Source organism: Rhopalosiphum padi, chromosome 2 (assembly GCF_020882245.1).
Source record: "Rhopalosiphum padi isolate XX-2018 chromosome 2, ASM2088224v1, whole genome shotgun sequence".
Taxonomy (NCBI): Eukaryota; Metazoa; Arthropoda; class Insecta; order Hemiptera; family Aphididae; genus Rhopalosiphum; species Rhopalosiphum padi.
The window spans coordinates 83,406,803-83,478,891 of record NC_083598.1 but is presented as its reverse complement, the minus strand read 5'-3'; the positions used below and the strand labels follow the sequence as shown (position 1 = coordinate 83,478,891).

Here is a 72,089-nt window from a genome sequence, read left to right as displayed (position 1 = left end):
TATATTATTAATTATTATGTTAGATACCAAAATATCTGAATACAATTTACATGTACGCTTTTTACCACCATGAACCGTATACGTATTAATTATAGAATACTGTAGTTTTATTGATTTTACAAAACCCTGGGCGTCTTTAAAATTTATTTTGAATACTGCGCATGTGGTAAGTAAGTATTCTAAAAAAAAAACAAGTTCGGTATCCATCTTAAATGCTTAGAAATTACTATATTATTATAAATAACAGATTTAAATTCTTATATACATTTTATATAGTATTCATATTTAAAATTTGTCGAAAAATAACTTTTGTTTTACATAGGATATTATATAGTTAGGATGGTTAATTTTTTGTTTCTACAAAACACTCATTTTGAATTCATTACAATCCATTGCGAATAGATTGTAATAGATTTTTTAATTTAAGAGCAAATTATGCCCATATGTCTCGGTCTTACAAGTCACATCATATTAAATATTTAACGTTGAAAATAATCTGTTTTGCTCCGTTATTTTTAATTTTATCATAGTAAATTGGTCTGTTATAAAATTTAAAGGTAGGAATATTATCTAAGTCACCAGAAAAGGTTTTTTCTTGATATTTTAATTTCGAATTAAGTTATGAGCATTTTAAAATTTATAAAAAAGATACGATTTTAAAATGCTCACAACTTCCTTCAAAATTAAAATATCTTGACGAAAAATTCTCTGTGGTTCCCTAAATAATAGTATTGCATTTAAATTGTATAATAAGTCAATTCACTCTAATATTTTAGAAAACGGTTTCTTCTGAACGTTAAATTGTACATGTTATGTGTTAATAAAACGGAGACAACAAACGTGGGTACAACGTCGTCTTAATGAATAAATGTAGATATATGTATAATTTATATGCATAAAGCATACATGTTGTAATGTTATAAACAGATATTATTAAATCGATAATATATCGTTTGAGAGAGTAATTAATTTTATTATTTCGACAATTTATGTTTGTTCATCGTTATCAAGACTTAATTAATATTAAAACCACAAAGTAAAACATAAAATTATGTGTAGGTACTAACTGCTATTATGTGTATTCAATCGGCAACTATATCGTGTTCTTAGAACATCTCGCGGTGTTTTAAATTTTAACATAAACGCTAAATTATAATATCTCAGTGATTATTTGATTAAAATTTAATATATGTGTAAAACTAATTAAAATATTGCAATAATACTGTTCATGCAGAAGTTAATAACTAGAAATCAATGCATTAATAAATTAATTAGGTTCTAGCTGTCTCGTTAGGCTTGGAAAATTGAACAATAGCACAGAGGGAGCATGATAATACCTTCACAAAATTGTATTTTCCTATAATAATTTTAATTTAATAATTTAAATAATTCGATGTTTCCAGTACGATTAATAATAAACGATACTAATAAGTAATAATTTACAGCACTATATAATACATAATACGGGTGTCATTATTTTTTTGAAAAGATTCAATTAGATCTATATATAGGATATATTCTATATACAAACAGTATTATACAATATATGTACTACAAGTGTATTATTCATACATCAAACATATTTATACAATAATTGTATCCATTGAAAAAAAAATATTGATCAGGTTCAAATAACTTACTAATGACGTATTATATGGGTCTACTCTACTTAGGTGAATTAATCTTTAGTTGAAATTCGTTTATTATACAATTTACAACACTCGTATGATATATATTATACTAGCTGAAAACTCTAATTTTGCCCAGGAAAAAATGAACAAACATAAAATATGAAACGATGTATCTCGGTATTAGTTCACGGGTAAAACGACATCAGTGTACCTCGTTTTGTAAACTAATTCGACCGATATGGGCAATCACTTTGTGGCGGATTATGAATAGCACTTGCAATATTCTCAAACATGGTTCATACTACTCACTAAACTTTTTTGATATCTCTAAGTACAATCTTTGTAATTTTCGTCCAAATCGGTCGAGTATTTTTTGATTTTATAAGTTGTAAGCGTAAAAACATTGCCTTTTTTGTACGTTCGAATAACAAACAATAAGTTAAATACAATTTACTCTTACTTAAAAAAAAAAATCCCATAGCAACGCATGACGGGCCGGCTAGTCGACACAAATTTATTTTTAAATTCTATTTCTGTAACCAATGGTAACCTTATGTATAAAGAAAAATAAATTCAATTTTCGTAAGCCAAAATGAAATCCATGTGTAAGCCACCATTATACCAATCTATAGTGGTGAAAAAGAGAAGCTTAAAACACCCTCAGAGTCTCCATAAAACTATAGATATGACTTCTATTGAAATCGATTGAGTAGTTTCTGAGATTATGCTATTATTAAAAATTAATTTCACATTAAATTCAATATGTATAAACTAGTTGCACATTATAGTTGTTAATAGTTATATATTTAAACGTATGTATCAAAAAATGTTTAATTGTTATGTTTTAACGTAAAAAATTACTTATCGCTGAAAATATACAAACGTGATTAACCTAATATTCTCCAGCATTTTCTTCATCTAATTGTATTAGACACAAATAAAGAAATAGCAAAAAAATAAAAATAAATTTCAAAATAAACCTTAATAATAACGCATGGGATGTATATTATAGAACTTAAACAATTCGACTAGTCGTTTGGTCTTATTATTGTTATTTTAAAGTGACCTATTATGATCCACATTATTATAGGTTTATATGGAGAAGAAATCAAGGAATTGAAAACAATTTTTGATAATAAATCCTATAGCCGTATGGAAATAATATAAAAGTAACTCATATTTAGCATAATGTTGCTAAAACATATTAAATACATAATATTAAGTTCAATCAAAATTAATTAATTAGTCTAAAATAATAACAACTTGTTGAAAAGCAAATTAAGTGAAAACTTGTTTACAATTCAGATAGACCATAGTATGTACTACATAACTATTTACTCATATACTGAAAGTCTCATTCAAATTAATAATATTCTGTTTATTTATTTCCATCGGATTTTCGTAGCGTTTATAAAAAAAATGTGGTTAATATACTATAAGTCCATAAACTACGTTTAAACTATGTATTAACTATATTGCTGTTTCTATTTGATTCATGTCTAGTTAATAAATTGAATGCATGTTTTACTTAACCGTCTATTAAAAAAGATTAATATTAACAGTAGGTATTTATATTATAATATTTCGACTTCTATTTTCTGTGCATAATATCGAGTCACGGTCTACGCCCCACGGAGTACTATACGTAAATACATAATATACATTCAAACAATGTCATAATTATTTCAATAACTTGATAAATATAATAAAATAATTACCTACTTATTATTAAACAAATATTATTTGCATATTATGTTAAATTGTGCAATAATATAATAAGATTAAAAATGTTTAACAATATATTTTTTTCATTATTTGTAAATTGCTGTTAACAAACACTATTTGATAAACAAAGAACAAATAATTATAAATTTAGTCGTACGTTCTAATCTCAATAAATGAAATACCAGTTGATGTGTTTAGGTGTTTAATCGGAAAAACATTGTTATCAAGTTTTATTTTTATGTAGAAATCAGTACTCACATAATAAATTCAATAGGCTCTCTTATATAAGTATTATTATACTTGTTAATTTGTAAATTATAGATATTATTACTTATCATAATTTGTATACAGCGTTTTGACATCATAACCGTTATTAGTAAGTATTATTATAATAATTTGTGGGTATTATGACAAGCCAGATTATTAATACGATAGGGTTAATTGCTTACATATGATTTCGTTGATCAAATTACAAAGTAGTGTTCTCTAATTTATAGTTTCGCACTTGGCTGGTTTCGATCATTGGGGCCTAAATATATATCATAATATCATATTATACGAGTGTTTTTCGAAATTTCTTATAATATTTTGCTTTGTTGCTTCGTGTACATTATATTGTATGTATGCGATATATATTATATACATAATACATATTGTACTAAAAGGGTCCATAGAAGGTTGTTAATTGAAAAGAAAAAACGTTTATACTTGTAGTCAGGAAAATAAACACTTTTTATTCACTCTTTGAGGTGTGTCCTTGACCCGGATCGTACAAGATGATGGAATAAAAAAAAAACTTTTAATTTAACATTTCCCCCTCCCCCCAAGGTCGAGGCTTTCATTTCCTGCTATAATTTCGGGGATCGATGACGCAAATGTCCAAATGCAAATTACTTGTTTTCACATTTAAAAATACAGTTTTTTTTGTTAGTCTTTTTTCTCTTTTATTTATTATACCATAGTACGTAGGGTACGGATGTCTGTAACATGCAACAGTGATATCAGAATTATTATGCGATGTGTTCTTTTCTTTTTGTTGATGATAATCATTTACTGCAGTTCCTTCTTTGATACGGTACGGTTCACTCGGTATACAGGTTAAATACATTGTATTGCTCTAAATGAAATGTCATTAATCATTTCAGATTATCAATCTGGATATTTAATTTTTTTTCCGCTTATTGTCATATAAACCTTCCTACGACGTGTCTCTGCAGTTCTGACGAAGCTAATAGACCGGTTTAATTAGGTTTCGACTTTTTGACTGACTTCATTTTTTCCTCTCCCTCTTCTTCAACGCCGATTTTTTATTTACCTATTTTGTAAATAAAAAAATACTCTGTGTACTCATATATTTTTTTCAAACACACATGAAATTGTTTTTCTATTTAAAACCTTGAAAACGATATTAAACTACTAATCTATCGAGTCATATCGCGGTGTTTGATCAGATAATATTTAAAATCTAATATTATACTTTAGTATATTATCCAATATTGTGTATACTTTAATACTACGCGTTCAACATTTTATTTTATTTTATCTATAATATGCGTATATTGTACATTATATTTTGTGTACATTAGAGATACCGATTTATCTGTGATAATATAATTAATAGTCTTTAATATTTATATTAATCATAATCGTTGGAATCCATGTTTAAGGTATGTTTGTGTTTTTCTGCGGACTTGCGGTAATATTTTAAATTAAGACGCATTTTAAACATAAACTATATAATATAGGATTGCACAAACATTAATTTCATATGGCGTGTATTGTGTTTCTAGAACCACCTTTTTTTAACCCCCCTAATACACTAAGTAACATTAATAAATTGTTGTGTATGAATGTATAAGTATTAGTTTAATTTCTTTATATGTAAATTTATATAATTTATATTATTAATAAATTGATATAATAATAATAATCATAATATAAAATAAATGTAAACCTAATATTAAACGCCTAATAACCAATAGGTATGCACTTAAATGATTGAATTCGTTTTTACCAAATTTAAATCATAATTTGAAGCAATTTTTTGATTTTGAAATATTAAAATTAATTATTTTAAATATATATAAATTTTAGATCCTAATCACAAAATATATTAAGAGATGCTTTAAATTGTAAGTAATAGGTAATTTAAGGCATAGTTACAAGATATAATATCATATTTTACTTGTAACAATCTAAATTAATGTATTATTTATTAAATATTATGTTAATGTGGACATATAATATTATTAACTGTACTATAAAATCCTAATAATATAACAAAATATAAAAACAATGTAGCTTTTGTTACTTTAGATACATACAAAGCGTGTTCCTAATAGCTTCAAATAAATAATATACGGTGAAACCATTAAATAACTAATATTCTCGCTCGTTAAGATTTTATTTGCTATTCAGGGGTTCAGTTTTTAAAAAGTCCTTAGTTTATTCTCAAAGTCTGTTTTTTCGAGGTTTCCACTGTATTTAAGTGTCCGTTAGTTGTGGTTTCACTATACTAGTAATTTAACTGAATACGCATACTTTGTTGGGGTTTGGTAATGTAAGTATTATTACTTTATTAGGTTCAAGACAATTTATTCAGGTAAACGCGTTACGATATTTTATAAAGGGATTAAAATATGCGATATTAGCTATATGCAATATTATCTATATCTTATTAATTTATGAATCTATACTCTATATATTTTGGTCTGAACCTATGATATATAATATTATAATTAAATAGTAAATAGGTCGAAGTTTATTAAAAAATATAAACTATACGGTATATATATATATATATGTAAGTATAGGTAATGCACACAATTTAAATTAGGGTTTTTAAATTATATATTAAGTACCAAATAGTCACACATATCACATAGTTTCTAAATTCCTCTATCTTTACTCAACAGTTTGGTATTTGCTTTACTAAACAAACATAGTTGCTTAGACATGTAGACATATATATAAATTATAATCTAACTTTTAGTTCTATTTTACATTCTATATAAAGGTTAAAAAGTAAATTAGTTTATTTCAAGAAATCAATTAACGCAACGTCCATCCTACGAGTAATTTATAATGATATAACGTATATAAATCTCATTTAAGTTTTTAGATAAATCATTTTATTTTTAGATGTATTATAAATAATAAACCATTGCTTAATTGTAAAAACAAGAATAACTTAAACATACATTTAAGATTTTTAATGGTACACATATGGTACTCCTTTATTGTATAGTTGTATTATTTAATGTATATCATATTATTATAATATTATATATAAACCAATTAATACATATAATATAAGATTTAAACACAATACTGGTAACATAATAAGAAAAAGTTATTTTAATAAATTTTAATATGGGAAATTGTCTTAAAGACAATAAATCTAAAAAAGCCATAATTTCATCCAAAGAAATAACTTATTTACTTAATAGATCCTTACAATAACAGTGATTTTCAATTAAAATATTAATAACAATATTTAAATTGTATGATAAATAAATATTATTTATACTACTTATACAATTTATTACAAATAATATTCAAAATTTAAATATGAAAGTTAAAGTTGTAAACAAAATTTTGGTAATAAAATAATCAAACAAAACTGTATAGAAAGAAAATGCATATTAGATTTCCCGATGGGCTTGTTCGTCCGTGAAATAGTTATTTCACGTGTACTGTATTTCATATACTCGTGTACTGTTTTTTTTTTTATTGATTATACTTAATCTAAATTTGTACAGTATAGGTATTAAAATCTATTTCACTAAATAATATATTCTCAATAAATTTAAGTAATAACAGAATTTTTAGTATATAAAATATTATATTATGTGTTTTTTTAATGCTGCATATTTGTAATTACACAAATTACATATTTTTGGCAGTTTTTTAAGACCTATATATGTTTTTTTTTTATGTATCTGTATGTACCTTGGTATTGGTATCAATGTATTATTATTAAAGGTATTCATAGACTAGAAAATAATAGCCGCAAGAAAAAACTCGTAGTTTTAGTACCTGTAAGGCTGTAAGAAAAAATACACATTAGAAAAAATAATTATTATTATATACATATATATTTATAGGTACATAAAAAAAAATAATACATTCATATTTGATAGATTTTATAATGAGTCCGTGTAAAAAAATTAAATACAGTGTTATATTAAAAGATAATATTTGTCATAATAATACGATATTATATAGTATTTAATATTAAATTTAATTACCTTTCTAATACTCAACAATTCAAAATTATAGTATATCCCGTACGTATATGAATCACAGATAGTTGCTCGCAGATACGAAAACGGTAAAAGTTGAGAATCAACTGACAGACGATAAATATAACTGATACATGATACACTTAGGCGGAGATTGGGGAGTGCTTATGGAGCTTATCCTCCCTCAAAATTATTAAACATATTTTTTTTAAGTATTAAACAGGTACCTATTTTGCAACAATATTGCCAAATATAGGTAATATAGCCACCCTAAAATGCAATCAAATCTCCGCCTATGATGATGCGTTAGGCAATTAAGATATACCAAGTTTATAAGAGATGACGGAGGTGCAATATATAATATAAAACGGAAAAAACTGTAATTTCAAAGTAGGAAATCTTTTGTGCATTGATACGATTATAATGATTATATGAGTATACAATTAAACATACCTAATAGAAAAAGATAGTAAAAACGCCGATATCATGTAAATCGTCGTATGTGCTATCGTAAGTGATTTCCATTTCCGATATTATTATTTTTAATGGTTTTATATTAATTGTGTAATACTAAACAATAATATTTGTATAATTATAAATTAAAATTAATATAATGTATTTTATGGTTGATTTTTTTAATCATTATTTTGTAATTATGTAATTTTACATAAATAATAATAATTTATTCCTGAGAGACAATTCGTATATAATTATTAACTACCCGATAATAAGAGACAACAATAATGTAGTATAAATTAACTAACCAATTCCTTGGGGTATTTTTTCCATCGGGTATTTTTTCTATGGGGTGTTTTTTTCACGGGTATTTTTATCAGCGGATATTTTTCCGTGGATATTTCTTCCTTGGGTTTTTTTTTACCGACAACCAGGTCGTAGGGACCTACCAAAATATTTATGTGCACCTATATCCTAGGTAACATTTTAAGGGGCGAAGAAGGTAAAATAAAAAATCTGAAATTTAAACTTAATAAAGGTGTAATGTTATTTCAACATATAAATATAAAATATATGCTATAATACTATAATCAGAAAACAGTCTATGTATATTTTATAAATACAGAAGTGCGTCGCGTAAACCCCCTGTAATTAGTAATATCTAACTCACTTGACATTTATGCGCTGCGATCAAAAACTTGTCTGTTCATGTCATGATTTTATTAATAACATTCACCTGCAGCATACTCATCATCATACAACACAATATCCTCATAGTTTGCCAACACCATTTTCCAATTATTGTTTGACCTATTATTCACCACTTAACGTGCCTTTTATTGCTAATATTTGTATACCTAATAGTTTTTTTTTATATATTTGTATACATATATAGTTTTAAATACCCATAAAAAATTTACTAAAAGTGCAATTAAAATATTATTTTATTTTAAAGGCTCTGCAATTTTTCATATTTAAAAAAATGAAAACCTTTAATTTTGCTCGTTTGGTAAACTTTATAATAGACAAACAATATTTATATGTATACTGTATATTGTATATACTAGTGTTATAGAATATAGATAAACTTAAAAGTCACGATAAATTAAATATTTGAACTACTGCTGTTGGAATATGATAATTATCATGTCTGCACTTATTTTCACTACCTATATAAATATAGTTTGGTCCTATAGTCTTTGAATAACTCATCTGTGTATTACTATACCTAATATACCTAGTTGTTAGTCGAAACTCGTATTGACCAACATTGTATGTCTGAGTTTGGCTGAATTTTCATCTACATAAAAGTTTTATACGAAAATTGTGTATATATATGTGTATAGTGTACCTACCTATAATACTACCTAATACATTATTCTGAGCAGTTATCTAGTATAATATTAGAGTTCTTTTATTTCATTTAACATTCAATTGATTAAATAAAAAATGTAGAAATTAAGTTAATTGTAGATATGTAATGAGACACTAAGGAATAATAAAAAAAATATTTTTTCGAAATTTAAAAATTTCTATATAAACACGGTGAAATTGGTGAATGAAAACATAAATCTGTTTTTAAATCCACACGGAATAATAAATCTTAGAAAACATTTTCAAAACAAATTGGTACACAATTTAAGATGAATGTTGCATCTCGCATATATCAACATAATTATAACTATCCAAAAACAGAGAAAGTGTACTTTTGAAGTATCGTTTTTGGTTTTTCGCAGTAATAATAAAGTTTTATCAAGTTATCAAACTTAATTTATTTATAAATAAGTTTAGTATTTACTATTCAAATAATGATAATATTATTTTGTTGACGGTATTTTCTTATATTTTTTTACGTTAATTATAATTTATAGGTACTATATTTAAATAATTATACATTTTCAGTGTAAATTATTTTCAAGTAAAATGTAGAATATATAGGTTATAGATATACTCGTACAACGATTGTCGAGCCATTCCTTCAATAATTTCAATTCAAAAATCCAATTTGATAAATAGTATAATAGTGGTAAAGTTTATGCGACTTTGTGACAATAATCGCGTTGGGCATATTAAAAAATAGTATAATATCATTTTCATAAAAAGAGAATATTTAAATATTATTCGTGATGTAAGTTTCCGTTAAAGACGAGGAATAGTCATCCCCGGGGTAATTCTAAATTCAATTTCTATTTTCTACAGTGGAATACGAGTTGTTGTTGACATATTTAAATTTTATAATATGCATATATAAAAATTGCATAAACATATCATAACCATGCCACCTAAATTCAAAAAAAATAATATATGGTATAAATATGTTGACGTTAATATTTCTACAATCCGATGAGAATTTAATTGCATGAAATAATAATATATATACAACCGCTATGTGGTATAATAAATGACATTGTGAAAACCTTATATATATATATATATATAAACCATACGCAAAACACACCTAATCTAAATTTTAAAACTATTACAATCCCCATATGAATCCATTTACGTATTTCTAAATAACATTCGAACAGGGACCAAATATCTATTTATCATAGTCGTAGGTATAATAAAATATAGTCATGTAGCATGTAAAGGTAAAGTAATATGGGTATGCTTGAAATAACTACTACAATTTATTGTGTGTACCTATACAATTTCAATTTTTGTGTGAATGTGTATATTATATATTATTATCATGTATACTACGTAGCCGTCGTAGTCTATAATGACTATTATTGTTGATTGTTTAAAGTTTAAAGACATAATATGTATGTAAGTATATAAATGTAATATCCGTAGGGTGAATTAACCTAATCTATTACTATATTTAATTATGATGTATGACATAAAATATTTGTACTATATATTTTTTATAATATTATATATATAATACATTATTATATTGTGCAACGAATTTGTTTTAATATATAAAGTATTTAAATGTATGCGCGTGCATATACAATATTAATGTATATACCTACATATTATATCGTTTTTATTTTAAAATATTTCGTTGATGATGATTATACCCTTAAGTATCCATCTTATTAGATTAATAAAAATAAATATTTAAACGATTGAAAAATCTAGGCGATTGTTATAGGTACGCATACTAAGTATGTACTAATAACACAAATAGCATTGTAGAATTTTTATAACATAAATAAGCATGCATTTAATTATTTTTTAATTACTTTAAGTACTCATTAATTACTTAAATTACTTTTTCTAACTAATTGTATACGAGATTAATAAATGATGATAGGTAACGCATTTTATTACCACAAACGTTTATAATTTATTTGTAAAAATTGTCCAAGTTTAATAAATACTAGATTCAAATAAAATTATGTTCTTTGTGTAAATACTAATAGGTAACTTAATACATATTTGTTAAAAACTAGGTATATAGTTAAAGTTTAATATTAGAGTATTATATTTTATAATCTATTTCTCGATTTAAACTTATTTTCATTATTTTGTCATTATATACACAGTACAAGTGATATCAGGAAGTTATCAATTTTTATGCAACAAAATACACATAATTGTGAATAATTATTGTTTTTTAATATTGTTTGGCTGTTTCCCACAGTGTTGTATCGTTTTTATTTATGTATATAGTAAATTATGTTATTACGATTTTTAGAGACAATGTAAATTTATTATTATCTTAATTATAATTATAATTTAGTTTTATCCTCGTTTTTAGGAGACCTTGGCTAGAAATACTTTGGTTTTGGGAGGAGGGGGTCCCAGGTAGTAAGAGTTGCAAGACTGTTACTAGATTGATATTAAAATATAGCAATTTACCTGTTGATCCAAAGATAACAGGCGGTTGTCAGTTAAACGAGATGACTCGGCAGCGCGCTCGTGTAATGAACAACCGAAACATGTTGGACGACCGCTCACTGAATTTGCACGTGAACAAAGGGACAAGCACAAGCCATATACGCATTTTGACGATAAAACGTTTTTGTTATTGTCATAGACTCATAACTAACCTACTTTTATTTATTTATTTAATGATAGATAATGCTCGAGAGGGCAAATAGTACAGTAGATACATATTATAATATATAACAATATTAACAAAGATTAGGATAATATAACGAATTTAACTTTTAGACATAAAATGATTTTTTTAACTTACAACTATTATCATAAAATAAATCAGTTAGATTGGTGTTTATTACTGTAGTGTAAAATCCTATGAAAAACAAAATTCTATGTTTTACTGTTTTAATGTTTACTTGGTGCAATATTAATTAGGGCTTTACTTATAGTATTTACTGGAGGGGGTAAAGGTAATATTTTATACTGCTTTTCAACAATTTTTTGGAACTAGGTAGACGGTAGACCATGTAAATGTAATTTAAAGGCGATCATTCTAATACTTTTTCTTTGGATTTTTAATATATTTATCTATTCTATACCGATTAAACCAGTTTGTCAAAAGTTCCAATCAGTGAACCAAACTCGTTAAACAATATAAAAGCCAAGACTTATAGACGTAAAACGCATATCAGTATACAATTACGTTCAGATGCGTAAAATAGGTAGTTAGAATGAACCTAAATGAAGGAAGTGGGGTAAAACAAAAGTATGTATTCAATACCCACGACCCATCTATGAAAAAAAAATACATTTTAATTATATCGTACCTACTTAATAATACCATAAATTACATAATATAAGAGTATTGATGTATACTTATTGTTTTGTCTGAAAATATTATCCATCGAATATCGATCAATAGCCCACCTACCTATCGAATTAAGGGGGCCGATCTCACCCTGCATCCCTAGATTTGTGCCACTGGTTACACTTGATAAATCCTAAATTTCTAATAACTCTAATAGTTTACTTACCAGTTTATACCACCATTGTTCATAATGGCACCGTTATCTATATAATTATTGTTGGTTGCTGTTGCCATATTTTTATTATTTTATCATTATTAATAATATTATTCATCATAATATGACTAAAAGACTGTACAATTTTACACTGTATATAGATCATCGCGATACGGCCGATACGAACATTATACTTAAAGATACCTAATGGGTACGAATGGTACAATCAATAATCTTACTAAAATAAATTGTGTAGTATTGTCAAATACAGTAGAATTTCGGTAATCCGGCTGTTCGATAATCCGATACGTCCATTTATCCGGCTATATTAAAATTAACCTATACGTAGTACCAATGGGCGTCGTTCATAACCGTACACTTTCAAAAAAAAGGTCGTCGTTCAATACCGCACACATTGAAATATATTAATAACGTATAAAATAACATTAGGTATATCGTTTAGTATCGCACACCAGTTAATCATAATTAAGCAAGATCACAAAATCATAAAAATTAAACTTTCTAGGTATTATATAGAAAAATCAGATCTATTTCAATAAATATAAAAAAAAAAAAAAAATACAATAATAAAAATTTTAATTTAGTTTTTAATCACATTTAATTCCCGTGGCGTTTGTTGAGATTGTGGGCTGTGGCTACTAGTACAGATGAAAAACAATTTTATGATTTTGCTGTTTAATTTTTAACTGTGAATCAAATGTGTGTGGTTTTGAACTATCGACCTTTCAATTTTCCATTTTTAACAATAGAATAAATGTGTACGGTTATGACGACCGCCGGTACCAATATGTATTTGTATATAAAGTAACTATCGTAAACGATAAAACTAAGTAATAACAGATTTAATCCGAATAAACCTATTAGATATTTTATTTCTATTCAATTAACGTTGAAGTACAATAAGGTTATTAATTTTTTAATAATTAATAAATTATTTTTTAATTTTTCAACAAGTAAAAATGCATTTTTATGCGAACCCTCATTAATCCGGTAGTAGCGTACTAGCGTGGTCTGATATCTGTCGGATTACCAAGATTCTAACTTCTAACTGTACTAATATTTTTCTTCGCATTGTGCTACACACTGTGCTTATCGACTAATAAAATAAATGACGGTACGCTCGAGCGAAATATGTCGTAAAGACGGTTCCCGTGGGTTTTTGTCGTTTTAAGAACTTCTTCGGGCCACTCTCGAAGTCACGACGGTGAAGCATCGATTTTCGGGGCCGGCAATTCGTACATTGCCCATTCTACTGTGCTCTCGACGCTCTTGGTATCTACTGAATTTCGTATTTTTTTTACCGTCTAGAATGTGCGATAGCGATTGCCTATCTACGACGCCGTGAGATCGTGATTGGATGTTTATCCTTTATTTAATTGATTTCGCGACTACCGTTTAAAAAAAAAAAATATTGAAAAAATTCTTTGAAATCGTAAAGGAAAACTATACACTTGAAAGCGTTAATTTTTTTTCTGTATTTCTATGATATTTATTAACTGTACGCTTGTATAAATGTAATCATTATAATCTGCGGTGCTTTGCAGGTTAATTGGTTGTTTTTATTTCATGCGCTCAGTCCCGCCTGAGCAAACGGTAGAAAATAAGACGACTAGACACGTAGGCATTCTATCTATGACTGAAAATTGGAGAATCACTATTATACTGGTCAAGTCGGATGAAGGGGGGGGGGGATCCAGAGCGATGATCTGCATGGCATCAGTGGAGGGCAATTTATTCTGACGCACAACACACGATTAATATTGATCTTGAACGTTTTGCGCTTATTGTTAAACATTGACATTTAGATATCGTGCAATACTGCAATATAATATTATATTATGTATGTTTAATTTACGCCGGACAGATGGTGCCACCGGTGTGTTGCTATTTTCGTATTTTACCTGCATCAACATTATTATAGGTATTATATTGTGTAAAATAAATCTTTTTGCACACCGTCAGGTATTCTCCACATACATTTTAAATATACCAAATCTCACATTCCTCCGTGTGTGCAATATGCTTAAACAGGGGTGCAACATTTTCTCTTCACATAATTTTAATGAACAGATAATAAAGATCTTTTTTTTTTAATAACGATGAAGTTAGGATATAGGTGTATATAATGGCATAGTTCATATTTAATGAATTAGTGTGATTGCCTGAAGAGTAAAGGCATAATGTTTATCTTACAATTTTGCTTTAAATCCATTGTGGCCAGTGGCCAAGCCACTAATTTTGAAGAAGCAATTGTCCCAAAATATTTCTTCATCGTACTGTGTCTGCTAATTATTGCGATAAATAAAGTGCTATACTGCTATAAGCAATCCTTAAAAAGTTATAAACTCACTTAATCATTAGTAAACCATAGTTTTATTACCTGCCACTTTATATGAAATCTAGACTCTAAATGACTCCATAAATTAAAATGAATAAACTTGGAGTATTAATTATCATTGTCTATAACAATATTTTGGAAAAATCTTCAATTATACCACCTCAGTGGTAAATAAATGTACAGTTTATAGGTCTGTTTCAAATTAAAATATTTATTATGACCGTAGTAAATATACATTTTCTTAAAAGAAATAAAAAATTATAAATGTAATCACTACATTTTGGTATTTTAATATTTACAGCATAGGTAGAGAACACGCAAATCTTTGTACATACACATTTAATACCAATAATTAAAAGAAATAATATAGGTATAAAAAAATCGGTGAATGCAACAGATTTTTTTTTTAAATGAAAATTAAATTAAAAATAAAACATAATTTTCTATAATACAAAATATTTATATTTTTCATAAATAGTACATTTTCATATTTAGGTAATAATAATAATCTAAATAGACTAGTAAAGTAGACATTGATCTTAGGTATAGTTTAAATAAATTGGTTGGAAGTCAATAATGCTTTAATATAAAATATGTAACAGATAAATAATATCAAAATAAAAACAATAAATAAATATTATGCATGCTATTATCAATAAAAATAAGCAAAAGAAAATAACCACATGGCAATGAAACGCACAAGAAAACTTAAATATGTAATTATATAACAGATTTGTTAACATTTTATCACAATAACTGAGTAACTTTTGTGAGATTCATAAAAATATACTAATAGCTAGTAAATACTAAATAATATTGGATACAGGTAGTAGTTATTTCTTGGTAAGTTGTAGTATTGTGGGGACTCAATAATCATAAGAGTAAAATATTTGATCGATAGTTACTTATTCTTATGTCATATTTGTATATAACATCTAATATATTATGGTTAACTTATATCTAAAAATCAAGTTTGATGGGTTAACATATTGTGGTAAAATTTGTATACAAAAATAACATAAATAAATTAAATGAGGAAATAGTCATATAATTGTAATTATTACAACTGTAATAACACTAATTATTATATTATAACTCATTTAAATATCACGGTGAGCTATATTCAGGAAGTAAAAATATAATATTTAAACCTAAAAATGTCAGTTAAAGATTAGTAGGTCAGGAAAACTAAATTCATTATTAAAGTCTTATTCATCTTGTATCTGAGGTATCCCCAGTGCAAGAAACTGTCATTTCAGTAACATTCGACGCTGATGTTTACAGTCTTCAATGGCAAATCTGAAAATTATGTTCAGATATTGAGAATTCAAAAAAAAATATATTCTCTTTTAAAGAAATTAATTACACAAATGTATTAAGTCTAGATTATAAAAAAATACTATCTAAATAATTGATACTTAAACTTAATAATTTAAAAATCAATAAATTATATCAATATCAGAATTAAAAATAAATCAACTAATTAGTTATGTTATATTTAATGATTATAACATTCTGTATGGTTTGATTTGTCTAATTTTTTCAGATTTATTTACTTGTAATTAAAATCAAAATAATTAATTTTATAATTTTTAATTAATTATTCCATAGCTATAATAATCAACTACTAAAAAAAGGATTTAAAAAAAGTGTAATACATAAAGTTTTGGCGGACGAGTTACTTATATATTAACTTAAAGCTTATAGTTTTGGTGATGAGTAAATTTTGTTTTAGTAAAAGTATATAAAAATATTTTGACGAGACAGTACTATTAATAAATATTATTAAGAAACAAAGCTCATATTTGTAGGTATTGCCTTACTTGTACATGAAATACGCGTTCGGGGCTGTTGCTAAATGCCAGAGTGAATGTGCATCAAATGTCCACAGAAGTGGTGGAAAATCTGCTAGCTCTAGTAGTGAAGCCAAAGTCATGCCAAGTACATAAAATATCAAATATTTACCATGGCCCATTCTACGACGATTCAACACTGCCCAGATTAGCATGGCTGTGCCTGTTACAGCTCCTACATTTTTTTATGTTAATAAATGTTTAATAAATGTGTACACAATATTGCAAATTATTTTTATTTCTTACCAACTAGAAGATTTGTTGTCATATTGTACTTGTAATCATATTCTGTAGTAAGTAGATATAACGAATGATAGATAAATGCAAGAGAACAAATGACCATAAATGTATTCTTCACAATTTGATTACTGTACAATAGAATTCGATGACCAATAGTATAAAATGCAAATAAAACCATAGCATAAGCACTAATGTAGTCCATTAGTTCAGTAAACATAGTGTCTCGACCATGGAACACAGCTGACCAAAACCAACAATTGGCTGATACCTAAAAAAATATACATAAATTTAATAAAAAACATAGCAAGACTTCAACTTATATTTAGAATTTGTGAATTGTAATATTTAATACGTAATTAAAATAGAAATTATAAATATAGGCCAATAAAAGAATCGATAGTTTTAAGGAGTATAATATATATTTATTAGTCCAATACTCTAATCTTTAATTTTAACTTTTAATTTTTAAATAAAATTTGAGGAAGTTAAATCATTACAATTATAGACAGTGAATTTCATTTTTTTAAAACATCATAATTTATAATTAGGTACTTACATGATCTAGATATTTTTAATATTATTATAAATAGGGTGCAGCTAAAATATAAATGTATAAACTAAAATTAAAATCAATAGATATAGATATAAATATAAGATATTGAACAAAAATATTTGAATTGGCCTTAACATTTTGACGGAACTAGCCGTTTACCACTCATTTTAAACTTTTGTCTAGTTGTTATGTATTTATTAAATTAAATAATATTGTAAACATATTCTAGAATATGTTAATATATTAGAATTTGAATTAATGCTTATTTCAATATAATATATTATTATACATCAATAACTGTAATTTATTACTCACTTAAAAAGTATTAATATATTTTTATAATGGTCATAAAATTTTAATTTTAAATTTATTTAATATATCTACTTACATATAGGTTTAAATAGAATGACATTTTTCATATTTTTATAGCCATATAGATGTTATTAATATTTCGTAAATAAAATTTGATTTACCAATGTGTACAGAGACCATATATTACATGATGGTAAAGTGAAGCGAATTTGCTCTTTGAAACGGTTGAACATTATCAAATTTGTAAATAAATTTAATAATGAAAATGCTACAGATGCAGGTTCTTGTAAACCAAGCAATCTTTTAAATGGCCACTAAAAAAAAAAGTTAATATTTCAAATAAATATTGTAAATTTTAATAAATTCTATGTATAACCTTTCCATGAAACTGTGGAACTGGCCAATCACGTTCCACCAAACCTTCAACCATCGGCCACATGCAGTCATATTTGCAGTTTTCAGAACATTTCCACTTAAAAACTTCTAAAACCACAAGACAACAGCTTCTCTTGTATCTTACTCCATCTAAATATCCAGAATCAGATCAGTTATGATATCAATCAGTTCTAATGTTTAATTGAAATTAAATGCTTTACCCTTGTCGCATCGTTTCTGTGAACATTCTACAACACAATTTCTGTAAGACGGGAAGCTATCTCCCAGAGAGCAATGTCCAAACACATAGGTCAACGCCAAAATGGTAAACACAAATAAATATTGTGTCATTTTTAAATGTTATAACGCTGTTGGTTGACGAGCATTACTGGTTATGTTTCATGACTAGAGAATGTTTGATAAAACAAATCATTAATTAAATATAAATACAAAAGCGTATACTTAGTTCTAGTAGGTCTGGTAGAATTAGTAAGACTAAATATTGACTAAATTTAATTTGTTTGTGTTCGATGGCTAAAAATCTAAAATAGTAAAATAAAATAAGTTATAGTAATTAATAATATTATTATTTTATGTTTACTATCACAATAGTTTACATCTGTTATCAACAACCATATTTACAAAATAAATGATAAGTGATAACAATGTCGATATTTAGTATTTACTCCGGTCCAGAAGATGGTCGAAACACAGAATTTATTCTGTGGTTGAAATACTATGGAATGTGGAATGTGGAAATATGGAATATAGACAATATAGTGATTCTTATTTCATGTTTTCATATGTGATATGCTTTTTGAGCCATAACACCAATTCACGTAGTATTATTATACTTTGGAAATTTTTTGGGAGGATAATAATTATTAAAAACTAGATAGTATGTATCTGAGAAAATAATGATCACTTTGGACTTTAATGTATCACAGCTCATATGATTATCACAAGTGTCATTTTATTGCATCTATATAATAAATTATATAAATTTATATTAAAATATCTTTAATGACTACAATATGCCGTTTTAGGTAACTGTGAATGTAAAAATTAGTTTACATTGTTTACAATGATATAAGAATATGAGTATGAACTTACTCAAAAATAAAGATTACATTTTATAAATTAAACTCAATTATTTCATGATAAATTATAGTTGTTTGTTATTTATTTACATTACATCTAAGAGTAATCATAGGTACAAAAAAAAATGTTGTAACAAATAATAAGTCTAGTCAAAATTAACCGATTTGTAACATAATCAATATAATACATATGTTTGTGTAATAGTAAAATTAATAATCTGCTGCACTAGTTGCTAAATAATCTCTGCGTCCGATATTAGATGCTTGTTTAGTTTGTATTGCTTCTAGTTTAGGACAATCTGTAATTCTGTGGCCCAAACCACCACAATAACTGCAACCTCTTTCATCTAAAATAAAAAAAATAACTTTTAATCATTCTGAAAAGAAACAAATAAAATAGTAAATTTGAACCTCCAAGTTGCAAGTATTTCTCATTTTCTGATTCCAATTCAGACAAAAATAATGGAACCTTTTGACGAGCTTCTATTAACAAATGCTTTAAATCCAACAGTACAGATTCATCATTTGCTTTATTGATAAATGTTGTAGCTATACCAGTTTTACCCGAACGACCAGTTCTACCAATTCTATGTACTAAATTCAAAAGTAAAAACATTGTCATTGAACATAAAAATAAAAATAAACATATTACTCTGTTTCTAATTACAAACCATAATTTTCAACATCATCAGGCATATCATAGTTGATTACATGCTGTATTTCTTCAAAATCTAAACCCTTGGAAGCTACATCAGTAGCAACAAGTACATCTTTTTGGCCTTTTCTAAACGCATCGACAGACTTTGAACGTTCCTCTTGATCTAAACACATAGGTGTCCAGTAATATAACATTATATTATAGCGGAAATATAAAAACTAATTATACCTTTTCCTCCGTGTATAGCTACAGCTTCAACTCCTTTAAGCAATAAATATTCATGTATTGCATCAACATCTTGTTTCTTTTCAGCAAAAATTAAAACTGGTGGGGTTGTTTTTTTCAAACATTCTAGCAAATAAACCACTTTTGCTTCTTGTTTAACATACTCTACTTCCTAATAAATATGTATATTTACTAGATAAAATATAATAAATTATAAATAAAAATAAAAATTTACTTGAATGACATTCATAGATGCGGCACCAGCTCTACCGACATTGATGGTAATTGGTTTAACTAGGGCTGATCGGGCAAAATTTTGAATTTTTTTTGGCATAGTAGCTGAAAATAACAATGTTTGTCTCTGACCCTAAAATATAAATGAATAATGAAGAATTATTAGTTATTATAATTAAAGTGTTTGAGATGATGTTTATAAATAATTGAAGATATACTTGAAAAAATGAAAATATTGTTCTCACATCTTCTTCAAAACCCATATCAATCATTCTATCAGCTTCATCCATACAAAGATAGCTAGTAAATAAAATTAATGTTTATTACATTTTAATACTTTAAAAATGTAAAATTTAAATGTATTAACGTACCGACAGACTTCCAAATTTATCATTTTCTTATCTAACATATCCATTAGTCGACCAGGAGTTGCTACCATTATGTGTACACCTCTAAGTAATATAAATAAAGAAAAAATATATTACATAAATATATAATCAATTTATTTAGAAATAAAAATGATAATAAATTAAAAACTACCTTTTAATAACATCAAGTGATTCAAAAACGGGTATGCCTCCTATAGCTAAACATGATCTAAGTCTCGGGTAATTGGCTCGCTCCAGATATGTCATATAGTGATTAATAATATCAAATGTTTGTTTTGCCAATTCTCTAGATGGACAAATGATTAAACCTATAAAATACAAAATAGATTAAATATTGTTTATTAATATATTTAAAAAATATTAAATTTTAATACCATATGGTCCTTCATTAGGCTTGAATGGTAATTTTATTTCTTGTTCTAGACAAAACATTAAAAGTGGTAGTACAAAAACCAATGTTTTACCACTACCTGTAAATGCTATACCAATCATATCTCTTCCAGATAATCTAAAATAACACATAAATATTAATTTAAATTAATAATAACCTTATTAGATCAATTTGTTTTATAAAATACATACACAGTGGGAATTCCTTGGACTTGAATTGGTGTTGGTTTTTTTATACCTTTTTGAGAAAGTCCAGCCATAATACCTTTGTTTAATTTCATTTCTCTAAATGATTTGAGCGGAGGAGGAATTTCATCACCTTCAACTAGTATGCGTAACTTAAGACGTATATTTTCATGACGTTCTTCTGACATGGCTAAAATATATCGAGGAGCTGTCCAACTGAAATGAACAAATAACATTTAAGCAAACTTTTGAAATAAATTTAATTTTAATGTTGTTTTAACTAATGTTTATTGTAACCTTGTTTTAATTGGATCATCATATTGGATACCTTTAGCCAACTCTGCCACACCCATTAAGGCTTTTTTCTCCGCAACACTTTCCAAAATTTTTTCTTCTTCTTTTAACTGTTTTTCCATTTCACTTTCTTTTTTTGCTATATTTTATGTAACATAATATTTGAATGTTTTATATTTATCTAAAATTTAATAAAAATAAAATAATCTTACCTTCAGCAAGTTTCTTAAGTTCTGTGTGTTGATCTAAAAGACTAATGTTTGATTTTCTACCCCATACTTGTCCTTCAGTTTCATCATCATCAAATTCATCACTAGATGATTTAACTTTTCCAGACTCTTCTTTAAGCTAAAAAAATGTTTAAATACTATTTATTTTATTTATTGATTAAACTATTTAAAAAAATACAATATAAAATTAATATTACCTTTGAAAGTCTACCCAATCTGAGTAGCTCTTGTTTTTTTCGTTCTCTGACGGGCACATATGGTACATATTCATCATCAGAATTGGAGTCTACATCGTCTCGTCGATACCGCTGAAGCAAATAATACAAAGTAAATATTGGAAACTTGAAAAACAATCGAAATAATATTTCAAAAACCTTGATGTTGTTAGTCAATATTACCTTATGTGGCACTTTGAATTCAGACATATTAGTTAAAATGTTTAATTATTAAATGTGCTGACAAAAAAAAAAAAGCCAAACAATAACTTTGTTTTATTTTTATGTTTGCATTTTAAAAATTCAAAATTGAACATGTAAACGACTTGAATCGTATAAACAACATTCTATATTACTGTCCTCTTATATCTTATCATGCGCAAGAAGATAATAGTGATTGATAACTTCTGATAAGCGCTATCGTTACAGAAAATCCACATTATGTGATACCACCGAAAAACGGAATGAACAACTTACGGTGTACATATAGTGGCCTATATACAACGCCATTGATAATTGTATTATCGAAATTCATTAAAAAAAAATAATTTAATAATAGAACAGTACCTACTGGAAATATGGATAGGATATAATACGGGAACCTACTACGCTAGTACAGTAGTACATAAAAAAGGAAAAGTCCCACTGACAGTCTGTAATGAGTAAACCAATAGGGTTATGTCGTTTTCAGGCACGTACCACGTTGGCACGGCGGGGGGGGGGGGGTGTTCAAACACCCCCCAAAATATTTGGGTTTTTGTATGGTTATTTACTTATTCAATTTTAATGTTAATTTTATTATATCAGTGTTTGTATTAAAAAAGAGTATTGTAAGTATACCTATAATTTTTCATAAAAATGTACAAAAAAGTACATTCATTAAAAAAAGTTCTACCTACTTTTCATTAACTGATTTTCAAAAACACCACCAAAACTTTTTTCTGCGTACGTCCCTGATTTTATACAGCTATATGGTAGTTTAATATAGGTGGTAGTAATAGGCACTAAATAATTACATATTATATTCATCAGACCGGTAATAACAATTCATCATAATTTTTTTTTTGTCTTGTTGTATGAATCTTGTTGTATTAGTAGGACCTCCAACTTTTAACATTGTTTGAGGGATAACCTGACATGCTTGATTGGTGAAGCGTCAGGTATTGTACACTCACAGTCCATCGTTTCAGGTACGCAGCTAGAATATTTCTATTAGGGGGGGGGCAATCATGTTTGGCTCTTTTATAATTTTCCATAATTTTTCCCAATGAAATACTTGTAGGTGACTTTCCCTCATAATCATCATTAGCTAACCTACCGCCCAGGTGGTATACCTTTAAAGAATCTTATTAATTTATAATATTTACTTTTGGTTGGTAGTTGATTAAAAAAAAAAAAATGTTTTCTTATGTGACAGAAAATGCCGTCAAGCTATACGTAGTTGTGAAGAAAGTGGAGTATCCCACTCTAACTTAACCTAGGTAAGGCCGCGCGGGACCGGGATAGTCGTGGATCAGGACTTTGATTGCAGGTGTCTGGACGATAATAGTCCATCGGCTTATTGGTTACCAACAAACACGCTGTACGTATTATATAATAATTAATTTACAATTAATTATTCTAAATTATTGTTTTGGTATGAGCGTATGACTACCTAGTTATACATTACACAATTTTATACTTTTTGGCATATGTGTTGTTGGTTGAGAACAATAATATCATCATAAATTGTATAAAATAATAATATCTTATTTACATTAACGTTTAATTGAATCAAAAAATCAGATAAAGGTACCAGTGTATACATTAAAACCTATAGTCTACCAGAACTGCATTCAACATTTTCGGGCAGCATCAAAAACATCCGTGAAACAAATTATTTACTATAATAATAATTAATTTAATTATATATCACGAGCCAACTCGTAGAGTGTGTAGGTACTCCGAGAATTTGTTTGCATAAATACAACTGACGTCATCGTGATCATTTGGTGATTACACGTGTATGGTATATGTATATGAATACTATATAAATTAAAGGCCTATATGATTATAATTTATATGTTTATATACGAAAATATTGATTTAATATATTTGTATGCGCTGTGCAGTAACAAAGTATTATATGGAATATGCGATATGATGCGACTACAGCGTGTCCCGAAAGTATCGTACCATCTTTAGAACGATTCGCGTGCGATATATCTGTCTTAAAAACCTATAACATCAAATTTTATGTTAACAACAATCCATCGGTTTATTACGCAATCCTTAACTTAAGAGTGAATTGGCCTTGTATAAAATATAAAGGTAAGATAATTAACCTAACCTAACCTTATTTTAATTGCAAAGCATGTTATGATGGTATTGTTATTATATCAATAAAAACAACCGAGACGCCTCAGATAACAATTTTAACTTTGAGACTTGAGTTTTATGACTGGTCGATTCACTCTACCTAGTTTTAAAAATAACAGAGTAAAATGGATCGGCCTGAACGTAAAATTTGCTATATTGTACGTTTGTAAGACGGAGACGCTACATAAAAAACGAACGTGGTGTCTCCTTTAAACGTCTCCGAGAAATCACCGCACGTCAATCTGTATAGAATGTATAGATCCGGTCTTATCAACAGTAGATTACTATTCATGAGAAAATATTCTATTTATACATTTCTGTAGTAGATCGCCGTCGAAAAAAATCACATTCAGTTATCAATGTAATCAGAGCGATACAGACTTTTGGGACGTGCCGTATGACGGGTGTTAAAATATATGATGGGTTTAATGCGCGATCATTCGACCACCCATACAACCCTACCGCACTTACATCCGACCAATTAAATGGCGCTACGATCGCACACGTCGCAGGAATTTGTATATAAATACGAACGGTTAATGGATTTGAGTTGTAATGTCAGTCCATCAGCCATAAACGCACATACAAATTTAAATTACAACAATATCGTTGGTTTTATATACTATGCGCTAAATATCCATGTGTCGCGTTAATAAAATATATTACCAGGAAATAAACTCCGAGTGACTTATTGCCGCACAGCGCCGATCTACCGCGGAACACGCAGCACATATCGAAATAATTTTATAAATACCGTAGTTTAATATACACAACCGAAAAACAATATGTTTTTCCTGTCGCACGCCGTCGTCTCTGTGTTCGTTCTTACGGTACTGTTGAATGTCTTCTACTTTGATCCCACCCAATCGCGGGAAACTCATTCAATTCGATAAATGTTATGATTATTGATTGTATAGCATCGGATTGCCACCAAACAGGTAAACATAGGTGCTTTCTCGGTTTAAACAATTACACGTAGTATAGATATAACTAAGCTGACGGATTGGCTCATCATATCCTAGACCAGTGTTGAGCTCAAGACTTATTTATAATATTATTGTAATAATTATATCTTCGGGAGCCCGAATAAAAAGGTTAGTATCTACTATTACAATAAAATAATATTTCATCATTTTTAATTTTATTGTGAAAACTCATGGACATGGACACATGGTTTGCTTTATTCTACTTTTAAAATAACTTATAGATTAATTAATGTAGGAAGGGCACCCATGTACATAGCGTCTATGTATTATAAATTTCCTATCATTTGTAACGGCGCAAGATCATAATAAAATGGCTTTTATTAAAGCCAACAATATTATTGAATAAAACCGGACGTGATGGCGAATGAAAACAACATCGTTTAATCTACACGTTCTACAGAAACGTGCGCAGATAACGCGTCTATACGATGCATAGGATATTGTATAGACCGTGAAGTAGCAACGGACATCGGCAGCAATCGCTGAACACTTGAGTGGACATTCTCCTACTGTACGGCTAAAACCCGTAAAGTGACCAGGGGAGACCATAAAAGTATAAAACAGCCCTTTTCAGGGCCTCCAAATCTTAGTCCCCCCCCCGAGCGCACCTGTCTATGTCACGCAACCCGGTCGGCCCTGTATTCAAACTTATTTGAGCGGGCTTGATACAGCGGGACGTGCCCCACCCCTGATTGCACGAAACAAAAACATTCGCTAATTGTCAGCGAAGATCTCGCCCGCCGGATCGAAGACATCGAATCGCCGGGCGTACGATACTAAGCTCTCCACTACGTAATTGTATATAATTCGTATTTTAGATAAAAATAAAGAACTAATTTATTACTGATAAGTCTGAGGATTAAGTTATTACGAGGCAGCGACTCGCCGTTCGTGAGTACTGTAGTCTCACATTTGATACTTGAATGTTAAATAAAATATTGCATCTCCGTGGTATAATATGAGGTTGATGCATTCTACTGATAATTATAAATTAAATATTAATTATTTGTAATACATGTTTATTTAGGTTTTTTATTTGAAAATCTATCAAATGCAATATGACATTATTATTCATGTATATTATATAACAGTTTTGTCTCAAACAATATTTACAATTTTGTTTCTTTATTGTACAGCTAAGTACACGATAGCAGGTATTTAATATTTTAATATTGATTTATGACATAATTTATGATTTTTTAACCCATTATAAATTATTTTTTTATTCATATTAGTATATATTACCTACATTAAATAAAAACAAAACTATTTATTAAGAATAAAATATTATTTTAATTTATTAGATTATTTTATATATTATAATTTATTATTATTAAATTTATTTTACGCTTTGTTTATGTGTAAAGATTACTTACGTGTTTAAGTTTAAATAAATACAGATAATAATAAACATATACGATGTGTGTACTTATGTAATGAATTATTACACATTTTAATTAATATAATTCACAATAAAATTATAAATATATTGTCGATTTTGTTCTGTTTCAGAAAACGAATAAAACAAAATAAATACATTTCCGCATATAGCCAGGAAAAAAAACTATATATATATATAAATATAAGTACATATTTTAACTTTAAATTAATTTTTTTTTTTTACTTTCTAACTTAACTTATTAAATAAATAATAATAAATATAAATATATACATTTTTAAGCATATTTGTGTTATAAATGCATATTTATGATTTTTTTGAAAATATCAATTTTATTTCTCATTTAACAATATTATCTTATAATTAAATACAACTACTTTTAAAAATGTATCTACTGATGTGAAACTCATGGATGAATAATAATTTGTTTCAGTAAGTAAGAATAAAAACGTCTTAATTCATTCAAAGTAAATATTATAGTATAAAAAGTAATGAAATATTTTAATACAAAATATACTTACAATTTAATACACTTAACAAGTACTATTAAATTTAAAAAAAATTGTGGCAGCTTTCTCGAAATAAATCATAGTTGTTTCTGGATTTAGTTCAGGTTTTATTGATTTCAATGCTTCGAATAGATGACAATAAGTAGATTCCATTATATTAGGTAATAATGCAAACACTAATGGGAAAACATTACTGTACTGTAAACCGTGTATCTGTAAAATAATATAGTATATTAAACATTTATTTTATAATATATAATACATAATATATATTATAGTTTTATTACGTTATTTTTAGTTACCTTTTTTTTTACTTAGTGGAGTGGAATCGATCATGTTTTAAGGAAAGTAACATAGACAAATTAACATGACTGTAATAAGATATTAAAGTGAGTTTGTCGAATTATACTGTACAAAGATCGTAGTCGTAAATATTACCAAAACCGTTAAAACCTAAAACGATGACATAAATCGGCATTCAAATTAGTTATTATTTAATTAAATATATGATTGTATTTAATATTTCTAAGTTTATATTCAAGGATAATACAAATAGTATACATAACCAAATGTTTAACTTGAGCGGTTCTATAATTATCTCCAAATCTCCAATAAGAATAATTAATAATACTATTTGAAATTAAATTAAATACCATAGATATATTTAAAAGTATATAACTCATAGTTCATAGTGTTCATACCACCATATCATCTAGACCCCTATTTTCGCGGGTTAATTTAAATTAAACAATTATATTTGAATTATCCTTGAAAATAGACTTAAAATTTACTAAATTAATAAATAATCAATATTCATAAATCACTGAAAACAAATATGGTTCTTATTTAGACGGTATTTGTTTATAGAAATACTTGTAGAATATATTTGACTTTTACTTTAATACATATTGAACCATTTTCAAAATTGTAAATATGTACAAAATGCTTTATAATCATAGCCTGCAGTGGACGGCGGAAACAGTGAAAATGATTTATTTTATGTGTAGTTTAATTAATATGACATTACATATTAGAAGCTTTTTTGCCTTTCCAGTAAGAAGTTTGACCTCGGATTACCTAATACAAATTAATTTATAAAATTTAACTATTATAATAATTTATATTATAATATGTCAGGGCCACTTTTGTTGAGGGAGCTACATTATAAAAAATATGTTGGAGTGATTTTCGACCCAAAGCTAAAGAAAACTGTATACCTAATTCTCCCTTTCACACACTTCACTGTCCTAAAAAATCCAATAAGAAAATCTATTCAAAATTAATATTAATTTTATAATTTTTTATAACTCGATTATCAAAATGCATTTTCGATGTATAATAGTAAATAATTTTACTAAATTAAAATATTATGTAAATATATGTAAGTATAATATAATTCTCTTTTTTAGCTTTTAATTATATTTAGTTAACACTAATTATTTTAGTTAGTAATGTACTATTTTAATATTTTTGAAAATATTATACAATATACATGATGATTAACTTACTAAGCATCATTACCCTATTTTTTCCGATTTTTAGATTTTTTAAATATACTTAATACCTATTATTTTAAAATTATTAAGATATTTTGCACTACATAAAGAGATTACCCTGTGGCGATACAAAATTATTGTTTTTCAAACGAAAACCCCCTTTTTACTGTAAATTATTTAATGAATAGTATTATTGAAAGCTTTGATGTACTAAATTTAAAATCCTAACGAATATATAGTTTATCAGTTTATAATAGGAATAATAGCCATTAAAATGTTAGACAAGAACATAATTTGTGTGTTATAATGAATCTAGTATTTATTAGACGATTTTTATTGTTTACAAATTATAAATGATGATTGGTTCATATTATTAATTTTTAAAAACATCATATATTTTAAATTTATTGTCATAGACCAATATTATCCTTAGTACACAAAGTTCAGTAACTCAAACTTAATTGTTTAAATTTTAATTTTGATACACCGATATTTTTATAAAAATTATTCATTAAAAAATATTAGTCAAATAATTTTAGGTTTCTCATCATTTAAAAAACAGAAGTTTTTTACTTCTCAGGACAGTCATTAGGTACTAGGTAGTTCACAAAATTTCAAGATATTGAAAATATAGTTTTAAAGTATACTTAAAATATCCAAAACTCTGGTTATAAAAAGTGGTTGTCTAAAGTATTATAAAAATAATTCAATAGGTACATCATAATTTATAAGTTCAGGGATCTTAAACTTTAAATTTATATGCTTATTGAATGCCGCTAAATTAATGACTTACTTTACATAATTTATCTACTTTTATTTATTTTTTTTAAATATAGTATGGACTGTACCTAGCCAGAATACGAATTTTGAAAATTATTGGGTTAAAATGTATTTTACGCGTTGATTAGAGTTTGTAAATACAATATCGATATGACAATTTTACATTATTTGAATGTAGTTAGTGATTTATATGTATACCTATAACTATAGTATAATTTTCGTTTTCTTTTAAGAATCATTTAGGCTTCATAAAAAGGAATTATTAAAAATTCTCTATTGGACTAAACATACTTGCGAATTAATTGTTGAATAGGTATATTTTTTTTCGTGTATTGATTTTTATTTGAAGATCTAAAAAATAATACTTATTTGATCCTATGAAAATATGAAATTTATTAAATCGAAAAAAAAATGTATTGCCTTTATAGATAGTCCTCGCGAAAAAAAGATTTGATGAAAACTCAAAAAATACCTGAAGGATATTTATATGAGGATATATAACAAAACGGGATAATCCTTTTCAATTCAATCACAATATTTGTGCATCAACCAAGGAATTACAGAGGCGTTGTAAAGTTAAAGTTTTCAGAAGGGTGTCAGGTTTATAAAATTATGTAAAAACAAGAAAATATTGCAGGCTTGGTGCCCACTAGTTAAACTGTCATGCTGTAACTTTGTCCCTGAAGTTAATATATTTAAGTACAATTTATGACAGTTTTGTCGGTTACGGACAATTTAATTATTATTTTGCAATATTTTAAGTGATTTCCAATATTGCCAATAGTTCGAACTGTCCAAAGTGTTGGCGGTAGCAGAAATATTATGCGTAATTTTATAATAATAATAAGTAATATTATTTTTAAGATTACGCACTAGCTTCCCTTGAAAATATGTTATCGATTACATTATCAAATCAATTTTCAAGGTTAGACAAAATAAGTTAATCGCAATTGATTCAAGCATAACAAACTCATATTATTAAAGTATTCACTAATAGTGAGGTTGTGAATTGAAATTTATATAGTAGGTACATATTTCATACATATTTTTTAAAATATTAGTTGGATATTTCGTATGTTATCAGTTATCAATTTTGTTACCTATCAGAATTGGTATAAAATATCATTACAAGTTATAACCATTGGCGTCCCCAATTTTAAATTTTGCTCCTCCCACCATTAGAAAAATGTTTGGGGACGCCCATGATTACAACCAGTTTTAACATCTAAGATTTAAGAAAATTAATATGCTGTAGTATTGTGCTCTTCCGTAATATATTATTGCAATAGTACAACTACTACTTCATTAAAGTGTCAAAAAATGTAGAATAACCAATTTGAATTCGAATAATATATATATAAGTTATATAATCATACTAAATTAATATAATTGCAGCGAGTTGTATGTTGTCATGTTGTGATATATTATGTTATTTCTTATTTTTCTCATTGTTTTGAAATTCTCAATTCCATTTATAACAACATAATCATTTATAATTCGTAATAAATTATTAAAATTAATATTATGAATGATATTATACAATACATGCAATAAATATATTATAGAGGTTATTGATGTTTTAATTCATTTCTATTATGCACATATCTCTGCTGAAACTACTGAAAAAGCGCATGCGATTCAGAAAACTTCCAGAGCGGTTTCCTGTGGCATTTGACCCGTATAAAAAGACGACGAGTTTGTAGGTACACAATTGAGAGACGGTTTTTTAAATAAATAAATTTTTTTTCTATTCCACATCACTGCCGTAACCCTTCTCGTTCTACTATTCTATTTACATATTACACCTATGTCAAGTCTACAAAGATTTATTCCATACATATGTATTATTATTGCATATATACATATTATTGTATGTTTTCATAAATTTCCGGTATACCTATACTTGTTATACCGCACATAAAAAAATATTTGATAAGATATTTTATAAGCTGTATCTTGAATAGTATGTACTACTATGATTTATTTGACGCCAATTTTTAGACTGATCGAGCAAAATTCAATGTGCCGATTTTAGCATTAGTTTAGGTCGGGTTTTTTTTTCATTTTTCGGATCAGTATGATTACATATTTTTTAAACCAATAATACGCGTAAACACGAAAAAACAAAAATGAATATAAAAAAAAACCAGCATCGATCGATAAAGGGTAGTGAATAAATTTGAAAAAAAAAAATTACACAGACATTGCGTTTTTACACTCCAAACACGATTATTTTTTCGCGAAAACCCGCCAACGTGGCATAGGGTTACAGGACACAATAAAAAAAAAAAAAAAATCGCGTGGTCGGGAGTGCGCGATAAGTACATTTTAACTAATTCAGTACCAGTATGGCGAGACTACGAAAGTTTATATATATATATATATATACTCATACAAAAAAAACCTCAGAGTGGATTCGCGTACAAAGTAACGAATTTGGGGGTTAGCAGTCTATATTTATTATAAATATATACGTTTAATGTGGGTACACACACACACACACACATTCATATACTACATGTAGGTAATATGTATATATGTATCTGTAGAACTATACAGAGTTCCGATCGAAAAATTCGTCATAAAACATGGTCTAAATAGTGCCATAATAATAAATAACAATGTACTGTAATAAAATAAAGATAATATGATGTACGGCGATAATAAACGATTTACCATAAGCCCTTTACACGTGCGTGTGTATACTGATTTATATTATTATTATTATTGTACTGTAATGGTGTTATTACATATATGTACATATTTATACTGCAGACGATAAAATATATTTTACGTATATAAAATAATATACACATATATACGTATATATGTATAATATGACGTTTGTGTGTGTGTGTGTGTGTGTGTGCGTGAAACAGCTATTGAATTCGAATGGATGGCATTTACTTTTTAGTTCGTTCGCGCCAACGTAATAATATTATTGCCACCATACAGCTTCCCCGTATTTATTAAAACGACCGCGACACACGCATAATGTGCACAGGCTACAATATTCACCAAGCATGTTCACTACACTTTTATCCTTTAAATTTATTATTCATATAATGGTTTTTGGTAATTTTTCAGTTGTATACTTAAAAAAAAAAAGATAGTTTAAGAAAACTAATATATTTTATACTATTTAAAGAGTGTCATTTTTTGATGTCATACAATTAGTTACTATCAAATGAAAACCAAATTTAAAAGCAGATAAATTAGAATAAATTGTTAAGCAGATGGTTTTTTTTTTTTTTTTGGAAATGCTGATACTTTAAATCGAAATTCAAACGAGTATTATACTATTCGAATTTATAGACTCAATGTATTGAATATAAATATTTTCATTAATGGTTTAATATGAAATATAAAATTGATGTTATAATAATTAGTTAATAGTTATTGCTATTAGTTATGATACTCAGTCATTTCTAACAAATTATTAAACGTTATAGATTATATTGATACACAAATATATTATTTTGTAAATATAATTTTAAACCCATTATAGCTCTCAATATTTTTAAATCTAGTATCAAAGACTATTGATCTTACCATTCTTACCACATAAAGATCAATAATTCAGAAACTAGAGAACTTCTTGTTCAAATTTCGATTTATATAGATAGGTTTATTTAAACATTTGTAAAAAAAAGTCAAGTTAGATTTTTACAAAAAAATAAAAATAAAAATGAAGTTGTATCGAACATTATTTATTTCCTTAAATGGTATAAAGTATGCAAGTATTTTAAAATATGTTCTTTGTATACTTAAAAATTAGAAAAATCAAAGTTTGAATAGTTATTATTATTTAAAAAATTCGAGCCAGTATCATTCTATTATATAATATTATGCTTTGATTGGAAATATTATTTAGTGTATAGTGTTTTAGTACGTTTTTTGTTAGAATATTTTTTTAAACATATATATTTAATTCATCTAATTATAATAATACAATAATCGAATTCAGAATTTGTAAAATATTATAGTTGCATTTAAATCTTCGTCATATTATATTTTATGTACGATAATACAAATGTACAAAAGTAGCTTTTAAAATTTGTTTTTCATAAACAAATCCACGATATTAAATAAGGACATTTTGAGATTTTCTTACTTATCTTCGCCGATATTAATTATGATAATACAGTGAGTTTTTGGTTGATTTTCTTACAATACATAATAATAATGATAATAATAAAAAGGAATAAATCTACGTATATGATGGAATATGACTAATGATGAAATAATTGGAAATAATTTCCCATTAGAGTAGTTGTTGTTGTTTGATGATAATATGATAATTTAAATGGTAGCTGAGTATTCATAAATTCAAATAAATTCGATAAATGTGAAAGAAAATCATAATTAATATAAATAATGTATTTCTCACTCTTCGAAGAAACAGATATTTAGTGCATTAAAATATTAAATTTAACCATAATTTATTCAATATATGTATATATATAGTTGTATAGTTATATAGTAGGCAGGTATATACTTTATTAGAATAATTATTCAAAGCAAATTTAATGGCTTCGGGCAATCATAAATAATACGTTTTATCCATAGGAACATTTTAATCTTGAACCAATTATTATATCATACAACTTGATATCCTCTGTATTAATAAATTATTTTTTTATAGGTATCTTTTATATGTATAGTTAATTTACTCGACTACAATAATATTTCTTTGTTAATAATCTGTTAGATGTTACGTTTATTCTGGCAAAAAATTTGCTAACATCAAAAAACATTAACCACAAATAGGTGTAGGTGAATATTATGTAGTTATTATAAAATCAAATGCAGATCATATTTTAATTAAACATCATTGAAACAACAAGATCAGTTTATATACCTAGCGGAACAGGTTTTTTTTGCTCGTCGGTTTTTGTTGTTTAAAATTACACATAACAAAGTACATAATATTATTATATATTATTATATTTTCTAAACAAAGAATATTAATATTTTAGATACAAGTAAAAAATTGGTTAAATTACGCAGGAAAAAAATCGAGTACACAAAGAAGATCTAATAAACTTTTTTATGACATGTAATATGCTAATTGAATTATACACAACTATTATATTATACCTGTATACATTATTTTTACATGTGTTACAAGCAATGATGAATTAAATTTGGTAATACGATGACGTAAGGTTATTTTTTAAGGAAATGAAAATTGTTAAGTCAGGTGCAGAGAACCAAAACTATCGCATATTTTGCGATATTTAAGCTTGAGTCATAATAGTACATCAGAAATTAAAATCTGTTTTGATTATGTATGATTCAATGTGATTAATTCACTGATGATACAGTAGAACTATAATGTAAAGTAAAATAGATGTAACTTTTTGAAAACACAAGTTTTTGGTTTTTGCTAACGTACGACAATTATATTCCATAAAAATCTAAAAATGGAATAAACTTTGTTCCTGACACTTCCCAATCACATTTTTAACGATATATTCTGTTAGTGCTTAGGTCGTTAATTTTTTATGCCCGAGTAGATATATCAAATAAGTTAGAAATATATACATCATAGGTATAAGTATAATACATATAAAAATATTATATATCAGTTAGTTGCCAGTATTTTTATTTAATTTAATACATTTCAGTAAATTTCTATGATCTGGTTTGGGGTTATAAATTTAAATTGGTGAAATTTAATAATAATTTAAACATTATGACATGCAATACCGCATTCTTCTTCTTAGTATTATTTCTTTTTAATTATTTCGTGTTTCAATTAATTATTGTCATATCTATTGACTTTTGAACATTGTAGAGTACCTAAGCAGATTTTCAAAGATCTTTTTCATCAACGATAATTTAATGGAATCAAGTCTAAAATTCAGTTTTTTTATAAAATACTATAGAATATATAATTGATTAATTTCATATACGAACTAGTTAATCATACTCATTTTTATTGCTACTATTTTGATATCTATCGTTACTTTAATTTATTAATATATATATTAAAATGTTTAACTAGTGAAAAAGTAAGTCTTTAGACTTGGTACTTAAAAATTAGACCATTTCGCCGAATTGAATTTAAAATAATAGATTTTTAAAATTATTTGTAATGTAAAAATCTTATCTTGTAGTATAGACTCTTCTTAAGGTTTTGGTTTTAGAAGATAATATATAAGGACGACTTGATGCTTATAACATATAAGTACGACCACTATAAGCTATTAAATACTACAGTTAAATAATTAAATACATCAGCAAAGTGAAAACTAATTTGCAATTCTTAATAGTTGATGTTACAATTAATGTTAATTGAAAAATGCATTGATATTATTTTTAAGTTTATTTTATATTATTAGATAGCAAATTTTATTGTAAGTTTCGTATAAAATCGTGATTAAAAATATTTTATAGTGTACTAATTACATATTATGGTTACAGCACAGATAATAGTTTATGTTTGTAGTTTGTATATAGTTAAATAATATTATGGTCGTGCGTAGGTATGGGGTGTTATTTTCTAGGTTTTCGGTGTAAGATGATATTGTATTGTAGTTGGATTTTGTCAATATTTAAATTAGAAGGACTTAGGATTACCAAGAGTTTGACTTACGGAAATAACATTTATAATTACATAAATATATAATATACGAGTATTATTAAAACAGGTAGGAAACATTGGAACGAAACAATTATAAAAGCTAACCCCTCACCTAGATAATCCTTTTTCGTGTCTTTGTTAACTAATACGTGCAGTGTCCCGCTTATAAATTAACCAAATTGAAGTTTTCATATTTTGCACTAATTAGGAAGAAAAATATTTTTTCGTAATTTGTAGACGTTATAGATATAGGTATAACAATATGTTATAACCTCGTCGTAACTCCTAAGTACTTATAATAAGTATCGAAATTAATGGTACGCACTACGTTGCGTAGTACGACTACTAACTAAGCAGTATATTCTAATTTGATTTTACTAAATATTAATATTATATTTAAGTTAAATTAATTATTGTAGTGATTAATCTTTTTTATAAATTCATGTCTAATGGTAATTTTTAAAAATTGTTTAGAAAGTGTCCCCTTTTTGGACAGGTAAAATTATGGTCACACTACGTATTATTATTATTATTATTCATATATACGTGACCCGAACGAATTTTAAATTCCATCCACCCCAGCAACATAGGTACAGCATACGAGTATTATAGTTTGATGAATGCGTCCGCGCCATGACTATACATCGATTTGTCATTATAGTCAATAATTGTTCGGTACACGAGTTGGTTTATATATCTAACCTAACCTGTAATAGTATACATGTGCCATTATTAAATATTGTATTATCTGCCGATGTGAAATTTGTAATATTTTTTTTTGACATTTTATAATACATTTTAGCAGTACCTATATAGCGATATACCATAACGTACCTCATAATACCATTCATATTACCTTGTAGTATTATTATAAATGTATAATGGATGTATTCAGTGTGTTAACGCGTATTGAAGTGGGATTTTAGGAAAATAATGTAATTACATTTTCGGGAATTTTAGTAAATTATCTAATATTTTAATACGTATATTATTATAGTATATTGAATTAGTATACCATCTATAAATGCTCATTAAAACCCAACGTAATAATACATCGATTATCTAAGTAGTAAATGGTAATCCATCATTTATATTTAATTTTATTACATTTTCTGTATTATTTAATTTTTTTGTTTTCAACCGTCAAGCTTAGTACTAAAATTTTTTTTTATTATTCAAATTACAAATATGCAATTTAAGTTTACAATTATTAGCGTCTAAGTTGAGTATCTATTAATTTGCATGATAATGTGAAAATAAGAAGTAACCCAGTGGTTGACCTTTTTAATTATTAAATTTAATCAATTGTAGGTAGATACATTTTCGAACTTGTCAAGGAAAAAAGTATGTTTTATTAAATAGATATTAGGAATAACACTTAGGGATAACACTTGTTATATACACGTCATGTATTTATATATACTTATAGTATGTTATTGTAGCTCTTCTAATGCACAACAACTAAAAATATATTGAAAAACCACTAGAGAACTAATATTACGAATTCATTGTCCATTGATAAATTGGAACACCATTTGACTACATTTTAAAATGGTGTATAAAATAACTATAAAACAAGTATTGTGCTCGATTTAATAATAAGAATTCAAGAGGAAAAGTTCAAGAGCGTATTTGAATAGGTATTTTGAGGAAAGGACGGCATGGGGTTGTTTAGGTATTTGGCTATAGTATAATATATTTTAAATACACGTGTGTACAGTTACAAAATCGTGAATTTATTATTAACAGAGTTTTCATTTACCAAAAATACAATAATAATATTGATGTGTTCACGTGAAGACAGAGTACAGTATAAAAAAAAAAAAAAACTTAAAAGCTAACAAAATAAAAAAAAAGTGTTTTTTTTTTTTACTTATATTCAGCCCTTTTCCTTCACCTCGTCGTCGGGCGAGGGGAAGTGGAGTGGCGAGCGTGACGGTGCCGAGAAACGAAATTCCTTTGCACGAATCAAAGTCCACCGGTTTCGTTTGACGTCGGGCGGCAAACGGATCCGACGATCCTCGGTAACGTCGCGCTACCACTCCGGACCGGTGACCATTTTAGAGGGGAGCCTGTACAAAACTCGACGAAGAGTCATAAACACGCGTTTATTAATAGTAGTATAATATATCGTGTTGGTTTACGCACGTCATACGCAATGGCGACTCGGCGCCATATATGGTATGGTATCGTACACAAACATGATATCACAAAAGATTACATCCAGTACCTAGAAACAACGTAGCAGCGTGATGGGGTTAATGGGTTGGGGGTGGATCGGTGTTCGTGGGGTCAGGGGAGGGTGGTATGTAGAGCTTATACTTTGGCGGCCGGCGGCTGGCGTTTACAGAGCGTTGGCTGCTGGCAGGTTGGTGCCGGCGACGCGGAAACCGTTGACCGGGTCGGAAACGTAGTTGTAGTGTTGGACCTGTCCGTTGGCGTCCACGTACGAGTAACCACCGCGGGTCACGCCGTCGACGGTCTTGACCTCGGCCTTGGACGACGAACCGCTGTTGTAACCGTACGAGTACTGACCGAACTCGTCTTGCGAGTGGTATTGGCTGTGCACCGGCGAGTACGACGAGGCGGCGAACGGGGAGGCGGCGTATGCGTAAGACGGGGCTGGTGCGGCGGCGTACGCGTACGACGCTACCGGGCCGTAAGCGTAGGAAGCGACCGGGGCATGTGCAGGGACGGCGGCGTACGACGGGTAAGCGGCGTAAGCGGTCGGGTGGTAACTGTACGAGGTGACGGCGGCGGGTGCGGCGGCCAAGACTGGGGCAGGTGCGAATTTGCTGGCGAGGTCGGCGGCGGAGGCGGCGGATTCGGCTTTCTTAGCTTCGTCGAAAGCGATCTGGTGAGCGAGCTTGGCGGCTGTCACTTCCGGGGTGTCTTGTACCGGTTGCGGGAGTTCGGCCTGGAAGACTGGGGCGGCGGGTGCGGCTGCGGCTGGGGCTGCGGCGGAATCTTGGACAACAGTGTCGGACGACGATTCTTCTTCGGCTGGCGAGGCGTCTGCGGCTTTCTTAGCTTCGTCGTAAGCGATCTGGTGAGCGACCTTGGCGGCAGCCACTTCCGGGGTGTCTTGTACCTGTTGTGGGATTTCGGACTGGTAGACCGGAGCGGCGACGGCGACTGCGGCCGGGGTTTCGAAATGGGCCGGGACGGATTTGACGGCGACGATGGAATCCTCGACTGAGACGGCTGGGACGGCTGGGACGGCCGGGACCTCGACTACTGGGACGGCTGGGGCCACGGGCAAGTTGGTGCCGGACACGCGGTAACCGTTCTCGTCGGACACGTACTTGTATTGCTGGAGAACTCCGTTCGGGTCGACGTACGAGTACGCGCCTTCGGTCAGACCGTTGGCGTGTTTGGTTTCGGACTTGCTGGAGTATCCATCGTTGTAGCCGTAAGCGTAATGTCCGAATTCGTTTTGTGTGTGGTATTGGCTCTTGATCGGGCTGACCACGGCGGCGGGGGCCGCGTAGTAACCGCTGTAGTATTGTGGACCGCTGAAGTATAGCGACGGACTGGCCGAGCACGCGGCTACGAGCCCAATTACAACAACCTGCGAACATTCATTTATGTACAATCGTATTCCGTTTAACACAATATTATTGTAATGATAAAATATTATTATTGAATATTAATATTATAATATTATGATGACGACTGCGACGCGTGTTTCAAACGTATCGCGATAATCCATGTAATGATTCGCGACTGACGATGATACATTAGGTTATTAGGGCGGTTAGGTTTAGTGGAGTTAGGTTTATTGCTCATATTTTTATCGACTTATTATCTTAAATAAAATATTAACAATCACTGAGGAAAAAAATATTATGATGGACATACATTTTTATTTTTATAATAAATTATATTATAGTTTATCGAGAAATCAATAATCGAAAAAAAACTGAAAGAAGAATAGTATACCTTTCCCGCTACAAGCATACCCTTAGTTTGGTTAGATACTAAACAGTTGTAGTTATATACTATACTATACAAGTACACAATAATACGTGTATAGGAAATTTGGACTACAATCATGCGTTGAAAACGCGATCGATTTTCTCAATTATAATATGTTGACTGCAATATATAATATAATAAACTGCAGCGGATACCAGTCAGACAAAACGGTATTATATTAAATATTTTATTATAATTACTCGTATGTGTGCGCGCGACGTGCGAAATGCGTGTAGTAATAGTGGCCCAGATATACAATACGCGCACAATCGAACATCATCGGAACTCATTCGTCAGCGACGATTCGGACGTGCTAATTTAAGGGGACTCCCATTGTGGACGCTTATATTATATTATTATTATATATTGTCGAGGGCTTAAATTATATTATTATTTAACGGCAGCACAACAACCGGAGGATTGTACGCGCGGTGCCGGTTGATATCGCGACGACAAACGACGGGAGTGGCTGTCGTCGGACGTGCGATTCGCGATTTTCCAAAGGTCTATTATATTCCGCGACCGACCGGACTATGCTGTACACAATAAATACGTAATAATAATAATAATAATAATAATAATAATATGTGTACCGGTATGTCTTTGTGTTGTGTATATTGAAAAACGGATTTTTTTATTTCGAGTTCAACACACGCTCGCACACCGAATTCGCCGTTCGATGATATATATATATATATACATTATACGATGGCACTCGATTTTCTCGATAGAATAAACTGCCGGGCGATATACGCATACAACGTACACACGTCGAAAAACGTCCGACAATTTTATTCTCGCCCATATCAATTATAAGTATTTTTTTTATTCGTTTCATCGTGCTAGCTCAATAGACTGCGCGTGCGTGTGTTGTGTACGTGACGACTATTATTATAATATAAAATTGTTTTAGAATATCACTGTCTGCCGTATATAAGCGCCTAACAAAAATTCTGAATGATGTATTTTTTTCCCGAGCTTTTGCGTAGTCCATCGCCGCGTTCTCGTGTATTACAATATTAGATTTTACGTGAGATTTCACAGCGGGTGTGTTTATTATGATGTTTATAATATCGTTCGGTCGCCACTTTCCAATATACCTACGGTTCTTCGGGGTGACCTGCGGCTGCAGTAGATCCGGACTCGCGACCTAATGCCCGTGGCTTTTGGGTCGAAACAATCGCGCTGAGGGTATGAGTATATTATTGTTATTTATTTTATTCCCTTATAATATATATTATATTATCGTTTGACCGACATTCGATCACTGTGGTACCTACTACTTATATAGTACTGTAAAAAATGCTATTGGACACCTGATACGATTTTTGCCATCACACGGTACATTATAATAATAATATTATTATTATTACAGCGAAATCGCGAACGTTCGTTAAAGTCTCCGAGGCTATTTTATATTATTATGATTATTATTGTTGCAGTCGGCCGTTTTTCAATACGCATCCAAATGATAGTATATGTTTTAATTAATCACACACATTCGCGCATACCCATTTTGATGTTTAATAGGACTTTCAGTTCATTCGCATTATTACACACACACACAAATAGTTTCTTCCGTCGCCACAGGCACACCGTGACAAATAGATCAATCGTCATTGTCGCATTCGTCGCGGCTGCGTCTCGTCTGCGATTCAATGGACCCGTCGTGTATATAGGCGGTTTTATAATGTGTATATACGATTCGTGGTCGGGTCATACGATTCCACTACGGTGGCCCTTATTCTCTTGGTTCAACAAGTTATTATTATTGTCATTTTTTTTTCGATTTCGTATAATACATATAATTCAAGAAAAAGATACGGACAGACAGAGAAAACTGCAACAATAATAATATTATATTATAGCATAGCATATAATACGGCCGTACGGGCGTAGGTAGTGCCAACACCGTCGTATAAACGTTTTGTCATCGTCGTCGTCGAATAGTTTTCCAAGCGGATTCGACACGAAAAACCAATCCGATTCGGCATATTCGAGACGATTTAATATCAGATGAACGATAATATTGTTTCATACCTATATATATCTATATAATATTATACACGTAAACGTTTTGTCGCGGTAGAGAAGCGCACAGTAGGATGACGGTTGGTTCACGGGTTTGTGGCGCATGATCTCCGAGAACGATCTAATTGAATTAAATTTATCTCGCGCATACAGTCTCATCGATAACAATCACGTTATTCATTATATTATTATGATACCGACGTATCTTCCTATGGTTTTGGATATATTTCCGAACCGATTACACACGTGTATAGATGTACGATTAGGCTGTGGATAATCGTATGTATGGGTGACTGATGATGAGACGATTCGTCACGCCACGGAACGTTCGTCCGTTTGACTGCAGACCTCCCAAAAAGACTCGCGCGTCAACATGTTAATAGGTTTATATTATTATTATATTACACACTCGCTTAGGTCATTATGTATTGGGATGAATGATAATCGCAAATGGCCATTATGTCGTTCACTTTTTAATCAATGACTGTTAAAACGAACCGGCATTTTTTATTGTTGAAAAACGAAACGCAGAATAATTTTAAAAATTGAAATTGAGAAGTTTAAAAATATTAATATACGATACTCGTTTAATTGAGTAAAAAGAATAGTAAAGAACTTATGAAATATAAAATAAATAAATTAAACTTATAAACGATTTAGGTAAAAAATATACCTATACCTACAATTAATTTAAAGTGCAGTTTATTGTAGTTAGATTCATATATTAAGAAATATTTTTTATTACAAAATTACATTTTCTTAATATCTACACTATTAAAAATATTTTAAATATATTTTAGGTATAAACTTTTATGTATACATATAAGCGTATATTAATTTATTGTGAATGTATTTAATAAAAAAAATACGACATATCCTAATAATAAAAATTAGAAAAAAAGTGATAGAATTTTAGTTTTAATAATATTAAATTTAAAAGTTATTAACTTGTTTAATAAACTTTAATTTTAGTGCACGGATTTTTAAAATATTTTATAGAAACTATGACTAAATAAAATATATAAAAATATATTATTGACTTAAGTGTACCTAACTATTGAAATCACAATTCAATTGAAAAAAGTTAGATAATATTACAAAAAAAATTTATTGAGTGTGTTTTTTTAATAATAATACCTAAAAGATGGAAAATTATAAATATTGAACGGTTGATGGATTATAAAAAAAATAAAAAAAAATGATCATCGATCATAATATTATACTTATTTTATTTACAAGAATATTATGTTTATCATGATATAATTTATCAAATGTTACTTTGCAGTGTAAAATAATGTTTTAAGATTGTGTAAATCTAGGTGTTTAAAACGACAAAGGGTAAGTTTATTTTAAAAATGAAATCTCTGAATACGGTGTGCTTAAAGGTATATACATATTTTTATAAAATTGTAAATGGTATAAGACTATGCAATGTACGACGATAAGAGAACTCAATATACTATAATGTGGAATCGCGTCTCAAAGCACTCGCGGGTTGAGTCGTTTAAAGGCCCCTCGCACATTCAAATCTGTCGGGTGTGTATTATAATATTTAGAGCTTGATTTACTATACAATTAGTATTAAAATTGAACAATAACGTCTAGCCTTTTAAAAATGAAAAACACCCGATAGGTCTGTTGGCCTAATTGAAAATTAAAAAAAAAAAATAGACGTATTTAGAAGTCTGGTCGTTTCGTAGTGCCGAGTAGTTGCGGACGAAAATATCGGCAGAGTGTACGATTTTATATACGTTATAAAAATGTATTATATTATAATGTAAAAGTACTCACCAGTGATGGAGACATCATGACTTTGGATAGGTTTTGGCGGTGACTGTGATGTTGTACTAGGCGAACGGATCGAACTCGGTCTGTTCAAGCTGCTACGGTTTGGTACGGTGCTTCGGGACGAATGGTGAAGAGAACCACACGTCGGGCAGTTTATATACCGCGCGGGACCGTGTAGTCGGCGCGCGGCCAATGTCATTGCCGTTGCGGCGGCGGCGGCATCGTCGGCGGCGGCGGCTGCGGCGGCGGGTGGCATCGGAGCGATTATATTGTTCCTTTCGCCCGAGGCGGCGGCGGCCGTATAATCGCGCGATCGCGCCGTCCCATCTACGCGCGTACGTCGTCCTCCTCGGCAGCCGTCCCGCAACGCCGCAGCGATCGCTCGTCTTCCTTCTTACGGCCCCGTCGTCAAGGACGTCCGCCGGACAGCGCCTACGCCCTGCCGCAGTCACGTAACCCGATACGCCGCTGCTATGCGTACATCGTCCCGCGGCTTTCCGCGAGACCGTTTTTCGATCAATCGCGTCTGAGCGATCGCGACAGTGCAATCGTCGCGGTAACCGCGGAGGAACATCACGCGCGGTTATACTCTGTACCACACGCGTATTTTTCCCCGCACGTAACAATAAAATATGATATTATTTTATAAAAAAATCATTTTTTCCACCGTCACCATAATATTATTACATTACCTATACGATATTGGCAGTGTCGCGCGTTTCGTCTTCAAAAATTATTCCACAGTACCTCCTGTGTACTCTGTTCGCGTCTACTAATCACTTGTTAGGTATTATTGTTGTTGTTGTTATTATTTTTTTTTTTTTTTTTAACGATTTTTGAAAATTTAAACTCCGTCCGTACTTGGACGGCTACGCGTCGTTGTTTTCGAAAAATACTACGTTTTTAACGCCATGTACATTCGTGTTCGACTCGAGGTGGCCGTTCCGTAGGCAGATTTTAAAGTTGAATTATTAGCTGGTAATTCACGCGTCAATTTAGTATCATAATAACCGTGGGCTTACCGCGGGAATTTAATGGACGAACTGTGGATTTTCTCATCATTAAAATAAAAAATACGTGATTATTATGCTCGAAAAAGATAAATGACGTTTTTTAAAATAATTTAAATTATAATAAAAAGTACAGCAAATACGGTTATGAATAAACGATATGCTAACAATCGAACTATAAACTGTATACATACTATACGATCTTTATTAGTTTCAACTTAAAAAAAATATATGATATAAAAAATAAAAAAATAATGAATAAAAAATTTTAAATCCTCCTCTAGTAAAAAATAAAATCTACAAATCCTATTTCAAATATTTCAATAACACGGAAAATTAAAAATAAGGTTCATAACACTTAAAATAAAATAAATATAATACCTACCTACTCAGACAAATAAATGTAATTATTTTCAATAATAATTAGAAAAAATAAAAATAAACGCGGTGGACCAGAAACTCCTAAATGTATGTTTAGCACATTTTTGTACGCGGAGATTTGAATATATAATATTATATTATGATAATAATTATTTACTTCTCTTGGTCGATATTTTAATATTACACCGGGTATAATGTATTATTATATAGGAGAGTCCGAAAATAAAGCGTATTCCGAGTATATATTATCTATACAAGGCTGGGCCATGGACGATTCTCGATTTAGTTATTCGACTGTAGACTTGTTTTTCAACGATCTCATTGGATATTAAAAGTAATTTATATCAATTTGATTTTAATTATATTTTATTTCACCGTGTTTATAATATACTATTCCATTTTTTGAAACTAACGAAAAAAAACTCTTACCGGTAAAATAATAACATAAAAATAATTACGCGTTTTAAGCGTACATAACATTATTATCGTATAATACATAATATACATTTTTTTAGTCTTGAATTTTATATTATAATATAGAAGCTAATTTTTATTGTTTTTTTTTTTTTTAGTTTTGTAAATTAATTTTAAGGTCTTTTGTTTATTTTATAACCCTTAGGGCCATATGCCCCGTGAAAAATATATGGTACATGGTAAAAAAAACAATAACGTAACTTAAAAAGTTTATTTTTAGTGCTTATTAACTGATATGATCCAATGTGAGTAATTGAATGCACAAAATTGTAATGTAAAATATGTTTCGTATATATATTTTAAATTGATCTTGTAAATGTGTTTTATAATTAAAACGAGAATTTTATTTAAATTCAATAATTTAACACTCTTTTTTTTTTTACAGCGAGTGTTCACATTATTACCTATGTAATAATTTACGTAGAATAAACACTATTTTTGATTACAATTCGTATGTAACTAATATTAATTGTTTATATGGGATATATTAATATACATTATTAACTGTATAATTACAGATTCTGTTAACAGTTTGTAGTTACAATTTTATTACTAATATTGACTTTATACAACAAAAAATTATTAATAATAATATCACTAAATACTTTTGTTTATTTGATAGCTCTATTGGATGGACGACACATTCAAGTGTAGATATTAGAAAAACCCATATGTATGTATAATACGTGATTACTAAAGAAATATATTTTAATTTTTTTATTTAACACAAATACACATATTATAAATTATTCTGAAACAATAAACATTTTATTATAAAAGTAATATAACGGTCGTTCTAAATTAATTGAAATATTGTTGATAACGATAAGTCTGAATTAAAAAAGGTTTGTATGAATTATTATGGTTATCAAATAATTGAACAGAGTGATTGTTTTTGACAATGAAAGGATATTAATTGGTTTTGTAAATATTTTTTTTACATATTTTTAGCAAGTATTTTCAGAAAAGTTAGATTTAAATCAGAATTATGCACAATTTTATAAGCCCGAAATATTTACCATCTGCCTTCGTCATAAATTATAAATGTCATATGTAATTAACCGAATTATTACTTACAGAGAACAATAAATACAGAGTATATATTATATAATATACGCAATATATTTGGTTATTAATTATATGCAGCTTTATAACTTACTTGGTGTACATTTTACAAGGTTAAAACTTCTGATAATATTTATTATTTATTTTTGTGCAGTTCGGCGATAAACTATATAGATTTTAAATATTTAACATCGGATTGATAAATTTGGTTATCTGAGTCAACCATTAAAATGTTAATTATAGTAATTTTGGTTAAAATTTATTTTTGATGATATACCTACTCGTATTTTTTTTTTTTTTACTGTACAATAAAACCAATAATAATTTTCATTTAAACGAATTATGTTGTTGCATTTAAGTTAGTTTAAAAATGTTATTTAATTGTATACGTCATCAAAAAAAAATTATGTTTTTATGGATATTATAATAATATTACATTTACTGAAATGAATTCTCAATATTGCAAGGTTCCGTAAGGGGTTTACGTCTGCACTATCTAACGATATGACGAAAATGTCCACCTTATCACAGTAATAGTATATATATTATTTAGTATATAAATAATAAATAAATAAAATAACATAACAGTTGAATTATTACAACGAATTATATCTTAACGACAGATTAATACAATTAAGACATCTAATATTACATAGATAGTAGGTGCATTTTAAAATAGTGTAGAAATTACTATATCGGTATACCCATTAGTTTATCCTGTACATTTATTAAATATACATGGGAAAATAACACTTAGAAAAAATAATATTAAGACGTTTAAATAATTATTATAATGAGATATTTTTGTCAAAAGTGTGTTTTAGTGTCAGAAAATACTATCAATTATTAAAGTCTAATTTTTTATTTTTACAAAAAAATTTATTTAGAAGTAAAGTTGATCGTGAGTAATAACACATTTTTACTATTTGTATTTGTTTTCAAATAACAAATTGTGACAGTAACAAATTAATAATTATTATAAACGATAATACCCAATAATATTGTGTATGGATATTATTGTTATAGTATGATTTAATTTCTTGGGATTACTTGGCCATTAAATATAGACATTTTATATTATTGAAGACCGTATAATTTTTTTTTGTAATTCAATTTATCATTCATTATTGTCATCCATGAGTGGACGATATATGGACAAGTATTATAAAGTGTTTGCGTTATAACTTATAATCAAAAGGGTTATAAAATAATCGAGTGCTATTTTTATGAGGTTTATATTTCAAAAGAAAAATAATATTGATTAATAAATGGTTTAATTAAAAAAAAAATCCATTTTAATTTTAAATATAACTATAATGTGTTTTCGCGTTGGGGGATTTTAATTTTACAAATTTATTGTTTGTTTTAATGCAATAATGTTATTTTCCTTGATTATTTTTAGATTATGACCGGAGTAAATTCGGTGCTGAACTTAGGGGTTTCGGGACCTCAATGCAGCTACTAAAGAAGGGGCCTTTTAAAAATATATTAATAAAAACTGCTTTTAATTTGTTTTTAAAAATGTATAAAATGCGGTTCCAATAGACATTATCACTTTATACATTCATAAAAATATTAAAAATATAGTGTAACATAATATTAATTTCCAAGGTACTACGTCATAATACCACATAATATTTTTATAAGCCTATTTATATCTTAGCATTAAAAAAAAAATAATCGTATTCTATACATGAAATATTTCTCCTTATTAATCCATTATGTGTGACATTTTTTTTTTTTTTTTTTGGTACTTGGCTGGAGGTTGGGTGCCGGGAATGTAAGGGCCACAAGCCAGCTGCCTAGTTTCCTAGGTGGAAGTAAGTTCGGCATTGAGTAGAGTTAAATAGCTGGAATAGAGATGAATATCTTATATGTATAGTTTCACAATAATTAGTTTTTTTTATCCGATAAACATTAAAAATGTTTTAATCTTCAAATTTAAGAGTGGTTTTTGATGCATAGTAAATTGGATAAAAAATTTTGGTATTATTTTACAGCAAAAATTAAAAATTCACGGTATTTTTCAAAATAATTGTGAAAAACTTTGCGACAATTTTATTACAATAAAAAAATGAATTACTATAGAGACTTGGAGTTTTTACCAAATATTTGTATTAGACATGATAATTATGGGCCTTGTCGTACTGTTTATAGGCAATTGAAGTTAACTAAATTTTTAGTTTTGTTTGATTTATGATAAAATTTTTGTTTGTGAGTAAAAAACTAAGACAATTTAATACAAGCATCCTTATAAATTATTCATACCCAATTTAAAATTATTGAATATATATATATATATGTATAGTATGCACTATGCACCATTGAACGCAGTTAAAATTTTAACAAAATAGATATTTAAACGAAAAATAAAAATTTTAGTGGCTTTTATAATTCATAGATATTTCTACTATCATCTGTTGGTATTATGAACTTATGAGTTTATTACAACGCTAGTAATATTATACTATGAAACAATATTGTAATTTATTGTTATTATTTTTTCTTATTACTTATAAACTATAAATATTTAAATTATACTTAGTAACAAGGCTGACAAACTGTCTTTTTTCAAAAAATGTCTAAAAAAGTACTGAATTTTTTTATTGAATTTAAATTTAATACAATCCTAATAGACTAACTCAGTGACAAGGCATATGTGGATATTTACTATACAGCATACAGAGATTTACCCGGTTTTTTATTTTTAAATTTGATAAAAATTATAATTATTTTAAATAAAAATACGAGTAGTATATTTAGTATATTTATTACTCCTAAGTCCAAAGTAATTATTAGTTATAGCCTTTATGCAAAGTATGTTTAATTCAATGAAATAATAGAATCCATACCTACGTCTTATTATTTTTTGTTATGACGATGTACTATTATAGTATATAGTTAGTACAATATTATCCATTCTAGTTGTAGGACTAATATTAAATATTTGTACTTTTATTTATTCTTCTTAATTAAAAAAATATATAAACATATACTAACATTTTAGAGATTTGGTGTTGAATCCGCTGAATTTAAGATGCTTTTAAGCTTAAAAAAAACATTGAAAATTAAAGTGTAACATTCTTTTAAATTAATTTATAAACTGCTGTTTTTTTTCAACGTAAATTACAAATATTTTTTTGGGACTCAAATAATCAACAAAACTTTAAAAAGATAAAAAAAGACTGTTGCTTTACATCTTATATATTTTTTTAATGTACATTTTAAATGAGTAAAAGAACGAGAAAAAAAAGAAAGACAAAATACGCGCATGACTTTTTATATTATTACTAAAATTTAGTTTCAACACTTATGCAAAGTTAATGACCACAAGAGAAACTTTTAGCTTTAGTCTGTAACAATTTTTCTACAAAATCTGTTACTTTATATAAAAGATTGATGGAAATTTATACCGTCATAAGTATTATTAGATGGTTACTTACATTAAATATAGATATAATGAAATTAAAAACATTTTGATTTATTAGGTTCTCTTCATTATATGTAATATGATTTTACAAAAACATTTTATAAATTTGATTATTTAGTCCAAGTTAAAGAAACATGAATTAATTAGAGAACGTATGTGACGCCAGTACGTCACACTCACATTATATATGTTATCTCCGTTTTACAAGCGCTGATATAACATATCAATGATAAAATATATCAATTTTTTTTTTTTATTAGTAAAAAGTTAGTGCAATTTATAATAGAGAAAACATATATGATAATATTATATTAATATAAATAAAATAAATATAAAAGCATCATAATTATTAACATATTTTTTTTATACAATTGATATATTAAGCAGTTTATGCATGGTTAGTGTGAATTGATAAATTATCAAATTTAAAGGTAAGAACATTGTGTTTCTACATCGTTTTGTATGATATTTTAATTTTTAAGCGAGTCGTGGAAATTCTCAATTTGCTACATTTTTCATACACTTAAATCACTTTAAGATGAATATCGTATACAATTTGACGTATAAATATAAAGTTTCTATCTATAAGTTTGATAATATATACATTCACTTTAATATTAAAATTAACGAAGCTAAACTGCTGAGCATACATTTGTAATATTATGTACTCCTAATACGTAGACAAAAATGAAAAAATGAGCATATGGTGTTCTCTTAAGTGTGTTTATATAATATAGGGATAAAAAGGATTGATATTCAGAGTTGAATAAAAGTTTAAAAGCGTAAAGCGATAGTTGTTTTTAAAACGAGAGAAGTACAGTTAACAAAAAGAAATAAACAGTTGTGACAAGCTGAAGTTCAGTTAGGTGTACAATTGCACAAAGAGGACCGGGTTAAGGCTGAATTTGTACAAATATTTGATTAATGCGTAATTTGACCGTTTAGAATAGGTGTCTCGCATTTAAATTATGCTGTTTCGGGTTATTTTAAGTTACTTTGATATACAATAAATACTATAACACTTTTTTTTTTGTATATTATACTTATAATATGGATGATGAGTTGGTCAATATTATTCGTATTTGAAACTTTTACACATTGTGAACTATGACCTCTCGCCATCTGTGCTCGAGTACCTAATATAGTTGTAAAAAATATATATCATAAAATAACACTGATTTTTATGACTTTGTCGTGTACCCATTAAAAATATTTGTGATTAATAAATAAATAAATTGAAATCGAATAATAATAGTTATTTGAATGTTATATTATGGTCATTGAAATTCGCGTGTCGTAAATACCACCAAACCGACGTGAGCAAAAGGCAAAAGCGACATTATGATTAATATCTGTCACGCCAACAAGACTGGATCCCCTTGTTCCAGAAGATTCCGTCTTACCATTAATATTGTCGCGTTGCGCGGAGGGCTTAAGTAGTTTTCTAAAGGGCTCAATGTTTCAATAAGCTCTCGGAATTCCATCAACTCTTCCGAAATTGTTTCGATCGTGTCCATTGTTTGGCGGAAAAAAAGCAAACATTATTTCCTATCCGAATTGGTTCGTCGAAATCAAAATATCAATAGTAGTTTAAAAAGAGTATCATTAGAGTATCAAAAGAGTTTACGATGACGCTTATGAATAATACTCAACTAATTTTTTCTATGTACAAAATATTAGATATATTATCTAATTTGTTATTTTATAATTTTACAAACTGCTTAATTTAAATATTTACATTAAAATTAAATTAAAAATGTATCTAAGAATCGTATAGAATAATTACTTTTGATTGATAAAAGTTAAACAATATACACATTTGTAACTAGTTGTAGAAGAGTAGATCTAAAATTTTTAATTGTGTATTAAAAATTATTGGTTAATTCAGGATTAATAATATATTTTATGTTTGAAATATTTTTCACATACATTCAGAGCAAAATAGAAATCTGAAAAAAAAATGCGTAAATTGATAATTTTTACATGAATACATGGAAATATAAAAGATATGAAAATACCTATAAACATCTTTATAGTATAATATAATTCGTTTGAACTATTTTAAAATCTAATTCATTAATTAACTTGAAATTGTGGTAAAACTATTATTTATTATTACAAGATTGGTTTAGGTGTAATTTCGAATGAAATAGTTCAGCGTTTTTAAATATAATAATATTGTAGACACAAATAGAGGTGATACATTACTACATTAGTTATAATAATATACGTATTTCGATGCACGAGTGGTGATGTACTATACCAGACTGCGTGTTTAATTGTTATTTTTATTTATTAGCAAATAAAATAATCAATTTAATCGTCGTGCTTGTTATCGGTAATGTAAACTACACCGACTAGTTCACACGCCGCAGAAATTAAATTTCATCCCATCTACTTCTAATGTTTACACAATACAATATAATTGAACAACCACCGGGAATTTATACAATTTCTAGCTAAATAAAAATTATACAGTTTATCGTCTTTATTTGGTTAACGAAACTTATTGAGTATTAGATATTTTATGAAATAACAAAATTTTATACTCTTACACTAATAGGTATATATATATATATATATGTAAATTCCACATATTTTAAAATCATAAAAATATTATTATAACATAATAATATAAAAACTTTAAGCATTTGCTATAAATACTAAAATTATTATTTAAAAAAAATAAAATACGATTTATTACTTGTAATAAAATATTAAAAAAAAAAACATCGAAGGCTAACCTTCAGACATTTTTAATAAGTACTTTACCAGACGACATAATTATTCACAGTTGATCTCGTTGTGACCGTAGTATTTTTCTACGATAAAGAAAACAAGTACCTAAATAGAGTACATAACGTACTATGCATAATATAATAATGTGTATAATTTTTTCACGGACTTTTGGACTCTTTAAAACTCCAGAATTTAATAAACTCTAACATAACCTAACCTGACCTTATCAATAACATAAATAGTTAATTTTATTATAAACCTAAAAATTTATATTAAATTTATTGTAATTTTTTACAACTTTTAAATTGTAAAATATATTATCATTAATATATAATTCATTCAAACATCGTTAAAGAAAATACAGTGTCATAATATCACATTATTTTTCTATTTTCATACTTTTGTTCTTATAAAACTCAAGATGTTAAGATTCTTTAAATTTATTTAATTATAATTCGAATTAATTTTAATAAGACAATTGGAATATACTCGAAAATACGTACTAAAAAACTTGTACAATTATTATGATATTTATCATTTAAAATTATTTGTATGACATGAACTGCGTTTTAATTTTTTTTTTAAATACCCCGAGGCTTTATTATTTAATCGACCCAAAGGTATAAATATTAAATACGTTTAAGAAATGTACATATTTTATATACTTGGTATAAATACAATACGCGTTGATGAAGGTGAACTTCCTTCGCCCTAAATCTTAATCCTTAAATTAAGTTGTATAGTTTCAGACGCTCAAGACATCTGATGTCTTTAGAGTTGTCTAGTAATTGGAAGGCCAATGGATTGACATAGTGATCTAGTCTCACCTCGTATCTGAGAGAAAACTTTTGGATTTGGTCTGCTTTTGTAGACCGTATCATAATATCATTGTGAATTGTGTATTTTCTGTCGAACCGGTAGGCTGTATTGATGGTCCGAAGAACGATGTTTTGACAGCATTATATTACAATGATGTTAGACTTACTGGGGTAACTCCACGGTTGAATGTCATTAGCCTAGATCGGTTTTATAATAACTACATACAGTAGACATTTGTTTTAGTTGGTTATATTCGAAATAGGGGTATAACCTGTACAGTTTTCGCATATTTTCTTTAATTTACATTTTTTTTTAGTAGTGTTTTTAGTTTAGTCAAGGTATATGTTTTGAATGGGCAGAATAAAATACAATATACTATTATAAATTCAAAACAATTGAGAATTGGCAATAATTAGTATTATTAGTTGTACGCTGCGTAATGATATTGATAAATTTGTTTTGTTCTTTTTAATAAAAGTAAAAAAAAAAGCTTATGGTTTACGTCAAATGAATATTATATCTACTGTAGCTTAGTTTTTCTTTGATAATATTAATTATAATAATAATAAAAGATAATATTTTAATTTTTTAAAAGAATTAATGGTTTTTATAAACAATAGTAAATATATTTATTTTGAATTTTAATACTAATTATAAAAAAGTTATAATATATAAGTTCACAACTTATAATATATAAGTAAAAATAATTTATTATTATACCAATAAAATTTCATATATGGCGAGTTTTAACCTTCACCTTTCATGAATATGTGTCTGCTAGTATATTAAACTCGATTCTATAGAGCATGTTTTTTACTATTTCGATTGAACAATACTTTATGTTTGTTATAAAATATAGAAATACAAAATACAAAATAAAGCCAATATTCAATAGGTTTTATTAAAAATAATAAAAATGGATAGCATGGATAGAATAATCAACACCACAATAGAAAACGTCTTTCGAAGATATTATATTTTATACAATTTCACGATAGCTCAGTTTGGTTTTAGTATTCGAACTTTTGAAATAATGATTTTTAGGGCATTTACATTTTTAAAAGGAATACACGTTTTATTTACTATACCGATACTTATCGAGAGTGGGACAGTAAAAAAAACATATTATGTATATAAAATGTATATTATTTTGAATTTTTATCGATAATATTTGGGTTGTTTAAGCTAATAAAAATAATGATTAATGTCAAAATGCTTTATTATAATTAAATTTAAAAAACAACAAATAATTTGATGTACCTATTGATTATTTAAACTAACATAATATTAGTTTTTTAAAAAGTATAAAATATTTGAACATTAATTATTAGTTGAGCAGTGTTTATTTATGTCAATATTTCATTATACGAAAATATTATAATCAAACATTTTAGAATTCAATCATTATAAAATATTACAATAATATAGTAGGTATAATAATGTAGAAAATTTAATTTGTTTGTTATTAAGCACTTTATGAATTTAAAAAAAGAAAAACAACGATAACTAAAAATACAGATTATTGTATAACTTTATTATTATTGAAAATTATAAAGTTTATTCAAGTTCATTTTTAGAATAAGAAAATTTTTCTTATATTTTAATTTTTATTAAAACAAACACATTTAGATAGCTGATTTAAAAATAGGTTAAATACCGTAATTTAAATTTAATATTTATGTTTAGTTTTCACTGATCATTGTTTTGCTAGAAAAAGTTACTCGAGATATGTGATGTCAATGTATATTATTATGTTTACTATGAATAGCATACACTATATTATTGTTTAAAAATTGTATTGTTTTCCATCGGTCATAGAACTGATTAAATTAAAGAGTCCTCGCTTAAGTGTATAGATATTTTCTAAAAACGAACAACAAAAATAACTTATAGTTCTTCTCTGTTCCACATTTGATTATGCTTGTTTGAAAATGTAGACTAATGATTTCGAAATGTGTGTACAACCAGATAATATTATAGTTTAGGGTAATACATAGTTTACTTATAAATACATAAATATCATCAGGTTTTTATTATTTTTAATAATATATATACTATTTATTATAGTATGAATTTATATATATTAAAAACAAGGTTATAGAGATGGTCGATGATTGATGATTGATCTGAATTATAGGTGCCTATGTTATTATGAACTGAGAATTATTTAAAAATGTCGTTAGTAAATGACTAATTATTGCTTGTTTTGTTGCACATGGAATTTTACATACACCTACTGATTGTATATACCAATGATAAATTATTAATTTTGTACATTGAAAACCTTGACAGTGCTATTACATTAATTTCAAACGTTATAAATAGTATTATGTACAAATACTTAAATATATCTTAGTAGTTGTTACAATTGTAATAACAATAATATCTCTAATTAATACGGATATACATATAAGTTATAGAAACGAAGTTGAGTATTTCAATTCCGTGTAAATATCGAAGATAAACCTTAAAACATTTTAAAAGCGATCGATAAATATTCAAGACACCCGCTGATAAATTGAGAATTATTGGTTCTATAAATGCATTCTTAATATTAAATTTTACTGGCATAATTAAATTCAATCGTTTTTGGCTACTTAATGAACAATAATTCGATAAAACGTGAATCAGTATAATATTTATTTTTAAAATAAATTATTTTATAGAACTTGGTGTACGAAGACGTTGAATAACATATAGAGCTCGTTTCATATTAGATTATAGGATACTTATTCGGTACGAGGAGAACATAAAATAAATATTGAGTAGACGTAGACAGAGAGATTGATATAATTTATAAGTAGTTAAATGGTTGGACATACTGATATTTTATATGTAACAGCAAGGATAAGTACGTAAATGTATAACATAAACTGCAGTGTATTATGCTACCATAATAGTTAAGTATTATAAGAAATAAACGTAAATATTGCGTATCAAAATTGTGTATAGTCAGCATTTCCGTATTATTTTTATTTTTTCTATCTAGAAAATATAATAATCAAGATTTAATAATCATGGACATTTATTTACTGATTTATCAGTATTTTTATTTTTTATAGCACGAGTACAGATTAGGTATACATATTGTGCAATATATTATTAAATCATATGCTATGAAAAGTAATTTAAAGTATGAAATAACAATTATAAAGTTATTTAAAGTTATAATACGTAATAATATATATATAATAATACAACTGTTGTATATATAATAACTTATACAATAAATCGTCTAAACAAATGTTTTTTCAACGTGAAATGTATAATTACATAATTAATAATAAGCTGATTTAAGTAGTTAATAATGCTATTTATGATATTTTTAAAATTTGATTAAGTTATAGTATCAAGTCGAAATAACTTTAAAAATATATAAATCCAGTAAATAGTTACGCGCAGTAACTCAATAACAATACATTAGTTATTATACTTCAAGTACACAAAATTTGATATTAAGGAATAAAAATGCTATTAAAATTGTTTTATGAGTGACTGGACTTTTATTAAAAATATGTAAAATATACACTAAGTTTTTTCTTTAGCTTTTAGATGTACCTACCTACTTTTATTAAACCAATAATTCAAAGTTGAAATTCAAAAATTAATTTCTTAGACGTTAAAAAATCCATACTAAATGAATGAAACATGATTATAAATATAATAATAATCTTAAAATCATTGTGATCTTTACTAAAATTTAATAAAAATGTAAATACCTGTATGGTGTACATTGTATAAAAAAAATTGCTAAAATAATAAGATTGTAAATAATTATATACATACATTGTATTATATTTATACATGTATGGTCTATATGAATATATATAATATATATATTAGTTTGTGAACTCTATGTATTTTAACTCTTGAGATTTTATTTTCTGTAAGACTTTATGCATACCTGGAAAATTAAAAAAAAAAACAAAACCGAAATTTATGTTGGTAAAAATAATATTACTTTGTAGTACAGCGTATACCGCGTAGCAATAAGTTTTCTATGAACAAAGATTATATTTTCTTATTGTAGATATTATATATTCTTTTTCATAAAAACACATTTGTTATAACTCATATATTATGCAGTACATATAAAAATATATGTATATATATTTGAATAACACAATAGAAAACGAGCGAAAAAGTTTTTTTTTTTTAACTAGTCGATTTTTCTAACCACTGTTTGTCATAAAAGTGTGAACATTAAACAACTTTTTGGTTCCATATAAATAAAGTTGCATGCATAAATTTATGAAAAATGTGGCGCCCATAATCTTCTCTTTTCCTGTCAAAGCGCGGTCTAACCTAACTCTTTACATATTATTACCAAAATATAACAATAATATGTCGTTCCGCGCTACCGCGGGAAATTGGAAAATCCATAAATATCGATTGTTGTTGTTGGCTGCGAGAATAATCTATTTTGTTCCACTAATTAGGCTTACGAACAATATTACCGCAAGATATACCGTTTTCGTTAATCGTATTCTTCCCAATCCGTATTTGAATGTGTACCTATTACAATAATATATTATGCATTATGCATATTATTATATTTATAATGATAACGCCGCCGTGCGGTATGCAGCACTGATCGAATAAAATGTACAATGTTACAAAATAGAATATTACACGAGTGGAGGAATGATGAAATTCGTTATAACATTACAATAGGCGATAAACTTGCAATATCACAATATCTCATTCGATTTAACCCACGCTTCGGTCAACTAGATTAGATTAACCGTTGTCCTCGTTGTACATTTGACGACGAGCCAAATAATCGCGGTATATTGGTGCATGTTTTTTTTTCAATTTATTCTGTTCTCCGATCTTTAAACAATATGTGCGTACCTATTTACTTTTCAACTTTACAATGTACAATATTGAAATGAATTGTGTGTGTGCATCTATTCGTATTGTGTTACTGGCGGCCAATGCGATTAACTCCGGTTTTATGCACAATATAATAAATGTACCCGCCGTGGATTGTTCTTCTGGCAACTGTCATTCTTATAGGAATACTATAATTTTATCACCTATTCTATATACATTTTTAATAATCATTTTCCCTTGAGATGTATGCAGAAATGCAGAATGCATAATGTGATAGTGTGTAACGCATAGTGCCATCGAGGCCAGAGTCACTTAACTGAATAGTCTATTATATATCCAGTTAACCTAAAGTTATCTTACTAAATAAGAAATATTGAAATTTTGTTTTGACAATTTTTTGTCATATTTTAAATAGCATAATGCAATTAAAATCAATTTCAAAAGATATGTCGAAGTCTTATTTTGAAAATTGTCAGTACCCATAAATAATATATTATAAATATACATTTTTATTATATATACAAAAAATAAATACTAAAAAACATAAAAAATGAATATATTGTAATTGTACCGTGTTGTAAATGCTATACACATGTAATTCTCTTCGAAATGCGCCGATGTCTATAACGCAAAATTCATATAATATAATATTATGTAACCTCATATTTACACATATTATATTGATATTTTATAGATAAGGTTATAAACCTTTATAAGGAAAAAAATACACTAAACTTTAACGTTGAACATCGTATACATGTGCACATTTACGCATACATAAAATATATAACATGATATCTTTTATATAATCGATTCTCGACTATTTGCATTTTAAGAAGGATAAAAATTAATGTATTTTTCAAATTACACATTGGAAAGTATATTGCGCTGAGTGTGGTTAAAAGATATTTTTAAGGGACAAGAATAAAATTTGAATCTTTGACGATTGGACACGAAGTTATCAATTTCGACTGTACCTTTTATACTGTGAGCGATGTGCTTATTATTAGTTTTTCTTATCATCATACCAATCCTATATTGTAAATTAATTTTAACAATTTATGAAAAAACAGGTATCTCTCTATGTAGGTTAAAATATAATATATTATTATATGGAGTTTATGTTTATAAAACACCGTATCTCTAGAAACGTTTTATAGTCGTTAAGAAAAGCGGCATTTAAAATATAAAAGCCGTCCACACTATAATATTAATAATATATACGAAAACGTACGTTTATATATTCGCGTATTGTATATAACTCGCGCAGAATATGGTGTGTGTGCGATGTACATACCGCGTGAGGTAACTGAAAAATAAACACTGAAAGATTTAAAAAAAAATAATAATAATACACACATATATATATATATTGCCCCTTTAAATAACACCACTCGGTCGTGGCCGGCTTCCGGCGGTGGAGTTTCTTTACAATCGCGGCTGAGCAATCTTCCGGCGGGGCCGCGGTCCAAAACAAACATCGACGTGATATTATATATATATATATATATATATACCATATATACCACCCGTAACCGCTATATTATACACCGTGCATATTATACTCACGAGGGTTTATATATACATATATAATATATAGCGTGTTTGACTCGCCTGAGGGTCATCGTCATGTGATATACGACCGCATTTCCCGTGCACACACACACACAGACATATTACATTCTCACCGTTTAAGGTGTGTTTGCGTCGGTGGGTGGAAGGGGTTGTTGGGATAGCGATGTGAGGGGTAGCGATTACGAGCTGCGCACAATCCGCGCCGCGCGACCACCGACCGGATATAGCGTCCGGCTCGCCAAGCCTCGGCAGCAGCTTGTCGGGCGAGCGTATAATAATAGTAATAATAATATAATAATTTTGTCGTCGCGCGAGACCGTCTTAAAAGTCTATACACCTACACACACACACACACACACACACACACAAATATATATATAACGACCTCGTTAATCCGGAGCTTAACGTGCTCTTTTTGGGCGCCGCACTGCCTAGTTAATTCCATTAAAGCGCCGACTTCCGGTGCCGCGCCGCCGCCATACCACTGTCACCGCCGCTTAATACACACATATTATACGGCGAGTCTATCAATCTCCGAAAACCGACGAATGGGTCTATACATTTTACTATACTCTTATTTATTTTATTTATTTATTTATTAGAATTAATGCCGGCCGGCTTTTACAAATAATATATAATACGAATATTTAATATATTATAATATATAGCTGAATACAGGTGTAAAAATGTCGGGCAATAACGACAGAACGCGTTATAGTATGTAACTCCTTGACCACGTTTACGAAAATCAACCAGTAAACAGTGTTATATTTAGATATAATTGAAAGTTGTGTCTTTATCTAATACATTATTTTTTTCAAAAACGATTTTTTAATTTTAACTTTTTCATGATTTAGAGTTACATAATTAAACATTTTATATTTTAATGGGAAAGTTGATCTCAAGCATAGAGTTGACGACAAATTCAAATCTATTTTCATGATAAATCTTATTATTTCACCAAATCAATCGGTACCTACGTAGGAAATATAACATATATTATGATTCTTATTATATCGCTAATAAAATATGTGCTAAAAAAAGGCATACGAAAAATATTGAACAAGAATCAAACAAACAATCTCCTATAACAACCCACTATCATGGTTCTCAGTTATCACAGAATTTCAACGAACTATATTATTTAATATTCAATACTAAATATTTTTAGGTCAGTATAGCGTTTTGTATTACTGAAAAATTCTACAGTTTTCTAAAGATGATGATTATCATTGATAACGATCGTCAGTCAAACGTCACCATCTACAGTTTTAGTAAAAAATGTTTAAATAAATCTATTAAAAAAAAAAGGGACCAGAGAGGGCGATCGCCACCTCAACCTCTCTCTCCTCACCGCTATAAATATTCTCCCGGTGTACGAAATATAAAAAAATAAAATAACCGTCCAAGATGCCTGCAAACGAAATTATAATAATACGATAACGCGACACCCATATAGTCGTATCTTAACGTTGTCGTTTTCGAGAGGGCCTCTGGACCGGAACCGTTGCTGCGGCAGCCAGCCGTTTTTATTTTTTTGTTCGCCACGTCGATATTTAAGCACGCGGATACGAAATCTCTATCTCTTCACTAAACACGCGGTTTTAAGCCGAAACGACGGAGAGAGAACCGACGACGGTTCAGAAATTGCTGAGCGATACAGAGAGACTATAATAATAATATTATAACGTTTATAAACGACAGAGAAATGCGACGTACGACGTCCCCGTTAACAATGGTAACAGCGGTGTTGTCATACGGATTTTCATAATAATATACAGAGCCGCGTCCATAAGTCGAACATCAATAATGGTTCGCCTCGTGTCCGCAATACCACCAGCAGCTTTCCACACGCTCGTCCGATGATATCGTCAAACCGCTAGTCGACGGTTTGGACCGTAATATTATATAATACGGTGCAGACTCTCTGGGTATAAATCATAGATAAGCGATGCGTATAATGTACGTCGTGCGGTGTGCACGCGAGTCGTCGTCGTTCGCCAATTCCACATTATATTGTGCTCGTGATATAGTCATAGTATGCATTGTACATGCGTATTATGTGTATATATAAACTTACAATATTATGTATATATCGTGTATAGCGGCGTAGAATATACCCACCGATATCCCACTAATTCCCACACCGACCGATTCGCATTCAGATAAACACACACGCACACACGTACAGTATGTGTATCGGGTTTCCAAGACCTTTGTTGTTTGTTTTATTCTCGCGCGTTCGTATCTGCGCACGATCGTCGACCAATCCGCGGTCGTTGGTGGATGTGATACGCGTATAATATCCGCACCGGCGGATATACGACGCATACACACCCGGACGGATTCCACCGCGGCGTGGACTGAGGTATTCCTGGGATTTTAACTTTTGGATTTGTCGTCATTTTGTGTCTAAATGCTGCAGTCGAACTCGCCGATTCTTATCATTAAGATTTTCAATATTTCACGATACTCAGCATTACGTTTTTTTAAAAATATTATTGTTTTTCAGATGACTGCAGTAATAGGTTATTGTTAAACAATAATATTTTACAAAAAGATATAGTTTTAGTATTTTTTGGAGTGTTCTCTTGCATAACAATTGAATTCTTAACGAGTAGCTTATGAGATAAGTATTTGAAGTTTTTATTACCGAAGTGGAGTGGTACAGAGGTACCCGCAAAATGTGGGTTCACTACTCCCGTTCATCAAAACTTTAAATATTTATAATCAGCATAAACTACCTGTCTGAAGTTTGATTTTTATAGATAAAATCACTCCAAATAATAGCCTGTTCGAAATATAAAAATAAAAATATATGTAATCATTCAAAAGAGTAAACGATTTAAAAAAATGATAACGATAAAAAATAATAAGAAATATATATTTTTCTTAAAATAAAAAAATATGTTGTTTAGTAACAACTTAAAATTATGTAAAAAAATATTTGTGTTTTTTGAAATAATGATTATTTTATGTTAAATGGATCACCTCGAATTATGTAACCATGCTATTGATGATATAGTGATACATTTACATTACTTTTATGGCCGAATTCTAAATATCATTTCAAGTTCATGAACGTATTACTGAGCGTAATTATTAAATGTACAATCTAATGTCGCTTAATAAAACATTTATTTCATGCCCTGCATAATACAACGACCTTAATAGTTTAATAGTTTGAATACATTACATTAATATATAATATATTATAAATATTAAATGCTTCTGCTTCATAAATAAAAAAAAATTGGTTTAATGTAATCGGTTAAATCAATTTTTTGATGGTCATCAGTTTTTATTAAATTCTATTAACAAACTTGCGTAAAACCTTTTACTTTTTGATAAAGTACCAAATATATTATATTAATGTATTAATGAGGTGTTTGAATTATTCGTTTTTGTAATTAATTTAATTAATATTTGAAATATTTATGACTAAACGATTTCGTTATATCTTATAAAATAACTTAATTGACATAATATGGTAATTTATTAATTTAGCAACAATGCTTAAAGAATTGAGTGTTAATTAATCAATCAGAATAAATTTAATATTTGTATAAATTGAAGATTATCATATTTGAAAAAGCATGAATAGTATTTTAGTTTTTAAATTTTTGTGTCTTTAGTATAGACTATAGATTATCGTGAGTACTTCCACCTACTACCTACTTGGAATTTAAACGTAAAAGAATCTTATTCGCTGTCTCTCTATATAAAAATATAGCTGTAATCATAATATAAATAATTGTATTTTATTTATGCACAAAGTATTACTGAAGGTTGTCATTGTTAATTGTAATTTATAATAATCATTATTATTATTTTTTTTTTTTTTTTAATGGTATAGCTATTATTATAATAAATATTTATGTAGACCATTTAATGTTTTGTGCTTAGAGTAAAAAATATTATGATTATTTTTAATTATATTTCATGCATTTTATTAATAACCATGGACTATGATGAAATTAATCATGATGTGCTCGCCAAAGCATTGTTAATATATTTTTAAATATGACTCTAAACTTGATTATCGAAGTAACTTTTTGTTTGTGTTATAATATGATTATTTTTTATGGAAGATTTGCAATATAATGTAATATGTATTTGAATGATTGTATATAATCATTTGTATTATGGAGCTATTGATATACGGAATATCAGCACGCTCATTTCCTGCATTCAACTTGAATACTATTCAATCGGTTAAAATGTTCACGTCTAAGTACCGTAAATATGTATACATGTAAAACCTCATTTATATGTTTAGGTATTTATTTTATTTTTATTGTATTTTATATATTATGTACCTATAAATGATTTTGATTTTTGTCCTTTGTGGATCGATCGATCGTTCAGTACTTCGGTACATATATAATAATAATAATGCGATGGACTCCAAGCTATAGGTACGTGCACATTTTAGAGACAATATGAAATACTGCGATTTTTGCAGCCCAACCAATAACCATAATAACACGATGGGTAGGTCTGCGCATTATATAATATACTACGAATTATAATATATTATATTATCGATCGTTCCTACACAATATATATTATGATATGATATTTGCGGGGCGATTAAAATGTACGCGTGACGCATCTGTTTTTGTGCTTTAGGGCCGCGCGATAACCGTCTCCGCCTTTTACACGCAATTAAATATATAAATATTTAACTGATCAAATCGTCGAAAATAATAATAATGTATTTCGTATACATAATGCGCGCAAAAAAATATAACCAATTTAATATTAAAATAATCGTATCGTGTGCATATTATACATTATACATAATATATATATATATTATATACGTTTACGATAATACCGCGTACAGATTATTATAAAATATGTATAACGCGTACGATATATTTTATAAAATTACGTAGTATGGCCCGGCGGTGGAACGAACTTTACCCGAAAAAAAAAAAAATAGGTATATGTATATCTGCGTGTACGTGTATTTTATCGTCGAACGCGTCACTTATTTTTTTTTTCTTTTAGCGACGATTACGCGCGCCCCGGGCAAGGTCTCCGCGTCTCCGCTTTACACGCGGTTCCCGTACACCGGTCTGCCGCTGCCGCTGCTGTTGCAGATAATATAGGTATAGGTATACCCGTATAGGCTTCACACCGGCGTTACGCTAATAATAATATTACGACCTACCTTATGAAATTATTATCGTATAGATATAATACATAAATACATTATGCGCACTCGCCTCGGGCGCGCCGCGCGGTCCATTTGCGTTAATAAGTCATCCCGGCCGACCGTGTAATTTTCGACCGATCCCGAGTGCGAATTTTAATTGAAACAGCAACAACAACACAAGCGCGTGTACACGGGTTGTGTTATTATGTGCTCGCGTTTTCGGCCAGTGTGTTTTTATTATTCGATCCGCAGTGGTAGGTAGGTATACCTATATTGTATAATATATACGATAATAATTATTATTACTAACGTCGGTATATTATACGCGCGCGGGCACCGGAAAAACGGGGAAAACTTAGGAAGCGCCGCCGCCGCCGCCGCCGACGTTGACCGTCAAGGCTGGTCGTTGACGCTCGAAATACCAGAAAACTGGTGGGTATCATGCGTCACTGTAATAATAATAATAATAATAATAACAACATCGCATTATACACACATAAAATACAGTAAAAACAACGTGCGACGGGCGTGCGTGCGTGCGTGTGTGTGTGTGTGTGTGAATGTAGTTTAAAAATTCCATCCGTCGCCCGTACAAGTCCTAATGCGGTTCCGTATGGCAAAGTTTAGCCGCCGTAACGATAATAATATTATACCGCATAAACCATACGCACGACGTGTAATATACGTATACAACCTGTGTAACGATATGTATATAATATAAAAACAAACGATTTCGCGTGCAAGACGTTCGTGACAGGTGACGACGACGATACTCAAAACAATAATGTTTTATACGTCTCGGACGGATACATATTTTTATGTTATCTCTATCATAAGTACCTATGCGTACGTTTATATTATTTATACATCATTTTAGTCGTCGATTTACATATTGCGGTTTGAGTGGTAAAATAAATCGCAACGATTATTGTTGCGCAAAACACTTGGCCGAGTAGAGCCATTAATATTATATTATTATCCTGTAGAATATACACTTCCAAAAAAATGTTCAAACACGTTAATGCTCTTGTGTGCCTATATATACGTAATTGTATTATATTATAATATTATCCTTTTTGTTTTTGCGTCAAGACCGAAATCAATAATGTGTTTTGGATACACCACTTAGGTGTCATATAATACATTTAATAACACACTCTAGTTGATCCTTGAAGCCATATAATTATCATTAAATTATATCATCTATATTCAACAAGTTATTTTTTGTCTAACATTTCGGGTTCTAAATTCCTGTTTTTATTTTATTTTATATACTGCAATTATATTTAATAAATTAGTTAATTTAAAAATCGAGTTTAGCTAATATAATTGAACCGAATAAGATCACATCAAAAAAATATTAGCTTGAATTATATACAATATTATTTAATTTATAAAATATATAAAACGATATTACGATAGTGTAATGTTTGTTAGTTAAGTTAAGTATTTAGTAAAGAAAACACGTATTTAAATTATTTTAATTGTGCAATTATTTATTTGATTTACATTATAAATTAAAAGCGATTTATGTACTTATTATTTTGTTTTTAAAAATTACGATGCTTTTCTTGTTGGAACACACTAAGCGTGGAGATCAAATGATCTAATTTGAAAGTAATGAACACCAAAAGACTAGCTCTTCTATAAATTTTTGATTTTATATAAAAAAATCTAAGATAAAAACCGACAGTAACCATTTGAATCAAAAATAATTATTTATTTCACAGTAAAATAATAGACAATTTAAACTTCATAAAATACGTATTTTTTTTTGAACATTCAAGAAACGAAGTTGACAATTTAATAATTTAAGTTAAAATACAAGTCGTGTAGACTATAATTTTATTTAACCACGCATTTTCATAAAACTGTCATTGTGATATATGATCAGGAAAGTCCCTGTTATTTGTCGCCCACCATCAGGTGACAATTAAAAACAATTTTAAACGTATAAAAAAACGATTCTTTGGATATATTATTTGTATGTTGAAAATTTCTTGTAAAAAGTGTTGGGGAATATTTTTTTTTGGTTGAGAATTTCATATTTTTTAACACAATTAAATATACCTGTACAGCCTTTAATTATGTAGGTATCGTTTTATAAATAAATCGTATTTTATTTTTTAAATATATGATAGTATTATACTAATTTACGTAACAAGTTGTCTATAAATAACGTAAACAAATTTAAATGTATGTATCATTATATTATGTATTAAAATAAAATATTTAATTATTTAGTACGTAGGTTTATATAAAACTTATAATACTAGTTATTTACTTGTATATTAATTATTTGTATTAAAAATAATATATTATGAATATCTCATAGAAATTATATTATTTAATTTTGCGTAATGTAATGTAATTTATTATGTTTTAATATGATATAATATATATTATATTACTAATAGTTTTATATTATACTGTACAGTATATAATTTATATTTCCTATTCAAATTGTATATTGTTTTCGAAATAAAATAATAGGTTTGAATCCAATGCTTGCGTTCAAAAATATATACAATATTGGAGTTATGTTATTTTACAATAGTATAGGTCACAAACTCGACACCGTAATAATAGCATGTAAGTATATGATTTATTGTCGAAAACTGTATTGTATTATCAAATCAATGTTTTAAATCAAATACATTTGCAAATATTTACGTTTAAATGGTGACGTTAAGTTTTCACTTTGGAATAACGATTTTATACACTTATTTCGTTTAGGTCGAATGAATATCGCAGGATCAGGAACCAGCTCGGAAGGTAATCGTACATCACTTTAGACGTGTTTTGGTGCATTGCTATAAGCACTTACATGCATACACTTACACACTTACATGCACGAAGTTTTGCGATTTCAATCTTGTAGTCGTAGGCGTTATTGCGAAGCAACGGTAATTCTAATACCGATACTTATATCCCATACTCTAAAGTACGCACTACCTTAAAACACTCTAGTTCCTGAAACTATTTTAATAAAACTATAGCCGATCATTGTTAAATTAGAATATTTTAAACATTTTCCCGGTAAATTTTAAAACTTTATTTTTATTGTATTAAATGATTAATATATTTGGAAGCACTTATATGGATTATATCTATAGCTATTATACCTTTCTGGTATAATTAAAATTATATTTTTCTTTGTCTCGGCATGATTTTAAATTTAAATTTTAACGATAAAATAGTTCTTACAAACTAAGCTGAATTTGTATTAGGCAACTCGTTTTGAAAAAAAAAAACAAAAAAAATATTTGAATTGTTTCAAAACATAACTAAATAAAAATAATTATACTAGTTATTATTAAAGGACGTTTCATTTTTATTCAAATTCATAAAATTATAAACAGTTCTGATTAGTAAATAATATTGTTCACAAAAAAATGTATAACTATTATAATTTTTAAAATATGTGCATAAATTCCCCGAAAATGAATTATATACGATTTACTATTGCATCCGCGCGTCTGTAGTATAACTTAATAAGTTATTCAACTAAAATTGTTAGATATAGGGATATATTTTCAAAATGAATGAGGGTTGTGTAAAACACGATTTGTTAAAGGCAGATAGTCATTCTGCGTGAACAAACTCCTTAAAGAGCATCACTCAAATTGTTATTGTCGTGACGTTTTTCTGGTAAAATACATAAAACCTGCAGTGGTGGAAATGATGGCCAGGATGGGTAGGAAAGAAAACTCATTTCGAGTTAATGTCAAGGATATATTAAGTATAAGTATATACTACATAAATACTGTTGTATACCTACCCACTATATATTGCTGTTATTTATTATTACAAACGTGTCTCATTGCACGGCGCTTAGATGCTGCAGAAATTCTTAGGAAATGCGAGTCGCTATCGAAAACTCGGAAAAACCAACGGTCTCGATGTGGGGTGGGTTATGTCGTTTTTCCAAAACGATGATGGTCCGGCGACACGTGTCGGAAATCATATGCCACCAGACTGTAGTCCCACATGTGCGTCCATCGTTTCTACTGCTACCGCAAAGACAGAACACACACACACACACACACACACACACACACACACACACACACAAATCGTTCGAATACGTTTTGTTTGTCCTGTCCTAATTTAATATAATAACAACCGCGCACGGGCAAAAGTAACAAAATCCATACACAGACATTTCGCCATAATATACACATAAATATATATACGTGATATTCATCCTCATATATATATAATATATATATAGTACGAAATAATGTACGGGTTTATGTGTGTGTGTGTGTATTTGTATACAAATTATCGTGTGCAATTAATATGCATCTATTGTGAGCACGGCGTATTGAAATCGAAATTACATGATATCATCTGTATATACATATATATATATATATATATTATGTGTATAGGTACACACAATATAACTGTATCTAAGTGCATTTATATTTATATGTATATGCGATATAACGTTATTATACAAAAGACGAAAACCATATTCGTTTGTTTTATATTGTAGTGTGTATAATAGTGTAGTTGTAGCATATGTATACACATAGCGGTGGATTCCAGTCAGAATGGTAGAGATATTGTACTGCGGCTGTCCCACAGATATATACATTTTCGTGTCGATAATGATATTATTATTATTATTATTATTATCGGCGGCGGCGGCTCGTTCTCACGCCCTTCGCTAGTCGTTACACAGTACACACACACATACACCCCGAAGAGTGCGACAGTAGCAGCACTAGTTGTGTGCCCTTTGATTTATTACCGTAATAACATTATTATATTATACAGTATAGTATAATAGTCGTTGTATTATGTATAATGTTATACATACACATAGTGTTATTTTAGTATAATAATGTAGTATGCTATCAACCCCCTTATCCCGTGTCCCTCTTATCTACCACCCCATCCCTCTGCCGCTTTCTGATTGACGGCGAGTTTCAGCCGTCGAGCGCACAGAGGCCACGCGATTTTTTAACTTTCGCCGAAATTTATTATTTCACGCACATTTGGCGGAATTCGGGATTCCCGCAGCGACTGCGACTTTTTCTTTAATACGCCTATTCGGTGAGACGATAATTTTTTTTTGTTTTTTTTTTATGTTCGTTCGTATTAAAACCGAGGGATTCACGCGGCGGTAAAACTATTCTCGCTTAATTTGGAAAAATATATATTTTTTTATACCCCGTGTTGAAGTACGAGCGCCTGTTTTATGGAAAAAAATGTTGTGTTTTCTCAATATTTATGTGAAAAATACTTCCAAAAAACACCCTAAACGACAATAATGAACAAAATACGTCCTTATGATATAGATAGTACAAAATATTAAAATTAAACATAATTATTTTCTATTGAAAAAAAACCGAAATCTTGTTTTGCCGCAAAATATTATAGTATAATATAACCTAAAAAATTGTTATATAATATAATATGACGTCGTCATGTATTTAGTATTAATATAATATTACTACATATTTTACAATTTATTTATTATTTATTATGTGTAATTATTGGTACCTATACTAAAACACGATTTTTGCACTTATCGTATAAATCTATTATTTTTATATTTTAATTTCGAATGATACTTTTTCACCTATAGCTGTATAGTTAATTGATCTTTATTTATAATTAATAAATTATGTCAAATCAAAGTAAAAACTATTTGTTTTAATTTTGTTAATGGCTAAATGTACTTAGTTAGAGATTGGATTATAAAATGATCAATCACTTATTTAAGTTGGTGATTTCTCGATTAACAGGCCCTTCTAAATTATGTATTATATTTAATTTTATATAAATTATTTTGTGTTTTTATTCTCGTTATGACAGAAATTGATTTTTAAGCCATCGAATGATTATTTTTTAATACTAATGTTCAATGTTAACACTCGGAGTTCGTATTTTATGTAAATAATATTATTATTGGAATTAAATATTAAAAAAAAGTTTAGTTATATACTGGTTTTCATATTATTAGAGAGTGCCACATATAAATATGTATACAATATACGTAGTATAGTCGTATAGAGACGGATTATTTTAAATATAGATTAATTCGAGTGGTATAGACAAGTAAAGTATCTACATTATGTGCGTACTACAATTGCGATTATATCATTAGATTTTTTTCGTTGGAAATCAGTTTTAAAACTGA

General features: G+C 28.3%; 3 protein-coding genes across 3 annotated transcripts; all 3 read right to left on the bottom strand.

The window, feature by feature from the left end:
- Positions 1–15,713: 15,713 nt before the first annotated feature.
- On the bottom strand, positions 15,714–19,196 carry LOC132922645 (post-GPI attachment to proteins factor 3). The gene is made up of 6 exons (XM_060986267.1): positions 18,829–19,196; positions 18,609–18,757; positions 18,394–18,546; positions 17,374–17,635; positions 17,098–17,302; positions 15,714–16,573 (listed from the first exon to the last, which is right to left on the bottom strand). The coding sequence occupies exons 1-6, from the start codon at positions 18,956–18,958 to the stop codon at positions 16,525–16,527; spliced, it is 948 nt and encodes a 315-aa protein (XP_060842250.1). The 5' UTR covers positions 18,959–19,196; the 3' UTR covers positions 15,714–16,524.
- A 561-nt stretch (positions 19,197–19,757) lies between these two features.
- LOC132922359 (ATP-dependent RNA helicase abstrakt) lies at positions 19,758–22,885 on the bottom strand. The gene is made up of 14 exons (XM_060985834.1): positions 22,712–22,885; positions 22,511–22,621; positions 22,296–22,431; positions 22,087–22,222; positions 21,796–22,005; positions 21,588–21,721; positions 21,365–21,521; positions 21,196–21,276; positions 21,043–21,124; positions 20,826–20,957; positions 20,594–20,762; positions 20,379–20,528; positions 20,119–20,301; positions 19,758–20,054 (listed from the first exon to the last, which is right to left on the bottom strand). The coding sequence occupies exons 1-14, from the start codon at positions 22,736–22,738 to the stop codon at positions 19,918–19,920; spliced, it is 1,845 nt and encodes a 614-aa protein (XP_060841817.1). The 5' UTR covers positions 22,739–22,885; the 3' UTR covers positions 19,758–19,917.
- Positions 22,886–38,360: 15,475 nt separating this feature from the next.
- LOC132922524 (cuticle protein-like) lies at positions 38,361–44,603 on the bottom strand. The gene is made up of 2 exons (XM_060986091.1): positions 44,446–44,603; positions 38,361–40,216 (listed from the first exon to the last, which is right to left on the bottom strand). The coding sequence occupies exons 1-2, from the start codon at positions 44,461–44,463 to the stop codon at positions 38,990–38,992; spliced, it is 1,245 nt and encodes a 414-aa protein (XP_060842074.1). The 5' UTR covers positions 44,464–44,603; the 3' UTR covers positions 38,361–38,989.
- Positions 44,604–72,089: the final 27,486 nt, after the last annotated feature.

What these genes read in the sequence shown, in the direction of transcription:
- LOC132922645 (XM_060986267.1), bottom strand. Translation starts at nt 18,958, where the DNA reads ATGACACAATATTTATTTGTGTTTACCATTTTGGCGTTGACCTATGTG. An exon ending in TTCCACAGTTTCATGGAAAG is followed by an intron (nt 18,547 to 18,608) that starts GTTATACATAGA and finishes TTTTTTTTTTAG; the next exon opens with TGGCCATTTAAAAGATTGCT. An exon ending in GACAACAAATCTTCTAGTTG is followed by an intron (nt 17,303 to 17,373) that starts GTAAGAAATAAA and finishes AAAAAAATGTAG; the next exon opens with GAGCTGTAACAGGCACAGCC.
- LOC132922359 (XM_060985834.1), bottom strand. Translation starts at nt 22,738, where the DNA reads ATGTCTGAATTCAAAGTGCCACATAAG. An exon ending in GATTGGGTAGACTTTCAAAG is followed by an intron (nt 22,432 to 22,510) that starts GTAATATTAATT and finishes ACATTTTTTTAG; the next exon opens with CTTAAAGAAGAGTCTGGAAA. An exon ending in GCCTAATGAAGGACCATATG is followed by an intron (nt 21,522 to 21,587) that starts GTATTAAAATTT and finishes TGTATTTTATAG; the next exon opens with GTTTAATCATTTGTCCATCT.